A 72089-nucleotide genomic window follows, 5' to 3' on the forward strand; every position below is an offset into this window, starting at 1 on the left:
TCATATGTGCCCGCATTGCTGAGAAAAATTAGGTTTTAATATATGCAAATTAGCCTCTAGGAGCAACGGGGGCGTTGCCGTTACACCTAGAGCCTCTGCTCTCTCTGCAACTGCTGCACCCTCTGCACTTTGATTGACTTTAGGAGAGGTCAGGGCCAGATGTGATATTTTCACTACCTGAACTTGTCCATCGAAGTGCAGAGATCAGAGCCTCTAGGTGTAATGGTAACGCCCCTGTTGCTCCTAGAGGCTCATTTGCATATATTAAAACCTCATTTTTCTCAGCAATGCGGGCACATATGTACATGGGACCAGCACAGATGTATTCAGCTGCCAAGTGCACATGTAGCAGGTCAGCCGGGTTTATAGGTACAAATCTGCTGACAGATGCCCTTTCATAGAGATATGGAATGAATGAGGTGTACCTGAGTTTGTCAGAATGTTTCAGGTAAATACGTTTGTTTCTCAGCTGATGAATAAAGTTACATTAACTTACAAGATGAAAGTCAGGCTTTAGGATATATTTATACTTGGCCGATTTCCTGCAGGAATTTCCACTGAATAAAAAGTTCATTGATCTAAATGAGATTGTTTTGGGAACAAGCCGATGCTTTATTCTAAATGAAGGAACAGAGGCAGAAATTTCTGCATCAAATTTGCTGCATGTGAATTGACCCATAAAGGGTCCTATGTTGACAGATTGTTCCCGGAGACTGCGAGTGCAGATGGCGGTGCATCCACATACTCTACAAGTTGGAGCACATCATGTCTATGCCACACTTCAGTATATAAACTTCTTAAAGGGGTTCGCATTTAGGGTCCATTCACACGTCCGTAGGTGTTTTGCGGTCCACAAATTGCGGATCCACAAAACACGGACACTGGCAATGTGTGCTCCGCAATTTGCGGACTGCACATCGCCGGCCCTATAATAGAAAATGCCTTTTCTTGTCCGCAATTGCAAAATGTGCATGCAGTCTGTGTGCAACCATACAATTTTCCCAGAGCCTACTGTATAAAAGTCTATTCTTGTCCACAACATGGACAATAGGACAGGTGTTATCATTGGCGGCCGGGCCGCACGGATGACACCTCTGTGCTGTCCGTTTTTTTTGCAGACCCATAGAAATGAACGGGTCTGAGTGCGATCTGCGAATAATGCGACCAAAAATAAGTTTGTGTGGTGCTGGGCACTAGGAATGAGAGAATCGACTTCGGATGAAACATCCGAAGTCGATTCGCATAAAACTTTGTTCCAATACTGTACAGAGCAGTACCACTTGGAACCGAACCCGAGTTTTTACAGTAGAAATTAACTTCTGAAGTTATTACCCGAAGCCTCGCGAAGCAATAACTTCGGCTCATCGGAGCCAATACATTCAGATGTTTCATCCGAAGTCGATTTGCTCATGCCTACTGGGCACATAGCACATTAAGGGGTGACCCTCATGAACACTTGCTGCCGGGCCAGTATTTGGTCCTTGATATTGCCTTTAATGCACTTTCTTCTAGGATTAAACAAGCACAAGCTATATGGAGTCAGTCAGAGCGACACAGCTCCCACATATAAATAGCTTTGCTCAGAAGGCATCTCGTGTAAGGTCTTCCCTCTGTACCGCCAGTAAAGTCTCCTATTAGGCCTCTTTCACACGAGCAGGTGTAATGTGTGACATGGAACGCATAGCACCCGCACTGAAACCTGACCCATTCATTTCAATGTGTCTGAGTACATGAGCGCTTTTTTCACACATTAGTTCTGCGCTGTGTGAAAAACGCAGCATGTTCTATAAAAACTGACTGAACTTGCTTGCAAAATGGTGCAAGTTTCACTGAACGCATCCGGAGCCAATCCGTCACACTCGTGTGAAAGTGGCCTAACTCAGTATCATGTGGCCTATATATAAAACAGCTCCTGATTGCCAGGAGGCCACTTAGTACAGATGTGCAATAGCCAAATATCTTTCGCTGCCCTGACCCCGGACTGTTTACCGTACTGCACGCATTCTGCCGGCCCTGATATCGGCCAGGTCATGACTACAATTTTGCTGGACCCCTGAGCGCCCTGCACCAGTGTCTCTGAGTCTCAGACCCCCGTGGGTCATCTGTTAAGCACACAGAGACTATCCAGGAGGTAGCAGCCTGGTGGATCCCCTGCAGCGAAGTCCAGATCCTTGTATAGGGGTAAAAGGGTGAATAGCAGGGGACTGCAAGGATTACGCCCTTAGCCAAGTCTGTCGTTTAACACAGAGATGATGCGGCCACCCTTACGATGGGTCCACACAGGTCAGGTGTTTCCTACCCTCTCCAGACACAACTAATGACATTTTGGTGCACCTGTGAGGGTCAATAAAGTGACAGAAAACCACTAAGTGCAACACTTTTCAGTCTGGTGTAGGGGCAGTTAAAGGGCTCATCCAAGTTCTATAAGGGCCCCCCCAATTTGCCCGGGCCCCTCACAGAGGTTGTTCTTGCCTCACTCCTCCATACCGGCACCCGCGATGCTAGGGAGGTTCGTTACCGTCGCGGCCTACTATTGGTTGCCTCCACCCCCAACGATAGATGTTTTAATCTAGAGTAGACGATGGGGAAATGCAGCAGCGGCCGTGCCGGTAAGAGAAGCGACACGACGCAAGGGAGTCAGGTAAGTACAACCTCTGTGAGGGGCCCGGGCATATGGGGGGCATTACAGAACTTCAACAACCCCTTTAACTGCACCACAACCGCTGTGTGTGACTGCACCCTATGCACAGTCTTTGTTTTCACAAGAAAAGTACAGAATTGAGGTAAAATGTGTCTCCTATACAACAAAGCTTGAGGAAGAGTCATTGCCCTGACTGCTGCGAGGTAAAGCCACCAGAGGCCGCGGCTATTTTCGGAGTGGCCCCGGTAACCGGTCTGCAGGTCAGTGCCCTGGAGGGAGTGTCTCTAGCATATGGCGGGAACACTCACGTCCCCTTTCCCCATACACTGCGCGCCGCCGCCGCCGCCCGTGCGCGCTCCCGTCGCTACTTGTTTTGTTTTTTTTCCTAGCGCCGGGAAGGTGTGTGTGGTGTGTGCGCTACGTCATATGGTCCGCCGGCCGCTGATTGGCTGCCGTCGCCTCACCAGACCCGCATGTTGTTTTCGGTGAGGACAGCTGCAGCTTCCATGTGACTCAATGTGGGAGGAGGAGGGAGCGGGGCAAAGGAGGACAGCGGCGGCGGCGTTACCTGCAGGGGCGGGAGGCAGGGCGCCCACAGCTGCACGTACACCCGGCCTCCGTATTTAAAGCGGAGACGGAGGAAGAGGACACAGGAAACAACAGGGAGGAAAGGGCAAAAGTTTATCTCTGCGCTTGTTGGATCCCGGCTTCTGTCTGACGACCGGAGTGTACCCTGCTGTCAGGTGAGACTGGCATGTGGATGGGGGGTGATGTGGTTACTGATGCCAGTAGTGCTGGGCCCAGTATGTGGCTGCAGGTCATGGTGCCAGTAGTGCTGAGCACTGGTCCTTCCAGGGGTGATGGCTGCAGGTCATGGTGCCAGTAGTGGTGGGTTGCAAATAATGCCATCAGTAGAGGTTGGCACAGTAACCTCAGTAGTAACGGGTAACAGTAAGTGCCTAACTATGGGCACCAGTAATGTGGCACAGGTCATTTATGCAGTTAGTAGGTGAAAGGATTTATCTTTTGCTTTAATCCGTTCCCTAATTTGGGCAGAGTAGTATCAGACTGCAGCGGCAGGCGGGTACCATATGGTAGTGACATAATGGCATAAGGGCACTTACTTTCACACTAGTGTTATTCTTTTCCGGCATGGAGTTCCGTCCTAAGGGCTCATTACTGGAAAAGAACTGATCAGTTTTATCCTAATGCGTTCTGAATGGAGAGCAATGCGTTCAGGATGTCTTCAGTTCAGTCACTGTACGGTTTTTGGACGGGGAAGATACCGCAGCATGTTGCAGTTTATTTTTATTTTTTTTCTCCGTGCAAAATTCCAGAACACATGCTGGATGTGGCATTATTTTACATTGAAATGCATTAATGCCGTATCCAGCCCTAAGTGTTCTGAAAAAAACGGATCCGGTTTTGCTGTCTGCGCATGCGCAGACCTTTAGAAATGTGAAAAAGATAAACACCGGATCCGTTTTCCGGATGACAACCGGAGAGATGGATCCGGTATTGCAATACATTTGTGAGACGGATCTGCATCCGTCTACAAATGGTATCCGTTTGCATACAGATTGCCGTATCTGGCAGGCAGTTCCGGCGACGGAACTACCTGCCGGAATCCAGCGACGCAAGTGTGAAAGTGGCCTAAGCTCCGTAAAATTCCTTCTCTGCCATTAAAAGGAACCTGTCACCGGGATTTTGGGTATAGAGCTGAGGACATGGGTTGCTGGATGGCCGCTAGCACATCCGCAATACCCAGTCCCCATAGCTCTGTGTGCTTTTATTGTGAGAAAAAAACGATTTGATACATATGTAAATTAACATAAGAGTCATATCTTACGTGTGTGACCATAGAAGAGTCATATTTTCAAGTTCTGACTCATCTCAGGTTAATTTGCATATGTATCAAATCGGTTTTTATACACAATAAAAGCACACAGAGCTGTGGGGACTGGGTATTGCGGATGTGCTAGTGAATATCTAGCAACCCATGTCCTCAGCTCTATACACAAAATCCCGGTGACAGGTTCCCTTTAAGCCTGCTCTAATGACTGGCACAGACTTCTATAAACTAGGGTTCTATTAGAATGGTTCTATGGCACAATTTAGGAAAAAAGTAAACTGTCCTGGCTGTGGTGGTGACAGGCATCAGCTGGCATTGCCAGATGCCAGGTAATCTACTTGGATGATCAGGGTTTCATTGACATATGGTGAACTGAATGGACAGAGTCATTGAAGAGTTGGTACCCAGTGTGGTGCCCCCTCCACGTCACATCCTGTGCTCAGCTAGGAGCGCCCTCTGCGGGGCTGACGTGCAGTTTGGCTCACATATTACTGTTGGTTACTAATCTGCTGTTATTCTGTGTGTTAATCATTCTTCTTCTCTGCCTTCTACAGATTAAAACAAAAACTACCAGTAAACAAATGCCAAGACTCGAGGAGCACTGCTGGAGTTGCTCTTGCACCAGAAATATAGACAAGGAAAGCAAAAATTTTAGCACTTGGCTAACACAGAGAGCAGGAGAAGCCATGTCCTCGCTCAGCTCTCTCCTCAGTCTCGCCTACAGCACCTTAGCCAGCAGCCAAGGCCGCAGTCTGATCCGGAGGAGCTTGGTCCTATTTATTGTTGGTGTATTTCTTGCCTTGGTGCTCAACCTTCTCCAGATCCAAAGGAATGTGACGTTATTTCCTGAGGAAGTCATTGCTACCATCTTCTCTTCAGCTTGGTGGGTCCCACCATGTTGTGGCACAGCGGCTGGTGAGTATCATTACCGGACCACCACTTGACTGTCAAGCTTGTCGGCTGGTGATCATTTGTCTGGATGTAGTTGGGGAAGGCCAAACCCCAGATTGGCTCAGTTTCATTGATCCTATGTGTAGGACCCCTTTCATACGAGACACCAGGCCTGAACTTCCAGCACTGCCGGGGTCACAAAGTATTATATTGACTTATAATGCTATGTAACCCTAAGGCCTCGTTCACACTTCAGTGTTTGGTCAGTGATTTCCATCAGTGATTTGTGAGCCAAAACCAGAAGTGGAGCCTCCACAGACATGAGGTAGAAGGGAAAGATCTGCTCCTGTTCTGTGTTTAGAGTTGTACCTGGTTTTGGCTCACAAATCACTGATGGAAATCACTGACTAAACACTGAAGTGTGAACGAGGCCTAAGGCTACTTTTCACACATGTTCTGGCTTTCAGTTTGTGAGATCCGTCATGGGCTCTCACACGGTCCAAAACGGATCAGTTTTGTCCTAATGCATTCTGTATGGAAAAGGATCCGCTCAGAATGCATCAGTTTGCCTCCGATCAGTCTCCATTCCGCTCCGTTTCGTCAAGCGGACACCAAAACGCTGCCTGCAGGGTTTTGCTGTCCGCTTGACGAAACTGAGCCAAATGGATCCGTCCTGGTACACAATGGCTATGTTACAGATAATAGAAGCGGATCCGTTCATGGCGGATGCATGCGATTGTATTATTTTAACGGATCTGTTTTTGCAGATCCATGATAGATCCGCCCAAAACGCGAGTGTAAAAGTAGCCTTAGAGGTCTGGAATGTATCGGATATCAATATGATGTGACCCCTGGGAGTTCTGGAAGTCCAGGCTGGGTGCCTCGCTGCGAGTCACTCGTCTGAAAGGGGCCTTAGGCCTCATGCGCACAACCATGTCCGTGTTTTGGTTCACAAACCACAGATCCGCAAAATCCACATTGCGTCAACGGTGTTCTCTTTTCCAACACTAGAAATGACCATTCTTGTCCACAATATAGACAAGAATAAGGCATGTTCTATAATTTGTGGAACGGATATGGACGACAGCTGTGTGCTGTCGCGGATTATTATTTTTTGCACATCCATAGAAATGAATGAGTCCATCCACAAAAAAAATGCTGATTGGACACCAATGCAAAATTGGGCCACGCGCATGAGGCCTTAGGAAGAGTTTTCAGGCTATTATGTCTGCAGGTTCTCCACATCTGTATTCGATCTTGATGTGATCAGAACCGGAGCAGTAGTATATGCATAGTTCACTGTCTATGTTGTTGAACACCCAGATATTGGGTTCTATACAATCCCGTGGGGTTCACATAAACGCCGTTATTTTGGGGTAAGCGGATGGTTGCATATATGTTCACACAGCTGAAAATCCATGTTAATACCGCCCAGCAGGGGTTCCCTCAAAGATCTCATGTGGTGTCACTAAGTGCCTGACATTCACTTTGTCTGTATGATAAAAATGCCATTTGCTGAAGTGAGAACCCCTTTAAAAGGGGAGAGCAGTCTGGTTATCTCGCCATAAGGAACCCCAAAAGTCTGCCGTGCTGCGGTCTGTGTGCCCATTAAAGGTCTTATTTTGTGCTTGTCTCATTGGGGATTGTTTTGTTCTCAGCGGATTTGTTACCTTGTTTCTCTGATTCTTTCTGTTGATTTATTTAATGTGGGGGAATTGCCTGGAGATGAACATCTTGTTTTGTGCAAATGGCAGCAGAAATCCTATATGAGGATTAGGACGGCTTCTTCTGTCTCTGCATAGTCTGGATAGCACAGGAAATGCCGTCAGCTGCTTGCCCTGGGATTGGCCGCCTCCTGAACTGGTGAGCTGTCGGCCTCAGCCCTCATTGGCGCTCACGTGTACATGCCACCGCTCTGCAGGAAAATAAGGAAGTGATCAGCACTCGGGAGTCTCTGCCACAAGCATCTCATGAATCATCGCTGGGAGGGCAGAGGCTGAAAGCGAAATCTCCAGGCGTCTGTGCTGCTGCAGCTAAATATACGACCTCCATCCAATTGCACAACGTTTATGTGCAGTCCTCTATAGGAAACGACTTTGCAGTGGCAATGATTTATTATTTTTAATTATATTGCACCTTCACATTGCGTGGTGCGGTACAAGAGTGTGTAAAACACTACAAGAGCAAATCTGGAAAGTGCTATAGCTAATACAGGGCATGCGATGCAGCACACACACACTTCTAATCTATATGGGGTAGACCTCACCATCAAGGACCTCTGTGACTATATATAACATGGCACAAGTGCGTCTAAAACTTTAAGGTAGGGTGTAGATAATTTCCTTTTTTAGGCTCCATTCACACATCCACAACATGTTTTGCGAATCCGCAAAACACGGACAGCGGCAATGTGCGTTCAGCACATTGCCGGCACTAATAGAATATGCCTGTTCTTGTCAGCAATTGCGGGTCCGCAATTCCGTGTCCAGGCAGCACATCGTGCTGCCCCATAGAAGTGAATGGGTCCGCAATTCCGTTGCACAAAATGCGGAACGAAATTGCGGACGTGTGAATAGACCCTTAATAGATACCTCAGCTTCTGCAGAACATCTTGTTGGTGAGAAAGCGAGAATGCATCGTTAATTTCTGACTAAATATGCTACTTAAAGGGGATGGCCACTATTACTTGCTGCCCTTGTGCTTCGGTCAGCTCATGCATTCAGCTAGTAAGGGTCCATTCACATATTCGTGTGTGTTTTGCGGATCCGCAAAACATGGACAGCGGAAATGTGCGTTCCGCATTTTGCGGACCGCACATTGCCGGCACGAAGAGAATATGCCTATTCTTGTCTGCTATTGCGGACAAGAATAGGATATGTTCTATTTTATTTTCAGGATCAGAAGTGCAGGTCCGCAATTCCGGGTCGGGGTCGTGCGGCCCCATAGAAATGAATGGGTCCACAATTCCGTTCCGCAAAATACGGAATGGAATTGCGGATGTGTGAATGGAGCCTAATGGTGATTATTAAACCGTCCACGCCAGTGTACTATTGTTTAATATGCCTAGGTCGGCGTTTTCGAAAATGGCCGCTGATGGAGGGGCCTGTCCATCAGCAGCCTCCATTCACTTGTGCTGGGGACGGACCGCCCGGTGTAAGTACATAGTCACTCAGGACATCCGTACCTTACACTCGCTCTGCCCAATCTGTAAAGTCCCTTTTAAAACATCAGAGTGCACGCCTCGTCTGACCGAAAGTAAAACTAAAGCCTATCTGATTGTACTGGTAGGGATGGTTAGGCAATTATATAAAAGAATACTAATCCTAAAAGAAAACCTACATTTTAAAACATAAAAGGTTTAACTATTGAAATATCTGTAGTGTAAAAATGACACATTTATCAGACTGTGCCAATAGCACAGACATGAGCAGCATTACATAGGTGTAAGAGGATGCTACGTTTAAAGGGGTTTTCCTCTAAGAACAACAAATGCACGCATCTAGTAATAGACATTATTAAATCATCCGTGCATAGATCGGATTTGCCTACCTTGCAGGGTCTATCAACGGATTCCATTCACTTATACTTCACATGCGCTAATTCCCCTGTCCATTCCCAGTGTAAGTGAATGGAAGCTGTTCAGAAAACTCCTCCATCAGCCTCCATTTTCGGAGCACAGACCTAAATTAGGCATATTAACCCGTTGGACATATGCGCAGATGGTTTAATAATGTCTAATAGGGCGCCCTCACACCCAGCAGATTTTTGAGGCAGAAAATTCTGCGACTGAAATCAGTTCCATTCACTTTAATGGAGCTGGCAGAAATCCATGAGCTTGCTGAAATGAATTAAAAAGATTTTCAGTCGCAGAATTTTCTGCCGCGTGTGAAGGCGCCCTAACTATCTGCATGCATTTACTGTTACCAGCACGTGTGCAGCTAGCAATAGATGGTGGCATTCTTTTGAAGAGATAAGCGGCACATATGTTATTGACGCAGTCTGATGAAAGTCATATTTCTTACTTTTATTTACAAATATTTTAATGGTTAAAGGGGTTGTCCACTTTTTTCTTACCAGTGATCTATCTTTTGGATAGGTCACCAGTATCTGATCGGCAGGGATCCTGGGTGTCAGACCTCTGTCGAGCAGATGCCGATGACCTATCCAAAAGATAGATCACCTGTAAGAAAAAGGCAGACAACCCCTTTAAAGGGCTTGTCCAGGTTCAGAGCTGAACCTGGACATACCTCCATTTTCACCCAGGCAGCCCCCCTGACATGAGCATCGGAGCAGTTCATGCTCCGATGCTCTCCTTTGCCCTGCGCTAAATTGCACAGGGCAAAGGCATTTTTAAGAGTTCCGGTGATGTACCGGGGCTCTCTATGGGGCTGACAGGCAGCCCGGTGACGTCACCGGCACTGATGGGTGGGATTTGGCTCTGCCCTAGCCAGTAAAACGGCTAGGGCAGAGCTAAAGCCCGCCCCTCAGAGCCGGTGACGTCACCGAACACACTGCCGGGCGGAAGTTACCGCCCGGCAGTGTGTTATTGAAAACACAAGAGCCCGTGCCCTGCGCGATCTAGCGCAGGGCATGGGAGCGCATCGGAGCATGAGATGCTCTGATGCTAGGCTCAGGGGGGCTGCCGGGGTGAAAATAAGGGTATGTCCGGGTTCCGCTCTGAACCCGGACAACCCCTTTAAATGTCTTGTGTGACTTGCATGTCTGTCTTTCAGAATTGCATAAACCTCCCCACCAGTACATCGGAAACAGATGGGCTTTAGTTTTACTTTCAGTTAGGTGAGGTGTGTACTGTGATGGTTTAAAGGGGTTCCCTGGCATTTGCATATTGATGATATGTCTTTAGAACAGGTCAGTATGCCATCAGCGGGGGTCTCGCTTCCAGGACATCCCCTCCCCCCACAGATCCACAGAATCCTTTTGAATCATGATAAATGTCTGTGTTTCAGTATTATTGTGGAAAGATGGAATGTGAGTGGTGGCAGCTTGTGGGCACCTGTATCTTGTGGCCCCTCTGCTGAGGAACCCGTTATTAATGCCAAACCGCTGTGCTCGCTAGGAGTCAAAATACTGTTTCTCCAGCAAGACTGTTCTGTATACTCTGCACTACTGTTTTTTTTGTAATGATAAAATAATCTAATATATGGGCTCTTGTCTTCCAGCTGTTGTTGGCCTTCTGTATCCCTGCATCGACAGCCACCTTGGTGAACCTCACAAGTTCAAGAGGGAGTGGGCCAGCGTCATGAGATGCATCGCAGTTTTTGTCGGCATTAATCATGCTAGTGCTGTATCCTTCAATCAGTATTACACAGCCTTTTATGATGGATTTACTAGATTAGCTGTTCTTTATATACTCATGTATAGTTTATTGCGGTATGTATTAAAGGGGTTGTATCAATAGTAGCAGTGCTGTAGGTACCAGCACCAGTCACTACATAATGGACAGAGCTTTGTAGTGTCAGCGCTAATTGGCAGGAGTGCTGGGCATCAGACCCCTGCTGTCTGTACTGAGGATAAAAGGACTGGACAACTCTTTTTAAAGGTTAGTTGTCGCCTATAACTTATTTTTATTATTTTTTTCCCCACTAGTTATGGGCTCTTTCACACTTGCGTTGTTCTTTTCCGGCATAGAGTTCCGTCGTTGGGGCTCTATGCCGGAAAAATCCTGATCAGTGCATTCTGAATGGAGAGAAATCCGTTCAGGATGCATCAGGATGTCTTCAGTTCAGGACTGGAACGTTTTTTGGCCGGAGAAAATACCGCAGCATGCTGCGCTTTTTGCTCCGGCCAAAAATACGGAACACTTGCTGCAAGGCCGGATCCGGAATTAATGCCCATTGAAAGGCATTAATCCGGATCCGGCCTTAAGCTAAACGTCGTTTCGGTGCATTACCGGATCCGACGTTTAGCTTTTTCTGAATAGTGTCCTGGCAGCCATGGTAACCAAAGTCCTGTTTGCCATGGTAAAGTGTAGTGGGGAGCAGTATACTTACCGTCCGTGCGGCTCCCGGGCGCTTCAGAGTGACGTCAGGGCACCCCACGCGCATGGATGACGTGATCGCATGGATCACGTCATCCATGCGCATGGGGCGCTCTGACGTCATTCTGGAGCGCCCCGGGAGCCGCACAGACGGTAAGTATACTGCTCCCGACTACTACTATGGCAACCAGGACTTTAATAGCGTCCTGGCTGCCATAGTAACACTGAAAGCATTTTGAAGACGGATCCGTCTTCAAATGCTTTCAGTTCACTTGCGGTGTTATGGATCCGGCGGGCACTTCCGGCAAATGGAGTACACGACGGATCCGGACAACGCAAGTGTGAAAGAGCCCTAAATCCAGATGGTGACGCATATCCCTTTTTTTTTATTTTCTGATTTGTAGAATTATTTTTCTTGAACATGATTATGGAGGCTGCCATGTTGCCCGAGCTGTTCTTAAAAGCATATAGATATTGACATGGAAAACTAAAACTTGCATCACCAAACATTCTTTAAAGATGTATAACATAAAAAAACTTGCCGGTCATGTTTCGATGACATTCTCTTTAAGCATGTATTGTAAGGCCTTAGGCACACTGACGTGCTTTAGCTCTGATAGAGGGCTGTTATAATAGGGCACTCTCAAAGTACTTTAGGGCTTTTACTGTAGCTCTCTATAATGCAGATTTTTTTATATGGAGGATTTTTCAGTCTGACATGTGCTCCAGTCCAGCATCTGTGCTGTGTGCATAAGGCCTAACGGAAACTTGTAGGAACTGATGGACTCATCCAGACTACAAAGGGGTAAACAGCCAGTAAGAATTATTTATTTAATTACTCCCATGGAATGTGTATTACTGTAAATGTACAATGTGTGGTGTGTTTTTTTTTTTTTTTTTTTTTTTTTTTCCTTAATCCAAGTATTCAATCAGAAACTGGATTTTGCTAATAATGCTCAGCTGTCATTGACCCTTGCAGCCCTGTCTTTGGGCCTGTGGTGGACCTTTGACCGCTCCCGCAGTGGCCTGGGACTTGGAATTACAATAGCCTTTCTTGCAACACTCATCACACAGTTCCTTGTCTACAATGGAGTTTACCAGTAAGTTGCAGGGTGTGGGATTCTAAAAAAAGATCTTCTGCTTTCCCAAAAAACAGTGCCATTCTTGTCCACGCTGTGTCTGGTAATGTAGTTTAGTCCCTGTTTATTTGAATGAGGAAAAGCTGCAATACCAGCCACAGTGGCACTGTTCCTGGGAGAAAATGCCCTTTTTGTGTTCTCAATTGCAGACTTTACTTTTAGATTTGAACTGCATTTCCCAAATTGCAGCAATTTCTATTCATGCCACCTATTTTATCTGGTTCCTAAATGGCAGATCTGTAAAGGATTAGCCTCTGTTCACATCACGCTATTAACCTCCGTTTGACGCAGATAGAAGCTCCTGGCATATACAGTACACCTGTCAGAGTTGTGCGCCTTGTCCCACTACTTCTCGTTGGATATCGCCCATAGTTTCTAGTAAACCATTCCATGGAGTAGCATAGATCATAATTGGGGATGAGTGAATTTCATATTTTGACATTCGTTTTTGTTTGCGTTGTGGTGTAATGTGAATTGTGTTATGGATTCCGTTACCATGGACCATAACGCAATTCCATGACTGAATGCCTTTAGAGGCATTCCGTTATAATAGAAGTCTATGGCCTGCATAACTAATCCGTCCGGTTTATATTATGCTGGAGTCCTCAAGCGAATGTTCATTTGGCCGATTACTGGCTCATGTCAAAGGGCCTTTAGACAGATGTGTTCTTCAAGAGTACAGTAGAAATTAGTGATTGCACTTTATGCTCCTTGCTTGAAGTGAAACCATTTTAGTTTGAACTTTATTAAACTCTTCTTTCTTTTTATTTAGGTACATGTCCCCAGACTTCCTATATATCCGCTCCTGGCTGCCATGTATATTCTTTTCTGGAGGAGTGACTGTGGGAAATATAGGGAGGCAACTAGCTATGGTAATTTACTTTATACATTAGCCAACTAGCATATTCATTACTTGGTGAAATGCATGCTAGAATTACAATCTCAGTAACTATTGGCCCACGTTTACTAATCCTAAAGATGGCGTAAGCTTAGACAGGTGTCTAGACCTGCACCAGATTTATCACAAGTCTTGGGCTGGATGATAAATCTGGTGCAGGGATGGACGCTTTTCTGACTCTATCCCAACTACTGGTTGGTTTACTTTGAGACAGATTTTAATGGCAGAGTTGTGGTCCAACTTGACTTCTATGTAGCTTAGGGCAAAGCCTCAATTACTATGGAGTAGTAAAGGTAAAGCACTATCTTGTATTGTGCACATGGCATTGCACCTTTGTTCGCTGACAGAAATTGCTGCAAAGTTGCATTGTCCCGGTGCAGAGCGTCTGGTCAACAATTGGTTTTCATTACAGTAGCTTAAAGAGGACCTTTCATTACAATAAAAAATCTAAACTAAGTATGCTGACATGGAGAGCGGCGCCCAGGGATCTCCCTGCACTTACTATTATCCCTGGGCGCTGCACCGTTGTCCCGGTATAGGCTCCGGTATCTTCAGATTTTCGGCTCAACTGGGAGGAGCCTGCTCTTGTTCTCCTGGGCGTCTCCTTCTCCTAGGCTGGAGTGCTGGCCAATCGCAGTGCTCAGGTCATGGCCTGAGAGGTGTTGTTTTTTTTTTTTGTTTTTTTTTTTTCTCCAAGGCTATGAGCTGAGAGCTGCGATTGGCCAGCACTCCAGCCTAGGAGAAGGAGACGCCCAGGAGAACAAGAGCAGGCTCCTCCCAGTTGAGCCAAAAATCTGAATATACCGTGAGACCGGAGCGGCGCCCAGGGATAATAGTAAGTGCAGGGAGATCCCTGGGCGCCGCTCTACATGTCAGCATACTTGGTTTAGAATTTTTTTTATTGTAATGAAAGGTCCTCTTTAAATATATATTTCTGGCAACTGCTGTATATTTGTGTGTATTCAGAAACGCTTATTTATTTATATTTTTTCTATTGCAGGGTCCTACAGATAAAGTGCACACAGACTAGATACATCACCTTGCCATACTTAAATGTACTAAGAGAAGAATGAGGCACATTTCGGGGAAAAGCTTGCAAACTTTTCACCTGCAAACGCATTAAACTGTGAAGGCTGTCACTTCATTATTTGGTTAGTACATTCTACTGTGTGCGGAATCTTGTTCCTAGCTCTATGGATTTTTACCACATCGGACTATTCCTATACCTGGAGGAACTGCGATAAGAGAAGAACAAATCACCCGATAACGCATCTTTTCTTCCATGATCGCTGCAGTTTTGTTTTTGTTTTTTGTCTCTAGTGGTAGGATGTCAGATGTCTTCTGCATGGTGTAATAGGCTGGGGTGCCAGCTTCAAGTACCAGTATTACAATTTCATTCTGAGAAGATAAGGAGGAAATTACTGTTATGGAGTTTTGCTACGACGTCTGGAAGTCCTAATGGATGCATGAAAAGAGGAAAAAAAATAAGATGAAGTGATAGGAGTTTATTGTTTGTCTACCATGGAAAATAAGGCTGTGGGCAAAAAAGCTGCAGCATGAAGGGGAAACGTAGTTGAGGCCACCAGATCTAATCTAGGGGGCAGTATGTTGAGTTTTCCTTCATACTTGCTAGGCCCATATTGGCAACAGGGGTGAGAGTCTCCAGCATACTGAACTGTGATGGTAGCTGAGACTATAGTAATAAGCATTCTAAAAATAAGCTACATGATCAGTTTTGACCAGAAAGTAGCTAGCCCTGGTGACCACTAGAAGCTGGAAAATTTTCCACTTTGGCTTAATGTATATGACTGATTGCTGGGCCAAGTGGCTGGATCATCAGATGGTTTGGCTTTCTTGCTATTAGAAGGTGACAGTGTAGGCAGAGATGCTTGACTAGAATTGTCAGCCTGCGTAAAGGCTCGTGGTTGGCTTAAATTCCTGTGGGGCCACCTTTCCAACGATGTTAGGCCTCATTCACACAGCCATATTTTCGTCCCACATCCGGTTTGCACATGGACCCATTCATTTCTACGGTGCTGCAAAAAAATGTCATCCATGTGCTGTCCATATCTGAGGCCATGCAGCAAATTATTGAACATGTTCTATACTTGTCCGTTTTGGAGACAAGAATAGGCATTCTAACAACGTGCAGAAAGTGTGGCATACACACGGTCTGTTGCCGTATTTTGTGGATCCGTGGCTTATGGAACATGAAACAAACGGTCGTGTGCATGTAGCCTTAATGGCAATTTTCTGGACTATAATATGAATGGTCGAGTGCCACATCCCTTTCATTTCTTAATGGGCATAACACAGTACACTTGGTAGTACTGCAGATCAACCGCTTTTATTGTCCCTGCTTTGCCAGCCACATGTGACACCAGCAATAGTCATATTCATAAGACGGGACAGCCAGAGAAGAACCTTTACGTGTTAAAGTGTCATTTATTATGCTAGAAGAGGCGGATATTTTGTGTGTGTCTCACAGCCTTATTAATATTTGCAGTCTGTGATTGCCTTGTAAAGATAAAAGTGCATTTGTCACTTCATTTAACATGGTTTTGTTTTTTTTAGTCTTCTGTAGTATTTGTGAGCTCAGATTATTGATTGTTCACATTTAATTACATGTAGTTCAGTCTGATTACGAACAGTCAAAATGACAAGTGCAATGTGTTTAAAAAAAAAAAACTTAAAGGGAATCTATCTGCTCCTTTCATTGTGGTATCGTTACATTAAATATTTGCACAATTTATTGATTTGTCGATGCGCTTTAAAATCACATTCTGTAGTCAGAAAGCATTAAGTAGTATCTTAAATATCTGCCATCAAGAAGAAAAGGTAGAGTGAAATCGCTCGCTTTAGTAGAGCGCTAAACCTGGAGCAACTGGGATAAAGCAGACGTGTTCTTCAGGAAGAGTGTTGGTGTACCTTGTAATAAGATGTTTCTCTTGAAAGCACAGCTTAGACTTGGTGAGCAGGACCTCGTAGACCATCAAGTGCTTTCACCTTGACTTTTCAAATGGAACTTGAAAAATCAATCCTCACAGATCTAGATTCCTCTAGGTTTTCTGGGACATTGACAATAAATAATCATCCTTTTTTGAGGTGAGTTCACACCCACTCACAGAATTGCTTGTGGAAAAGTCACCTCTTATTACATTAGCAGCAAAGCGGTTGAAATTTTACCCACTAGCATTCACACACTGCGGAAAAAAGACCTGCAGCAAAAAATTGCGCTGCCGTGTGAGATCTGCAGCAGGTCCATATGGATTTTCCACCCTTTACAATGCATAAGGGGAACTCTGCAGCAAAGTCTGCATATAACATGTTATCTGGATTGATTGCAGTTTTTGCAATCAAATTCCGCCTCCGTTTCTGAGGAATGTCATGCGGCTGTGTGTAACTAAGCCGGGTTTCCTTTGCGCCAATTTTGATAAGTCTCTCCCTATAGACCTTTATCTAAATGATAGATTCCCTTTAAATTATATACAGTATATTACGGCATTGCGAATTGTATACTGTTGGGCCCTACTGGGCCACATAACTATAACCTAACTCTACAAGTTCCTACAGCTGAGGATATGGGAGCGTGTCCCTCATGTTTGGGAGCATAACCTAAGCCAGTGATGGCTAACCTCTAGCTGTGGTGAAGCTACGACTCCCAGCATGCTCCATTCATTTATATGGAGTGCTGAGAACAGCAAAGCAAGTGTGCATCTTGGGAGTTGTAGTTTTACCACAGCTGGAGGATAGCCATCACAGACCTAAGGCTTCATTCATATGATTGCATTATGACTACTTGCGAGAGCCATATTTTAAATGCCAAAAGCTGACAGGGAGGCTTTTGTGATGGTTTTCCTGTTTCCCAATACCAGGTCTTGTATCCTTTGGCACTAAATAAACCACTCGCTCACACACCATAGCCTGAGCTGTTGCCCGGCATCGGCCATATTGCGGGTCCGCAATACACTGGCACCTGCCGTGTGCACCCAGCATCACAGATGCGCACCAATTCACTTGAATGGTGCGGAACGGAGGCACAGAAACCCACGGAAGCACTACAGGTGTTTCTGTCCATGCCTCTGCACCACAAAAAAAAAGCTCCGGCCATTGTGCTGTGGATTAAGCTGGTTACATCAGTGCTACTCGCATGGAAGTGAATGGGAGAGGCGCTGCAGTAACCGGCTTCAAAAGGTTTGGACAACCTCATGAAGCCTGCACAATTCCTTCTGAAAAACGGGTTTGGATCTTCCTAAAGAAAAGCAGGTAAGTCGGCTCTTTCTTTGCAGGATCTGATCCCATTTTTGGGAAGGCACATACAGTCTGCTCACAGAAGTGTGAATACAGCCCAAGGCTATTTCCACACCTCCGGCAGGCTGTTCCGGAAGGGACTCGACCGGACAAAAATCATTGTGGTTTTTGTCCAGCCGCTTCCCGGGTAGTGGAAATGGCTTTAGGCCTCATGCATAAGAGAGGGGTAATCCGAAAGTGTTCTAAATCCCATGTGCTGTTGTATGGTGCTCTGTAAATGGCAGCCAATGGGGTATGCCTCAAAAGAAGCCTCCATATGAACTCTAAAGCATACGGGGGTACAGAATAGCCTCTTTATGTTAGTACAAATCCATTGTTGTACGGAGCCATAATACAATTGTGTACATGAGGCCGTACTGTGTAAATGGCAGCAAATGGATGATTCTTCCTGCTGGCGGTCAGAATATCTCCCACAACAATGGTGTGACAGGTCTCCTAGAAGGGGTTCTAATGATGCAAATCAGCAATAATTTCTGTAATAGACAAAATCGGTATGCATTTATTTGTATTCATTGAGCTGTATTGACAAGTACTCCATTTATGATCTTTAAGGCTTTTTTTTTTTTTTTTTTTTTTGTGAAGTTGCCTTTTTATATTTTACTTTTATGAAAGGAAATTATGCTTTTGGTATCAACTCTTGCTGCAAGATGGTTGGATTTCTGTATTATCTTCCAACCGAATCCTGGTTTTATTGTCAATCGCAAAATCTTTTGTGCTATTTTTGTTAAATAAAACAAATTGAAGGTATTTTGGTTATATAAAATTATCCATAAGATGGAGGATAACTAGGTCAGTTCTATGGGACCCCCGCACCGACCACAATCAGTGCCTCGTGAACAGAAATGAATGGAGCGGCTGGCTGAGCATGCACCATGCCACTGTATTTATTCTCTATGGGGCTGCCAGAGATTTATGGATCGACACTTATCATATGTCAATTATATATTAGCAGGAAATTTAGGAGTTGAGATGCCGGCATCGGAAGGGGACTGCTGTAGTTTAGAAATGACTGCCAAAAAAGGATAGTAGTGCCTTCATCTGACATTCAGAGGCGTCCTTTCATAGCCATGTAGCCCACCTGCAAGTGTCGGGTAAGGCAACAGTTCTGGTGCTCATACGCCATATAACCGTAAGAAAATCCTAAAGGTGGTCATATACCTTTTTAGACAGCGGATTTCTAATCTCTCTGAACACCCCATGTATATGCACTTGGCCAGGCTTTCATGTGTCCTCGATAGAGAATGCAGCCAGTCTTTCGCTTGTAGCTTCACCTTAGCTGGAGGATCCCAGGTTTCCAGTCTCAGATCTGCGACATTGCGGATACCACCAGTCCCTGACTCCTTCCTTTTTTTTTTTTTTTTTTTTTTTTTTTTTTTTTTTATCTGGTTTTTCGTGGGCTTTGTCCTTTTAATGAGAATAGTGCTGCATGCAGCGCTGTTGTCCGCATCAAATCTGATCAACAATATATTTAAAAAAGGCTTCTTCTAATTGGGGCTCATGCACACAAAGGTTGGGCCCATATCGCATACATTTTTTGCGCCGCGGATGGATCCCAGACCCATTCAAGTTGGAGTCTGGATCTTTCTGCGGCAGCCGCACAGATGTTGCCCGTGCATTGCGATCCCCAAAGCATGGAACGGCCGGGCATAGCAGTGTGCATGAGCCCTTATTGTGGACTTTACAGGCTCTACGTCTTGAGTTTTTTTTGGTTTTTTTTCAATGTAACAAACCAAATATAGAGACAAGTAACTCTGTTTTGCCAATACTTGCAGCAAGTTTCTGAACCAAAAGTTTGCCAAGTTGTAAAAGTTAACAAAAAATTGCACTATGCTGGACTATGGATATACATTGACTTTGTATTATTTTTCCAGTTAATGACCTTTATGTGTAGGATTTCTGTGACTGCTTTGTGTATCATATTTTTTTATTTTATTTTTTTGTATTAAAAGTTGTGGATCATTTACCTCTTTTGTTGTGTTTGTGTCATGTACAGAAGCACTACAGTTCATTGTCAGTGGAGTCTCCCCACCCCTCCAGATCCTGGTCCTTATCTTTAGGAGACAACCCCTTTAATAACAGCTGATAAAATGCAGCCCTTGAAATGTATGTCATCCATACACTGCTTCGATGACCTAGAAGCCCGTGGGTGATAAATCTAGTGCACCTTTTAGGGCACGTTCACATGAGCATTTGGATTCCTGCTTTACAGAAAAGTCCTGCAGAATTTATCAAACCCTGCACCGTTTGACCTTTTTTATTTGCCATTTTTACATAAAGTTTTTGAAAAGTGGGCGTGGTTAGCCTGTCAAGTTTTTCCCATACACCTGCTATATGGCCCTGTGTACATGAGTTTTGTTTTTCACGCATCATCTCTGTTTCGTGAAAATCGCAGCATGTTCTATATTCTGTGTTTTTCATGCATCCCTGGTCCTATAGAAGCGAATGGGGCTTCTCTGAAAAATGCATTGCATCCGATGTAAAGCGTATTACACTGATGGTTGCTAGATGTTTGCAATTCTTCAGTTTATTTTTTTTTTTTTTTTTAACGCACATGAAAAATGCATCAAAGCTGATAGCATCTGCATGAAGAACTACTGAACGCAACCCTAGACAAAATGGACTGCACTTGCATGCAAACCTTTCCCCCCCCCCGAACAGATCCTGACATAATTTGTGTAAAAGGGGCCTTAAAGGGATTGTTCCGCATAGGAGCCGTCATCCCCCAATCGTGGTAACCTGTGACCAATTTAAAATAATAAAGCACAACACACTGCGTTCCTGCACCGCTGCCGCATTCCTGGCCCAATAGTGGCTTGGTCTTGTGATCGCTGATTGGCCACGGCAATTACGAGCCCAAGCTACTTTTTGCGTGGCAGGCACCAGAAGTGGGCAAAAAAGAGGCAGCAGCTGCTGGCAAGTACAGTAAGGTCCATAAATATTGGGACATCAACACAATTCTAAAATTTTTGGCTCTATACACCACCACAATGGATTTAAAATGAAACAAACAAGATGTGCTTTAAATGTGGGATTGGCACACTCAAAACATGCGGAGTCTTGAGTGTGCCAATCCCACATTGACAGTTACACAATTTGAAGGGTGAATTCATCAGATTGTGCACCTCTTATGACTGGGGGGGGGCTAGTGAGCTATTTCCAAGATATTTACTAAGATGTGCTTTAACTGCAGCTTTAATTTGAGGGTATTTACATCCAAATCAGGTGAACAGTGTAGTAATTACAACAGTTTGCATATGTGCCTCCCACTTGTTAAAGGATAACTGTCACACTTAGACCCTAATTTCATTTTCATATATGTAGTTACTAATAACATGATATTCCAGAATCCGTTACTGTTAAACTGACCCCATATTTAATAAGATTCAGCCCTTAGCAACCAGTCTGCATAAAACTGCAATCTCCCTATTCAGTTAAGATGGCCGCAACTGCCCTCACCCTGAGGCTAATCCCGCCTGCCCTCACTAGCCAGTAACAATAGCCCCCCAAAAGTGTCAGTAACCAGAGCCCTCCCCCTAAAGGGTTAATCTCCTGCAGCACAAAGGGGTCCTCTTACCACATGTTGCTTTCATTTGAACACTGAGCAGACGGCAGATCTCCCTTCCCTGGTCTGCGCTGCTCCAACTCTGCCTTTTCCAGCTCTGCTGAGTGAGGGAGCGTCTGCCAAGCGCAGGGACAGGGAGAAGTGCACACAGCCCAGGCACTGTTATCAGCTGCTGGGGAGGACCTGGCTTTAATCATTTACTTACAGTCCCTGGCTGTCTGTAATGTGACCTTGCACGCTGCGCGCTTCTGCGCCCTATGTCCTTCAACAGATAGACGGACAATGCCTAGCAACACTATTTTAATCACAGGTAAAAATAGGGTGTAAACTGTGAAATTAAGGGGTAATTGAATACATAAAAAAATATATATATGACAGTTATACTTTAAGGAACCAAAAATAATGGGACAAAATAATAATCATAAATCAAACTTTCACTTTTTAATACTTGGTTGCAAATCCTTTGCAGTCAATTACAGCCTGAAGTCTGGAACGCATAGACATCACCAGATGCTGGGTTTCATCTCTGGTGATGCTCTGCCAGGCCTCTACTGCAACTGTCTTCAGTTCCTGCTTGTTCTTGGGGCATTTTCCCTTCAGTTTTGTCTTCAGCAAGTGAAATGCATGCTCAATCGGATTTAGGTCAGGTGATTGACTTGGCCATTGCATAAAATTCCACTTCTTTCCCTTAAACTCTTTGGTTGCTTTTGCAGTATGCTTTGGGTCTTTGTCCATCTGCACTGTGAAGCGCCGTCCAATGAGTTCTGAAGCATTTGGCTGAATATGAGCAGATAATATTGCCCGAAACACTTTAGAATTCATCCTGCTGCTTTTGTCAGCAGTGACATCATCAACAAATACAAGAGAACCAGTTCCATTGGCAGCCATACATGCCCACGCCATGACACTACCACCACCATGCTTCACTGATGAGGTGGTATGCTTAGGATCATGAGCAATTCCTTTCCTTCTCCATACTCTTCTCTTCCCATCACTCTGGTACCAGTTGATCTTGGTCTCATCTGTCCATAGGATGTTGTTCCAGAACTGTGACGGCTTTTTTAGATGTCGTTTGGCAAACTCTAATCTGGCCTTCCTGTTTTTGAGGCTCACCAGTGGTTTACATCTTGTGGTGAACCCTCTGTATTCACTCTGGTGAAGTCTTCTCTTGATTGTTGACTTTGACACACATACACCTGCCTCCTGGAGAGGGTTCTTGATCTGGCCAACTGTTCTGAAGGGTGTTTTCTTCACCAGGGAAAGAATTCTTCGGTCATCCAGCACAGTTTTCCGTGGTCTTCTGGGTCTTTTGGTGTTGCTGAGCTCACCGATGCGTTCCTTCTTTTTAAGAATTTTCCAAACAGTTGTTTTGGCCAGGCCTAATGTTTTTGCTATCTCTCTGATGGGTTTGTTTTGTTTTTTCAGGCTAATGATGGCTTGCTTCACTGATAGTGACAGCTCTTTGGATCTTATCTTGACAGCAACAGGTTCCAAATGCAAATAGCACACTTGAAATGAACTCTGGACCTTGTATCTGCTCATTGTAATTGGGATAATGAGGGAATAACACACACCTGGCCATGGAACAGCTGAGAAGCCAATTGTCCCATTACTTTTGGTCCCTTAACAAGTGGGAGGCACATATGCAAACTGTTGTAATTCCTACACCGTTCACCTGATTTGGATGTAAATACCCTCAAATTAAAGCTGACAGTCTGCAGTCAAAGCACATCTAGTTAGTTTCATTTCAAATCCATTGTGGTGGTGTATAGAGCCAAAAATTTGAGAATCGTGTTGATGTCCCAATATTTATGGACCTGACTGTAAGTTGTGCGTTTTATTTTTTTTTATTTTTTTGTAACAATCATTGAGGTTGTCAGCTCACAGGTGGGACAAATCCCTTAGGCCACACTTATGAACTGCAACTTGCCAGTAAGTGGTGAAACAAACTCAAGACATCATGTGACCTTTGATAAATTTATCCAGGGAGCCTTAGGGAACACGTGGCAAATTTTAGTGCAGATAATTTCCGGAACTGAAAATCCGTTCCATTTATCTGAATAAGGCTCCATTCACACGTCCGCAATTTCATTCTGCATTTTGCGGAACGGAATTGCGGACCCATTCATTCCTATGGGGCGGCATGATGTGCTGCCCGGACACGGAATTGTGGATCCGCACTTCCGGGTCAGCACTTCCGTTCCACAAAAAAAATAGAACATGTCCTATTCTTGTCCGCAATTGCGGACAAGAACAGGCATATTCTATTAGTGCCGGCAATGTGCGGTCCGCAAAATGCAGAACGCACATTGCCGCTTTCCATGTTTTGCGGCTCTGTGTATCCGCAAAACACGTTGCGGACGTGTGAATGGAGCCTAAGGTTGTTTTGACAGTAAGCGCATTGATTTCTGCAAGCCACATTCAGGTTGAATAGAACTAATCTTCAGTCTCTGCAATTTCTGCTACAAAATTTGCCATGTGTGAAGGAACCCTTAGAGATGTTTGCAGTGTTTTTGTGTATACTCCATACTCTCCAACTCTTCCGGGGCGTACGGAAGGCTCCTGGAAAAGGAATAGACCTCTTGCAAGAGCTGGTAAATCTCCTGGTATGGAAGGCTGATTCCTCCTGAAAAGCAGACATCCATGCTTTTTGATTGTATGTGGCGTCTGAATATTGCGTTACCAGATGCAGCCCCAATGGCAGAAGTGCATGGAGGCGGTGGGTAGATGATTGAGATGGGGCAGAGTGCTGTATGGAAGGAGTCGGGGTATCTATGAAAGGTGCTGTGATTTTTATTTTATTTTTTTGCCCCTGCCTGTTCCTGGATGTTTCACTTTAAAATGTTGGCCAGTATAGTATACTCCAATGGTCTCCAGAACTGAAACCTCCTATACAAGTGCTTCAGTAACCAAAAAATACAGTTTTAAATGACCACCATATTGAGCAAAGGAATAAGCCAGGCCTGCATGGTGATTTGGCATGTGTGATCATATGGAACTAAGGGGTCCTATGTACACCTGCATTGCTATGTGGTCACAGTTCTGTGATGACAGTCCCCCATACCCCCTCAGATTGCCTTTGTGCTACATTAAATCATGTTTTTAAGGAATGAAAAAAGAAACCAGGTGATATGCTTTTTCACGGCGCTGTAGCTGCGATTCATATTTATTTGAATTCTGAGCTCACATGAAACCCAATAACATATGTAAAAACGAATGCTGTAGGCCCGTTAATGTTTACCAAGTCATCAACGTCTGGAGGCAATCACATGATCATTTCTTCTAAATCACGCTGTATGAAGTAATTTGTGGCACGTTGTTCGCCATCTAGTGGCCAAAGTAGAGATTTAACTAAGAATATAGAAAAGCAATCTGCTAACAAGTTCCTAAAGCTGAAGACCCGTTAAGATATTATTTTTTGCAGTTACCCGTGGTAATATAAATTAAATAAGATCAGCAAAAGTTCACCTTGATAGGTAGTGTGAGAGTCCTGTCTCAAGATACACTGAACAAAAATATAAACGCAACACTTTCGGTATTGCTCCCATTTTGCATGAGCTGAACTGAAAGATCTGAAACATTTTCTACATACAAAAAAGACCCATTACTCTCAAAGATTGTTCACAAATCTAAGTCCACTTTCACACTCGCGTTTTGGCTTTCCGTTTGTGAGATCCGTTCAGGGCTCTCACAAGTGGTCCAAAACGGGTCAGTTTGCGTTCTAATGCATTCTGAATGGAAAAGGATCCGCTCAGAACGCATCAGTTCAGTTTCCAATAGAAAACAGATCCGTCCTCCATTCACTTTCAATGGTGTTCAAGACGGATCAGTCTTGGCTATGTTAAAGATAATACAAATGGATCTGTTCTGAACGGATGCAGACGGGTGTATTATCTGAACGGGTCCATCCATGATGGATCCGCACAAAACGCAAGTGTGAAAGTAGCCTAAATCTGTGTTAGTGAGCACTTCTCCTTTGCCAAGATAATCCATCCCACCTCACAGGTGTGGCATATCAAGGTGCTGATTACACAGCATGAATATTGCACAGGTGTGCCTTAGATTGCCCACAATAAAAGTCCACTCTGAAATGTGCAGTTTGATCACACAGCACAATGCCACAGATGTCGCAACATTTGAGGGAAAGTGCAATTGGCATGCTGACTGCAGGAATGTCTACCAGAACTGTTGCCCGTGCAATGAATGTTCATTTCTCTACTGTAAGCTGTCTCCAAAGGCATTTCAGAGAATTTGGCAGTACATCCAACGGGCCTCACAACCGCAGACCACGTGTAACCACACCAGCCAAGGACCTCCACATCCAGCATGTTCACCTCCATGATCGTCTGAGACCAGCCACCCGGACAGCTGCAGGAACAGGTTTGCATAAGCAAAGAATTTCTGCACAAACTGTCAGAAACCGTCTCATCATTCCCATTTTAAATCGGAAGAAAAAATTGGGATGTTGTCAAGCAGGGGCGGATTGGCCATAGACCCTACAGGGAAATTTTCCCGGTGGGACAATGACTAGGAGGGCCACCAAAGCACTCCTCATGGCCACCAGCTGGGTTTTTAATAATTATGCCAGCAGCCACAGGTGCCCTCCTGAATTCAAATGTATTCAACTGTATCATCGCCCTCAGGACAGCGATAAAGTTGAATATTGTGGTGCAGCATTATTTTGTGCTGCACTGTGGTATTTGGTTCAGCTGGAGTGGTATATTACTTTGCACTATGGTATTGCTGGCCCTGCCTAATTATGTTGCCCCGCATTCTATCAATTTGGACCCACGTGCAACATGGGGCCACTTTTAGTTCCCAGTCCGCCCCTGTTGTCAATGTACACTACCACACAAGCATAAAGAAGTTCTCTGAATTTGTCATTACAAATTTTTAGATGACAGCTGAGGCATTACTTAGTCCAAAGGGCATTACTAAATACTCGTCGTGATTTTCAATGGGCATTGAAGGCGGTCTTCCACTCATCACCTTTGCAGATACGAATTAGGTTATAGGCACCACGTAAATCCAGTTTGGTAAAGATTCTGGCAGCATGTAATCGGTGGAAAATATCTGGGATCAATGGCAGTGGATATTTACTTTTAATAGTAATATTGTTCAGGCCTGGTAATCAATGCAAGGACAGAGTGATCCATCTTTCTTTTCAAGAAAGAAGAATCTGGCTCCAGCTGGGGAAGATAAAACCTATGTCTCAATCTGGGGTCTCAAACTCAGCCAGATATATGGGCTACACGTAGAAAAAATAAATTTCAGATGATGGGCCACGTTAATTTCAAATATAATACAATACAAAACTATTGTTGATAGAATAAAGTACCACAAACCTATTACCTCTAGTGATGTCCCCGTCTTCTCCAGACTGCCATGATGACTTCTTTCAGCGTTGTGTTGTCTCTGCAGAGTTTGCCACACAGATATTTTAGATTCGTCACTTTTCCATCATCCTCCCCCTCCTGCTGCCCAAACACTGTTATCCTGCTAATACCTCCAATACTGTGCCCGCTGTGCTCCCTAACGCCCCTAAGAACTATACTGTAAAAATAATAGGGCCATATCGATAGTGCCCCACATAGTGATAGTGCTCCAAGACTGCTCTCAATATTTATAGTGCCTCCTTCAGTACCACCAATAACAATAATGCCACCCAAGACAGCACCCATTTGTAGCAATGCGCCCCTTATTGTGCCCCCCACAGTACCCCCAGTAATAATAATGCCACTATAGTGCCCCCAGTAGAAATAAGGTCCCCCTTGTAAGATGGTACTCTTCATACACTTTGTCATAAAAACGCAGTCCATGAATCCATACTGATAAAGTAGTTCTAAGTTCTTTTACGCCAGAAAACTAGACATAAAGAAGATAAATGTGGCAGGGACTCTGGCCCCGCCCTCACCATGCCCCCTTTTTTGGAAAGTGGCAAAGGCAGAAGAGAAACACTTCTTGCACAAAAATGATTGCACAAGCGGTGTTGAAAAGGTTCCAAGCATGCAGTTTGCGACTTTTCATGCCAGAAAATTGGCATATATTTATGATAAATCTGCCAAAAGAGATGAGACAATTTGTGTATATTAAATTAACTTCCAATTTGACAGAATCAACCATTCAACTCTATTCAGACCCGAATCAATTTGACCCAAATAAAAAGTGCTTCAATTGCCATAAAAAGCTGTGGATGACATTCTAGTCCATGGGTGGCCAACCTGCACCTCTCCAGCTGTTGCAAAACTACAACTCCCAGCATGCCCAGACTACCTACACCTACCAGCCTACAGTAGGGCATGGTAGGAAGGGAATTGTAGTTTTACAACAGCTGGAGACGCAGGTTGGCCACCCCTGTTCTGGTCTCTTCCTCTCTCTGTCTGCTCTTTCTCTCTCTAGGCTCTGTGCTCTCTCTTTCTCTTCTTTAGTTTTCCCTCTCTCTTTCTTCTCTCTCTCTCTACTTATTTCCCTTTCTCTCTCACACCCCATCAAAATTCTCCCAAATCAAATCACCTAAAAATCTGATTCTATAGAAAATTCTGAAAATTCTGGTTAAATCCCGATTCTGATTCTTTCATCTCTTGTCCTTTCACATGAAGCAATTTCTGTCACAAACAAGGGCCTATAGACGATATACAAGTCTCGTTTTTACACAGAGAGATTTGCTGCTCACAAAAAGTCATTTTTATGTCGCCGTAAAATCATTTTGTGGGATAATCGGTGGCCTTTTACATTGGCCAGTGATCAGGAATGAGCGCTCCTTTCAATCAATCCCATGTAAAAGACCCTTTAGATGGCAAGTCTAAAGATGTGCTAAAAGTGGGATCAGCAACCTCCAGCACCCCAGCCTTGGTGTAACTACGACTCCCAGCATACACATTTGCTTGTCAGTTCTTGAAACTCCCATAAAAGAGAATGGAGCATGCTGGGAGTTGTATTCACAACAGCTGGAGTGCCGGGCATTGCTGAACTATGTACTAAAGTTATCACAGTGGCTCAGGTGCAATGACTAACCGGTTGCTTGACTGGACACTTTGGGGGAGATTTATCAAAACACGTGTAAAGGAAAACTGCCATTGTCGTCCATAGCAACCAATCAGATTCCACCTTTCATTTTCCAAAGGAGCTGTGAAAAATTAAAGTTGGAATCTGATTGGTTGCTATGGGCAATTAAGCAGGTTTTCCTTTACATGTTTTGATAACTCTCCCTCTTTTATTTTATACCGCCTCTTGATTTAATTTGCAATAGAATTTTGGCATCTTAAAGGTGTTCTGCACTTTGTTTAAACTGATAATCTATCCTCTGGATAGATCATCAGCTTCTGATCGGCGCGGGTCCGACACCCGGCACCCCCACCGAACAGCTGTTTGAGAAGGCAGCAGCGCTCAAGCAGCGCCGCGGCCTTCTCACTGTTTACCGCCGGACCAGTGACGTCACGACAAGTATCAACTTGCCTGGGCGCGGCTAAGCTCCGTTCACTTGAATGAGGATAGATCATCAGTTTAAACAAAGTGCAGAACGCCCCATTTCACCAAGCCACATCACTTTCTCCATAAGTCGCCCTCTTTTTAAGCACGGCATGGCACAGAGGATCATGCTTTTTCTGCATTTGCTGCAATATTACGTCTAAAACAAGTTGCAACATTTTGTACCAAAATGTGCTAGATTTTGGCACAAAATAAGCCAGATTTCTAAAGCTGCTGTGTTGAACATATGGCAGCTGGGATCATGCCAAACATGAGAAAGGAGTTATCCCATGAAAAGTATTACTATGCAGAGAATAGAGCATTTTAAATGAATCAAACTAGTGTAAAGTAGAACTGGCTTAATTGCCCATAGCAACCAATCAGAAACCACATTTCATTTTCCAAAGGAGCTGTGAAAAATGAAAGGTGGAATCTGATTGGTTGGTAAGGGCAACTAAGCCAGTTCTACTTTACACCAGTTTCATAAATGACCCCAATTGTTCTTTTTTTCTGTACATTACATCTTCCTCTCTGGCAGCACCCTCTGGACCAACATGCTCTGTAGCTCCCCTGCTACCTTCCCCTCCCCCAGTATTGGTGTAGTCAGGGGCGTAGCTAAAGGCTCATGGGCCCTGGTGCAAGAGTTAGGCTTGGGCTCCCCTTCCCTCAGTGCTTTGTGTGTCTTCTTATACAGCACAAGGGTCTTTGGCCCCCTCAGGCTCCTGGGCCCGGTAGCGACTGCTACCTCTGCACCCCCTATAGCTACGCCCCTGGGTGTAGTGATCTCATAGAGAAGCAGGTGGAGCAGCCCAGGCACCTTCATTCATTCATTCCTACTTCTAAGTTAATAGAAAATATAGCTATATCTCTCTCTAGACAGTGGAGACGCAATCTGTTGGGGCATTACATACAATATGTATCTATTTTCTAATACCTCCTCCAACTACACAGGCAGACTGAGCTCAATACAATGGCGGAGCAGTTTGCTCCACCATTCACCCTGTGACCAGTGGTTTAGTGCAGACAGGTGCTATGCAGTGACGCCATTAGGCGTCTTTCACACGACCATGTCCGGATAAGGTCCGGATGCGTAGCGGCAAACCCGCGCGAGTAGGTACCCAATTGCAGTCAGTTTTGACTGCGATTGCGTTCCGTTGTTCAGTTTTTATCGCCCGGGTGCAATGTGTTTTGCACGCACATGATAAAAAACTGACTGTGGTACCCAGACCCGAACTTCTTTACAGAAGTTCAGGTTTGGGTTCAAGGTTGTGTAGATTGTATTATTTCCCCTTATAACATGGTTATAAGGGAAAATAATAGCATTCTGAATACATAATGCTAAGTACAATAGGGCTGGAGGGGTTAAAAATAATAATAATTAAACTCACCTTAATCCACTTGTTCGCGCAGCCGGCATCTCTTCTGTCTTTATCTGTGAGGAAAAGGACCTTTGATGACGTCACTACGCTCATCACATGGTCATTCACATGATCCATCACCATGATGTCATCAAAGGTCCTTTTCCTCACAGATGAAGACAGAAGAGATGCCAGCTGCACGAACAAGTGGACTAAGGTGAGTTAAATTTGTATTTTTATTTTTTTAACCCCTCCAGCCCTATTTTACTTAGCATTCTGTATTTAGAATGCTATTATTTTCCCTTATAACCATGTTATAAGGGAAAATAATAATGATCGGGTCCCTATCCCGATCGTCTCCTAGCAACCATGCGTGAAAATCGCACCACATCCGCACTTTCTTGCGGATGCTTGCGATTTTCACGTACCCCCATTCACTTCTATGGGGCCTGGGTGGCGTGAAAAACGCACAAAATAAAGTTTGCTGCGATTTTCACGCAACGCACAAGTGATGCATGAAAATCACCGCTCATGTGCACAGCCCCATAGAAATGAATGGGTCTGGATTCAGTGCGGGTGCAATGCGTTCACCTCACACATTGCACCCGCGCGGAAAACTCACCCGTGTGAAAGTGGCCTTACACCTCCTGCGCTTAAAGGGAACCTGTCACCTGGATTTTGGGTATAGAGCTGAGGACATGGATTGCTAGATGGCCGCTAGCACATCCGCAATACCCAGTCCCCATAGCTCTGTGTGCTTTTATTGTGTATAAAAACTGATTTGATACATATGCAAATTAACCTGAGAATGAGTCAGAGCTTAAAAATATGACTCTTCTCTGGTCACACAAGTAAGATATGACTCTTTTATGTTAATTTGCATATGTATCAAATTGTTTTTTTTCCACAATAAAAGCACACAGAGCTATGGGGACTGGATATTTCGGATGTGCTAGCGGCCATCTAGCAACCCATGTCCTCAGCTCTATACACAAAATCCAGGTGACAGGTTCCCTTTAACCGCCGGATAGACCTGAGAAGACCTGTGTTCAGAGATCTGCTCTGGTATGTCCGGTGGCTAGGCACAACAGGCGCTATAACGTCACTACATCACACTTAGGGTACTTTCACACTAGCGTTAAAGTTTTCCGGTATTGAGTTCCGTCATAGGGGCTCAATACCAGAAAAAAACGCTTCAGTTTTGTCCCAATGCATTCTGAATGGAAAGCAATCCGTTCAGTATGCATCAGGATGTCTTCAGTTCAGTCCCTTTTACGGTATTTGGCCATAGAAGATACCCAGCATGCTGCGGTATTTTCTCTGGGCAAAATTCCGGAACACTTGCCGGTTTGCCGGATCCGGCATTATATTCCATTAAAATGTATTCATTTTCCGGTACCAAGTGTTCCGGAAAAACAAATCCAGTTTCCCGGTCTGCGCATGCACTGACCTTTAAATCCGTTTTTCCGGATGACACCGGAGAGACAGATCCGGTATTGCAATGCATTTGTCAGATGGATCCGCATCTGGATCCAGAAACAAATGATATCCGTTTGCATACAGATTTTTCGGATCCGGCAGGCAGTTCCACCAAACATTTGTTCAGCTGTTTTGTCTCCTCCATACACATGCATACTGGGCTGGACTGAGCATGCTTGTGTGTTTGATGGGGAGATGGGAATACGTTGCTGCCAGACTCCTCTGATGGTTTATCACTGTTAAGAATAAAAGTCAGGCATGTTATACAGTAAATTCCACCTGCTCTTGGGGAGAAGTCAGGATATGCCCATACACATAGATGAAGTGATGGGCGAAAATTGGGCGGGACGTTTTGTAGTGATGGACGAACATCGGCCGGGACGTTTCGCAAACGCGCGTTCGCGGCGGGCCCCATTGACTTTAACCCCTTAAGGACTGGGCTCATTTTTACCTTAAGGACCAGGCCATTTTTTTGCTAAGCTGACCAGTGTCAATATATGTGTGAATAACTTTAAAATGCTTTTACTTATCCAGGCCATTCTGAAATTGTTTTTTCGTCACATGTTGTACTTCATGACACTGCTAAAAATGTAGTCAAATTATTATTTTTTATTTATAAAAAATACCAAATTTACCCCACATTTGGAAAAATTTGCAAATGTAAAAGTTTTAATTTCTCTACTTCTATAATACATGGTAATACCTCCAAAAATAGTTATTAATTTACATTCCCCATATGTCTACTTCATGTTTGGATCATTTTGGGAATGCCATTTTATAGACTTAGAAGGCTTAGAAGTTTAGAAGGAAATCTTGAAATTTTTCAGAAATTTTCCAAAACCCACTTTTTAAGGACCAGTTCAGGTCTGAAGTCACTTTGTGAGGCTTACATAATAAAAACCACTCAAAAATGACCCCATTTTGGAAACTACACCCCTCAAGATATTAAAAACTGATTTTACAAACCCTTTAGGTGTTCCACAAGAGTTATTGGCAAATGGAGATTAAACTTCAGAATTTTAATTTTTGGGAAAATGTTCAATTTTAATACATTTTTTCCAGTAACAAAGCAAAGTTCAACAGCCAAACAAAACTCAATATTTATTGCCCTGATTCTGTAGTTTATATAAACACCCCATATATGGTCCTAAACTTCTGTACGGGCACACGGCAGGGCGCAGAAGGAAAGGAAGGCAGCTTTTCTGGATTGGTTTTTAGACACCATGTCCCATTTGAAGACCCCTGATGCACCCCTAGAGTAGAAACTCCAAAAAAGTGACCCCATTTTGGAAACTACAGGATAAGGTGGCAGTTTTGTTGGTACTATTTTAGGGTACATATGATTTTGGGTTATTCTATATTACACTTTTTGTGAGGCAAAAATAGAAATTCTGAAATTTCATCACAATTTACCATTAACTCTTGTGGAACACTTAAAGAGTTAACAAAGTTTGTAAAATCAGTTTTGAATACCTTGAGGGGTGTAGTTTCTTAAATGGGGTCACTTTTTGGAGTTTCTACTCTAGGAGTGCATCGGGGGGGTTTCAAATGGGACATAGTGTCAAAAAACCAGTCCAGCAAAAACTGCCTTTCAAAAACCATATGGTGTTCCTTTCCTTCTGCGCCCTGCCGTGTGGCCATACAGCAGTTTATGACCACATATGGGGCAATTCTGTAAACTACATAATCAGGGCAATAAATATAGCGTTTTGCTTGGCTGTTAACCCTTGCTTTGTTATGGGAATAAATGGATTAAAATGGAAAATTTGCCAAATTGGCACAGTTTTTATTTTTTATTTACAACGTTCATCTGACAGGTTAGATCATGTGCTATTTTTATAGAGCAGGTTCTTACGGACGCGGAAATTACCTAGTATGTATACCTTTTTTTAATTAGGTTTTACACAATAATATTATTTTTTTAAACAAAAAAAAATCATGTTTTAGTGTCTCCATAGTCTGACAGCCATAGTTTTTTAAGTTTTTAGGCGATTGTCTCAGGTTGGGTATCATTTTTGCGGGATGAGATGACAGTTAGATTGGCACTATTTTGGGGTGCATATGACTTTTTTATCGCTTGCTATTACACTTTTTGTGATGTAAGGTGTTCACCTGAGGGGTTAGGTCATGTGGTACTTTTATAGAGAAGGTTCTTACAGACGTGGCAATACCTAATATGTATACTTTTTTATTTATTTAGGTTTTACACAATATCATTTTTGAAACAAAAAAAAAAAAAAACATGTTTTAGTGTCTCCATAGTCTGTATCACTGGATACAAATTTTACTGTAGGCCAGTACAGGACCCAAAAATTTGGCATTCACCTGACAGAAAAGAACTTGTGATAATGTGGCTGGAGGTACATTAGGCGGTCACTGGATACAAATTAGGCATTCACCTGACAGAAAAGAACTTGTGATGATGTGGGCTGGAGGTACATTAGGCGGTCACTGGATACAAATTTTACTGTAGGCCAGTACAGGCCCCAAAAATTTAGTATTCACCTGACAGAAAAGGTATTTTATGCCGCTGTATATACATAAGACAAGGACCATTCTTTGTTCTGGGTGGTGGCGGATATGTGTGGGCTGACATGAGGAAATTCTATTACACGTGGTCATCACAGGTGTTGAATTCCTCAGAGATCCATGCCTCATTCATTTTTAGAAATGTGAGGTAGTCCACACTGTCGTGAGCTAGGCGAGTGCGCTTATCGGTCATAATCCCCCCTACTGCGCTGAACGTCCTTTCAGACAGGACACTCGACGAGGGGCAAGCCATGAGTTCCATGGCAAATTGTGCCAGCTCTGACCACAGGTCAAGCCTGCACACCCAGTAGTCCAGGGGTTCCTCGCTTCTCAGAGCCTCCACATCGTCCGTTAACCCGATGTAGTCGGACACCTGTCGGTCTAGGCGTTCCCTGAGGCTGGATCCGGAGGGCGGCTGTTGGCTGAAAGAATGATCTTATATCCGAAGTGACCAACACATCTTCAAACCGCCCTCTTCTTGCAGGCGCGGTAGGATTGGTACCCACACCTGTTTCGCTGTGGGTGGAAATTCCTCTGCTAGTGCCCGTAACAGAAGAATGCAGCATCTCTCGCATCAAGGCCTGGAAATGTTGCATTCTGACAGCCCTCTGTGATGCTGGTAACATGTCTGCCATTTTGTGTTTGTACCGGGGGTCTAAGTACGTTGCCACCCAGTACTGGTCCTTTACCTTTATGCTTTTTATACGGGGGTCCTTCTTCAAACACTGGAGCATAAAGGCCCCCATTTGCACTGTGGCGAAACCAACCTCGCCACTGGGTTTTGGAGAGGCCTGTTTACCATCCTTTTGCCTCAGGATTACGGCCCTTTAAGATACTTTCACTAACTTTTAAACCCCTTAACCTATTCAAGTGAATTTTGGAAAGGTTTGTCCCCAAGTTATACTGGTTAAATTGATATAAGTTATATGTATGTACAATGTAAACTCACAAAGTTGTAACAATTTATAAGAAGTGTAACTTTTCAGCGTAGGAGATAGTTGAGCAGATACAGAAATTGACTCCATTATCTCCTAGACAGAGGGGAGGAATATGCTGGGTGTGTTTCTATTGTCCCATTGTGCCATTGTCCCATTGTGTGTTTAAATGGTGATTTTTGTCCTGTTGTCTCCACATGTGTATTGGCGATTTCCCTTTGTCCTGAGAGATAATTGAATTGCTCCTCGGGTGTCTCCAGGGCAGAGAGGAGGAAACCATGATGCATTGTGGGGATGTGTTGTGTCTGTGTATCCTGAATTGCTGCATATCTGTCCTGTGTCACAGTCTCCCTTCTGGTCCCCTAGGGGCGTGTCCACCAGATGGGGACCTGCATAAATACGGGCGAGTAGCCCTCAATAAAGTGTTCCCTTACGTCCTACCAGCAGCACAGATGGGGTTAACTGCCCCTGTGGACTGGTAGGACCGGCGGAATTTTTAATGAGCCCAAGAACCAATAAACGATCTTCAGCTCCCTGAAAGGGAGGAGATCACCCCCCAGCCCACTGTGTTTTTTTCTGTCCTTTGGACAGGTTGGACTGGCGTATCGCTCCCTTTCAGGGAGCTGAGAGTGTCAGGGGCTCCTTTCGTCTATATAGGATCGCCCCGTTTTTTGGCTCTCTTTCTTTGCCTTTATTTTAGGCTGATTGCGGCGATTTTTTGTACCTGGGGACCGTCGGGGAGTGGGGTGTCCCCCTCCCCTCTCCTTTCAGTTTTTTCTGGTGCTCAGGGGTCTAGCATCTTCCCCCTTCGAGCCTTTGGAGGAGGTTGATTTCAAATATTTGACTTTAAAGATGGTTTTTCTTCTGGCTATAGCCTCAGCCAAAAGAGTTTCTGAATTGCAGGCTTTCTCTGCAATTCATCCATATATTATTTTCTTACAGGACAGAGTACTCCTGAAGTTTCTACCATACTTCAGACCTAAGGTGCCTACTTTTCAGAATATCAACCAGGTAATCTCCTTACCAGTTTTGTTTACAGCCTCCTCCTCTGATACTCCAGCTAGAGATCCGCTGGATATTTCTAGATGCCTCCAGATCTATGTGGATAGATCCAGAGAGTTCAGGATAGATGAGAATCTCCTTATCCTGTTTGCCGGTAAGTCTAAAGGCCGTAAAGCGTCTAAAGCCACCATTAGTCGCTGGATCAAGGAGGCCATTAAGGAAGCTTTTGTCTCCCAAACCTTAGATCCTCCCGAGTTTGTGAGAGCCCATTCTACTAGGGCGGTCTCCACCTCGGTTGCGGAAAGAAGCCTTCTCCCCTTAGAGTTGATCTGTAAGGCGGCCTCCTGGAGCTCTGAGTCAACCTTCATCTCCCATTATAGGATAGATGCTAGGATGGCAGAGTTTTCGGCTTTCGGGCAGACAGTTCTTACTTCTGCCAGGCATGAGGACCCTCCCTAGGGGTTTTATCTTGCTATCTCCCCATCTGTGCTGCTGGTAGGACGTAAGGGAATCGTTAATTTCTAACGATAATTTGTTTTCCCTTAGTCCTAACAGCAGCACAGATGGGGTTAACTGCCCCTGTGGACTGGTAGGACCGGCGGAATTTTTAATGAGCCCAAGAACCAATAAACGATCTTCAGCTCCCTGAAAGGGAGGAGATCACCCCCCAGTCCACTGTGTCTTTAACAAGTATGATGTAAATTAGGGAGGGATATTTGTGTGCTGCTGTTAGGACTAAGGGAAAACAAATTATCGTTAGAAATTAACGATTCCTGTTTTATCCTTCATCATGTTGAGACTGGTGTTTGGATAACTGATCAAAACTGGGGGATTGCTATACACTGAAGATTTGCTATACTCCCCTGGCATAACTACTAGCTCTTGTAAGAGCTGTTCCTGCTCTCTGGTTTTAGGAGAGGTTCACCCACTGGAGCCTGGAGCCTTGTCGTAGGTCCAGGGTGGGTAGGAGACAGTGAGACCTCAACCAAGCTTCGACGGTTCGTGGGGTCCGCAGTGCGTACAGTGTCAAGTGGAGTGCTTGGAGTCCTCGGAAAGCACTAGGAGCATCTATCGACGGAGGTACACGGTCGGGGTGCCAGGAGATCCATTACATGCACTAAATTGGAAGCAGTGGAGCGCTCTGGCTTCTGCTCATCGCCCAGGTCTCCTCCCCCCAGCCACGGACAACACCAGGGATCCCCGAAAAGTTTAAAGTCCCTCTCAAAGCCTGCTCTTCTTGCTCCTCCTCCTCCTCCCCCCAGCCAACATCCTCCTCTGACTCCTCTTCAGACTCCTGCTGACTTTCCTCAGATGGAGTAGCCCCCCTGGGAATTCATTCAGCATTGCGACTTCCTCATCTTCCTGCTCCTCGACTGTTTGATCAATGAAGCGACGCAATGCACACTCCAGAAAGAAGGCATAAGGTACGATGTCACTGATGGCGCCCTGGCTACGACTGACCAGTTTGGTGATCTTGTCAAATGGCCGCAGAAGTCTGCATGCGTCGCACATGAGCAGCCACATGCGCAGTGAAAAGAAACCAGGCTCCCCAGAACCTGTCCTGCTGCATAGATCATACAGGTAGTTGTTAATGGCACATTGCTGCTGGAGCAACCTATCAAGCATATACAAGGTGGAGTTTCAGCGCGTCGGGCTGTCACAAATCAGATGTCTGACAGGCAGGTGGTGTCGCCGCAAGGCCAGAGATTTTATTGACCTGCCGCAAAACGTCCTGGACCCGGGGTATTGGGCAACGAATTGCTGCATGACTAAGTTCAGGACGTGTGCCCTGCATGGCACGTGTGTCATTTTGCCCTGCTTCAGTGCGCTTAGCAGATTGGCACTGTTGTCGCACACCACCAACTGTCAAATTGAGCAGGGTTAGCCACTGATCGGCCTGTGACCACAGAGCTGAAAGCATTGCAGGACCGGTGTGGCTCTTGGCTTCCAGGCACAACAGCCGCAGCACAGCATGGCAACGTCTCACCTGGCACGTTAAATAGGTTCTGGGAAGCTTGGGGGGCGCAACGGAAGAGGCGGTAGCAGTGGAAAAGGAGGAGTCAGCCGAGGAGGAGACAGAGGATGGAGTAGGAGGAGAAGAAGAGGCCGGCCGGTATGCAATCCTTGGCGGTAACACCAAATCCACACGGGAGCCATGGGTTACATTCTTGACGGCCGTCATAAAGTTCACCCAGTGGGCAGTAAAAGTTTTGCACCTTCCCTGCCCGTGTTTTCTAGACCACATGTATCTTGGCACCGACACTGTGTGCCAGAGATATATTCACTTGCCGCTGAACGTGGCCAAAAGCTCTGGAAAGCCCTTCTGTGAGAAATATTTCTTTCCGGGGACCTTCCATTGCGGTGTGCCAATGCCACAAATTTTCTAAATGCCTCTGAGCCCAGCAGTTTATATGGCAGTAGTTGGCGAGCTAGCAGTTCTAACAAGCCAGTGGTCAGTCGTTGGACAAGAGGGTTATCCGGCGTCATCAACTTTCTATGATCGAACATTTGGGCCACTGATGCCTGCCTGCTGCCAGATGAACGTGACGACGGCCTGGTGGAGGGTGGAGTGGAGGACAAATGGGAGGAGAGATGAAAAGGAGAAGAGTCAGGACGTGGAGCATCGGGAGTGTGGCTTTATGGGTTCTGACAGCATTGCTCCCGCTGGGCTCGGTGACGAGAGGCCAGGTTGCAGATGGCAACACTATTGTCAGTAGCTGACATGTTAAATAAAGCCCACACTGCGGAGCCATGTGCCGACGTCCTGGGAGCGCCAGAAGCGACTGTGCATGGTGGATGGCTCGCTCCAGATACATTTGCAGTCTGCTTTTTGCCTCCTGCGCCCTGCGAGCTCTGCCTGCTTCTCCTCCTTCTCCTCCCTCTCTGTTGCTCCGTCCCTCCCTCTGAACTCCCCTCCTCTTCCTCTCTTGTACCCACGTGATGTCCATCAACACAACATCATCATCACCTTCACCACCACTGACATTTGAGATCTCAGAGTAGGCAGCAACAGCGGGGACCTCCCTCCTTGGGCTGATCTGGGTATTGTCATCAGACCGCTGGGTGGCAGCCGTTGCTACCTCCTCTTCCTCATCTGATGTCAAGAATGGCTGCACATTGGTAAGGTCTGGGAATGGATGGGAAAATAATTCCTCTGACTCGAGTGGAGGGGCTATGGTGGTGGTGGTGGTGTTGTCTTTGGGGGTGCACACAGCAGAGAGTGAGGAGGGTGCTGATACAGAGGATGAGGAGGGTGAAGAAGCGGAAGGTTGAATGAGCCACTCAACCAACTCTGGTGCGTCCTTTGAAGTAATCGCACGTGCCTTCTCAAACTTCCCACTTAGGCTCCGGCCTGGTGCACCTGCCCGACCCCTACCACCCCTGCGGAGTGCCCTGCCTCTTCCTCTGCCTGTCATTTTCAAAATGACCCTGTGCCTAAGTCCCTAGAGAAGAGCAATATTTGTAGAAGCAGGTATATTGCAGGCTTCAATCAATATTTAGTGGAAACAGGTATATCAAACCCTTTAATCAGTATTTTGTGGAAGCAGATATATCGCAGGCCTCAATCAAAATTTTGTGGAAGCAGGTATATCCAACCCCATTATCAGTATTTTGTGGAAGCAGGTATCTCGTAGGCCTCAATCAATATTTGGTGGAAGCAGATATTTCAATCCCTTTAATCAGTATTTTGTGGAAGCAGGGATATCGCAACCCTTAATCAGTATTTTGTGGAAGCTGGTATATCAATTTCCTTAATCAGTATTTTGTTGAAGCAGGTATATCACAGGCCTCAATCAATATTTTGTGGAAGCAGGTATATCAAACCCTTTAATCAGTATTTTGTGGAAGCAGGTATCTCGCAGGCCTCAATCAGTATTTTGTGGAAGCAGGTATATCCATTCCCTTAATCAGTATTTTGTGAAAGCAGGTATATTGCAGGACTCAATCAATATTTGGTGGAAACCGGTATATCAAACCGCTTAATCAGTATTTTGTGGAAGCAGGTATATTGCAGCCCTCAATCAATATTTTGTGGAAGCAGGTATATCGCAGGCCTCAATCCAAATTTTGTGGAAGCAGGTATATCCAACCCCTTAATCAGTATTTTGTGGAAGCAGGTATCTCGTAGGCCTCAATCAATATTTGGTGGAAGCAGGTATATCAATCCCCATAATCAGTATTTTGTGGAAGCAGGTATCTCGCAGGCCTCAAACAATATTTGCTGGAAGCAGGTATATCAATCCCCTTAATCAGTATTTTGTGGAAGCAGGTATATCGCAGGCCTCAATCAATATTTGGTGGAAGTAGGCATATCAAACCCCTTAATCAGTATTTTGTGAAAGCAGGTATATCAAACCCCTTAATCAGTATTTTGTGAAAGCATGTATATCGCAGGCCTCAATCAATATTTGGTAGAAGCAGGTATATCAATCCCCTTAATCAATATTTTGTGGAAGCAGATATATCACAGGCCTCAATCAATATTTTGTGGAAGCAGGCATATCAAACCCCTTAATCAATATTTTGTGGAAGCAGGTAAATCACAGGCCTCAATCAGTATTTGATGGAAGCAGGTATATCAAACGCCTTAATCAGTATTTTGTGGAAGCAGGTATCTCGCAAGCCTCAATCAATATTTGGTAGAAGCAGGTATATCAATCCCCTTAATCAATATTTTGTGGAATCAAGTGTCTCGCAGGCCTCACTCAATATTTGGTGAAAATAGATATATCAAAAACCTTAAAAAGTATTTTGTGGAAGCAGGTGTATCGCAGGCCTCAACTAATATTTTGTGGAAGCAGGTATATCAAACCCCTTAATCAGTATTTTGTGGAAGCAGGTATCTCACAGGCCTCAATCAGTATTTGGTGGAAGCAGGTATATCAATCCCCTTAATCAGTATTTTGTGGAAGCAGGTATCTCGCAGGCCTCAAACAATATTTGCTGGAAGCAGGTATATCAATCCCCTTAATCAGTATTTTGTGGAAGCAGGTATATCGCAGGCCTCAATCAATATTTGGTGGAAGTAGGTATATCAAACCCCTTAATCAGTATTTTGTGAAAGCAGGTATATCAAACCCCTTAATCAGTATTTTGTGAAAGCATGTATATCGCAGGCCTCAATCAATATTTGGTAGAAGCAGATATATCAATCCCCTTAATCAATATTTTGTGGAAGCAGATATATCACAGGCCTCAATCAATATTTTGTGGAAGCAGGCATATTAAACCCCTTAATCAATATTTTGTGGAAGCAGGTAAATCACAGGCCTCAATCAGTATTTGATGGAAGCAGGTATATCAAACGCCTTAATCAGTATTTTGTGGAAGCAGGTATCTCGCAAGCCTCAATCAATATTTGGTAGAAGCAGGTATATCAATCCTCTTAATCAATATTTTGTGGAATCAAGTATCTTGCAGGCCTCACTCAATATTTGGTGAAAATAGATATATCAAAAACCTTAAAAAGTATTTTGTGGAAGCAGGTGTATCGCAGGCCTCAACTAATATTTTGTGGAAGCAGGTATATCAAACCCCTTAATCAGTATTTTGTGGAAGCAGGTATCTCACAGGCCTCAATCAGTATTTGGTGGAAGCAGGTATATCAATCCCCTTAATCAGTATTTTGTGGAAGCAGGTATATCGCAGGCATCAATCAATATTTGGTGGAAACAGGTATATAAATCCCCTCAATCAGTATTTTGTGGAAGCAGGTATATCGCAGCCTTCAATCAGTATTTTTTGGGAGCAGGTATCTCGCAGGCCTCAATCAATATTTAGTGGAAGTAGGTATATCAAACCCCTCAATCAATATTTGGTGGAAGCAGGTATATAGAACCCCTTAATCAGTATTTTGTGGAAGCTGGTATATCACACCCTTCAATTATTATTTTTTGCCACAACAGTTATATCACACCACCCTGTTTATTGGTGACACCAATAAGAGAACAATAACGCAGTGCTGCATAAATGTCAAAAATATGTATAACCTTTATTTATTCATATAAATATATAAAAACTGTAGATACATACACAAATACATAAAATAAACCGCCAGTTGTAACAATATGAAATCCCTGTTAGCTCAATTTAACAAATAATGAGAATATCCCACAACTCTGAACTGCTATATCATACGGTAGCATTGCCTAATAAAATGCATAGTGCAACACATATTACCTCTAAAATCACACTTAGTCGAGCGGTAGAGAGCCACATTGGTTAAAGTCTAAACCTACAAGCAGCAGAGATAAATAGGTAAACATATTACCGACCAGTAATCAGACACCCCGACGTACTTTTCGCATCATGCTTCTTCAAGGGGATAGTGTGCTAAATGAGCTACCCACATATTTATATACTGGTGCTCCACTTGATTCACAACTTAATTCATAACAGGTGAACACTTACATAACAGGAATCCAGAATATGTCCGCCCCATATTCTCCGGCGTGCGTTCCACCATGGAACGCACGTCGTCACTTCCGGTTTGTGAGTGAATACAGCCAGACCCATCTTTCTTCAGTAATCCAGAAATAATGATAATATAATAATATGATAATTAAAGATGTCGCGAACATAACATTTTCTGTCCGCGAACGGGCGAACTGCCATTGACTTCAATGGGCAGGCGAATTTTAAAACCCACAGGGACTCTTTCTGGCCACAATAGTGATGGAAAAGTTGTTTAAAGGGGACTAACACCTGACTGTGGCATGCCGGAGGGGGATCCATGGCAAAACTCCCATGGAAAATTACGTAGTTGACGCAGAGTCAGGTTTTAATCCATAAAGGGCATAAATCACCTAACATTCCTATCCTAAATTGTTTGGAATAACGTGCTTTAAAACATCAGGTATGATGTTGTAACGATCAGGTAGTGTAACGGTTACGCCCGCTTCACAGTGACAGACCAAACTCCCTGTTTAACGCACCGCAAACAACCGCAAACAGTCCATTTGCACAACCGCAAACTCCCCATTTGCACAAGGTTGGATACCAAGCTAGCCATGTCCCGTTCCTTGTCCTCACTGATGTCATTGAAGGTCTCTTCCTCCACCCAGCCACGTACAACACCAGGGGTCCCCGAAAGGTGACAACAAGCCCCCTGGGACGCCTGCTGTGTTTGGTCTTCCACCTCCTCAAAGCCACCTTCCTCCTCTGACTCCTCTTCCTCAGACTCCTCTCTCTGCGTTGCCTTTCTCTGCGTTATTATAAGGTGTGTTAAGTAGTACTATTCCTATCAGTTTAATCCCTGTTACGTCCAGTAGTATTATTATTATTAATATTATTATAAGGTGTGTTAAATAGTACTATTCTTATCAGTTTAATCCCTGTTACGTCCCCTATCAGGGGATGTGTATATGGCATCGATTTTAGGAACCGGGAGATGGAAAAAGATGCTTGGTCGGTCCTCCTACTTCAAATTTGGGGCACTGCGCGTGCACTCGAATGTGCCACCAGATATGAGCGGCGTGTTAAGTAGTACTATTCTTATCAGTTTAATCCCTGTTACGTCCCCTATCAGGGGACGTGTATATGGCATCGATTTTTGGAACCGGGAGATGGAAAAAGATGCTTGGTCGGTCCTCCTACTTCAAATTTGGGGCACTGCGCGTGCAATCGAATGTGCCACCAGATATGAGCGGCGTGTTAAGTAGTACTATTCTTATCAGTTTAATCCCTGTTACGTCCCCTATCAGGGGACGTGTATATGGCATCGATTTTAGGAACCGGGAGATGGAAAAAGATGCTTGGTCGGTCCTCTTAAAGGGGTTGTCCCACTTTGCTTTTTTAATCTTATCAGCAGTAGATGTCCTGATAACTTCCTGGTTCTCAGGCAGTTGAGTGAAGACCACGCCTCCTCATGACTCACCCTGCGTGCTCGTTCATGTGTATGAGTCATCCACATGGAGCCGTATGTGAGGTCCCGCCCCCCCCCCCCCCCAGTATAATAAACATTGAGTGCGGCCCCCCCCAGTATAATATACATTTAGTGCGCCCCCCCAGTATAATATACATTCAGTGCGACCACCCCCCCCCCCCAGTATAATATACATTCAGTGCGGCCACCCCCCCCCAGTATAATATACATTCAGTGCGGCCACCCCCCCCCCAGTATAATATATATTCAGTGCGGCCACCCCCCCCCCCAGTATAATATACATTCAGTGCGGCCACCCCCCCCCCAGTATAATATACATTCAGTGCGGTCACCCCCCCCCCAGTATAATATACATTCAGTGCGGCCACCCCCCCCAGTATAATATACATTCAGTGCGGCCACCCCCCCCCCCCCCCAGTATAATATACATTCAGTGCGGCCACCCCCCCCAGTATAATATACATTCAGTGCGGCCACCCCCCCCCCCCAGTATAATATACATTCAGTGCGGACCCCCCCAGTATAATAAACATTGGTGGCGCAGTGGGAAGTGCCAATGAGGGTTAAAAAAATAAAATAAAAATTAACTCACCTCCTCCAATTGATTGCGCAGCTGCCGGTCTCCTGTTCTATCTTTAGGACCTGTGAAAGGACCTTTGGTGACATCACTGTGGTCATCACATGGTACATCATATGATCCATCACCATGGTAATGGACCATGTGATTAGCTCAGTGACGTCACCACAGGTCCTGAAGATAGAACAGGAGACCGGCAGCTGTGCGATCAATTGGTGGAGGTGAGTTAATTTTTTATTTATTTTTTTAACCCTCATTGGCACTTCCCACTGCGCCACCAATGTTTATTATACTGGGGGGGTCCGCACTGAATGTATATTATACTGGGGGGGGTGGCCGCACTGAATGTATATTATACTGGGGGGGGGGTGGCCGCACTGAATGTATATTATACTGGGGGGGGGTGGCCGCACTGAATGTATATTAGACTGGGGGGGGGGGCGCACTGAATGTATATTATACTGGGGGGGGGGTGGCCGCACTGAATGTATATTATACTGGGGGGGGGGGCGCACTGCGCCACCAATGTTAATACAAATGCAGGAGGTGGGTGCCGGAGTGAAATAGCCGGCACCCGACCTCTATGATAGGGGGCTGCGATCAGCGGCAGTTAACCCCTAAGGTCCCGCTCCCTGTCATAGAGGTCGGGTGCCGGCTATTTGATTCCGGCACCCGCCTGCTGTATTTGCGCATGCGCGGGCGTGCGCGTACTTGTAAGAATGGAGAGGCGGCCCGAGTACTGTTTCAGCTGTTGTGCGCAGGCGCGGCACAGCGATGCGGCCGGACGAAAGAGGCCGTATCCATGGGATACAGAAAACAACAAAGGAATCGCTTTACATGATTTTTTGAATGAAAGGTAGCTTTTGGATAATAACATGGATAGGAAGATATGTTGTGTGGGGGTAAATAGATTAGATAAAACCTATTTTATGAAGTGGGACAACCCCTTTAATTCCAATTTGGGGCACTGCGCGTGCGCTGTGTAATGTACTGTGCAATCCCAATATGTGTGGTGTGTTAAGTAGTAATATTCCTATCAGTTTAATCCCTGTTACGTCCCCTATCAGGGGACGTGTATGGAATAGATTTTAGACAACCACAAAGAGTTGTCAATAGTTGACACACTCATGACATAAATTGTATTCCTCTATGCGTCAATCTTGGTGTAGTGATGACTATGCTCATGTGCACGTTTGGGGGATTGCAGGCAATGTTCTTTTTTCAAAGCTTATGGTTGTGCTGAGGTAGTTCAGTGACAGTTAAGTGACCCAGAAAACAATGATTCTGCAGTGTGGGCCCATTGTTGGCCTAGTAGGCTTTAATGATCACCTTAGATGATCACAAAGAAAATTAATGTTTTTTCTATGCAAAATTATCCAGCCAATCGCTTTTGGTCTGTTCACAATGAAGCAACGACCTTATCATCTGGGGTGTGCCAACATTGCCATTGCCAACACACTCATAGAGGTGGTCGCTTCATTGTGATATGCAAGCCCCTTCACCACAACAAGGTAACGATCACGAAGGGGAATTGACACATGTATGTGCCTTTTTTTCTGCTTGGTTTTTGAAGCCACAGTGCAGCACCAGAGGCCAGAAAAATTAGGCATGTACACATGCCTGAAAAATTAGGTATTGTTGCAGCCGCTGCTGTAGCAGCGGCCAGAAAAATGGATGTTTCCCAAGCAGAAAGTGCCCTAAAACATTGCGGCTTGAACCCTAGTTGGTGGCGGATAAGTCACGCAAGTCATCCGGCATTTAGAGATAAAATACAGAAGCATGTGGACCATTTTTAGGCCAAGACAGCTCATCTCAGTCATCGGGCCTTTTTTAGTCGAATGTATTGCCCACTGTCATTCCCTTCGGGATCCATCCCTCATTCATCTTAATAAAGGTGAGGTAATCTAGACTTTTTTGACCTAGGCGACTTCTCTTCTCAGTGACAATACCTCCTGCTGCACTGAAGGTCCTTTCTGACAGGACACTTGAAGCAGGGCAGGCCAGAAGTTCTATCGCAAATTGGGATAGCTCAGGCCACATGTCAAGCCTGCACACCCAGTAGTCAAAGAGTTCATCGCTCCTCAGAGTGTCGATATCTGCAGTTAAGGCGAGGTAGTCTGCTACCTGTCGGTCAAGTCGTTCTCTGAGAGTGGACCCCGAAGGGCTGTGACGATGCGTAGGACTTAAAAAGCTCTGCATGTCCTCCATCAACAACACGTCTGTAAAGCGTCCTGTCCTTGCCGGCGCGGTCGTGGTAGGAGGAGGATTACTTTCACCTCTTCCCCAGTTAGATTCCCGTTGTAGTGTGACATCACCCTTATACGCTGTGTAAAGCATACTTTTTAATTTATTTTGGAACTGCTGCATCCTTTCCGACTTCCGGTAATTCGGTAACATTTCAGACACTTTCTGCTTATACCGGGGGTCTAGTAGCGTGGCCACCCAGTACAGGTCGTTCTCCTTCATCCTTTTTATATGAGGGTCCCTCAACAGGCACGCCAGCATGAAAGACCCCATTTGCACAAGGTTGGATGCCGAGCTCCTCATGTCCCGTTCCTCGTCCTCACTGATCTCACTGAAGGTCTGTTCTTCCCCCCAGCCACGTACAACACCATGGGTACCAGATAGGTGACAACGAGCACCCTGGGATGCCTGCTGTGGTTGGTCTTCCTCCTCCTCAAAACCACATTCCTCCTCTGACTCCTCTTCCTCAGACTCCTCTTCCAGCGTTGCCGCAGGTCCAGCAAGCGATGCTGATAAGGCTGTTTCTGGTGGTGATGATGGTGACCACAACTCTTCCTCTTCACGCTCATCTACGGCCTGATCCAGCACTCTTCGCAGGGCATGCTCCAGGAAGAAAACAAATGGGATGATGTCGCTGATGGTGCCTTCGGTGCGACTGACTAGGTTTGTCACCTCCTCAAAAGGACGCATGAGCCTACAGGCATTGCGCATGAGTGTCTAGTAACGTGGCAAAAAAATTCCCAGCTCCGCAGAGGCTGTCCTAGCACCCTGGTCATACAAATACTCGTTGACGGCTTTTTCTTGTTGGAGCAGGCGGTCGAACATTAGGAGTGTTGAATTCCGTGTCGGGCTGTCGCAAATCAAGCGCCTCACTGGCATGTTGTTTCGGCGCTGAATGTCTGAAAAGTGCGCCATGGCCGCGTAGGAACGCCTGAAATGGCCACACACCTTCCTGGCCTGCTTGAGGACGTCCTGTAAGCCTGGGTACTTATGCACAAAGCGTTGTACGATCAGATTACACACATGTGCCATGCACGTGTCAACTTGTCCTAATTCAATGCCGCCAACAAATTGCTTCCATTGTCACACACCACTTTGATGATCTCCAGTTTGTGCGGAGTCAGCCACTGATCCACCTGTGCGTTCAGGGCGGACAGGAGTGCTGGTACGGTGTGGCTCTCTGCTTTCAGGCAACTCAACCCCAAGACGGTGTGACACTGTCGTATCCGGGATGTGGAATAGCCCCTGGGGAGCTGGGGGGGTGCCGTTGATGTGGAGCAAGACGCAGCAGCAGAAGAGGACTCAGCCGAGGAGGTTATGGAAGAGGATGGAGTAGGAGGAGTAGAGGAGGTGGCAGCAGGCCTGCCTGCAAGTCATGGCGGTGTCACCAACTCCTCTGCAGAGCCACGCATTCCATGCTTGGCAGCCGTGAGCAGGTTTACCCAATGCGCAGTGTAGGTGATATACCTGCCCTGACCGTGCTTTGCAGACCAGGTATCAGTGGTCAGATGGACCCTTGCCCCAACACTGTGTGCCAGACATGCCATGACTTCCTTTTGCACAATCGAGTACAGGTTGGGGATTGCCTTTTGTGCAAAGAAATTTCGGCCGGGTACCTTCCACTGCGGTGTCCCAATAGCTACAAATTTTTTGAAGGCCTCAGACTCCACCAGCTTGTATGGTAAAAGCTGGCGGGCTAAGAGTTCAGACAAGCCAGCTGTCAGACGCCGGGCAAGGGGGTGACTTTGTGACATTGGCTTCTTACGCTCAAACATGTCCTTGACAGACACCTGACTGTGGGCAGATGAGCAGGAACTGCTCAAGGCGAGAGGCGGAGTGGCGGGTGGTTGAGAGGGGGCAAGGAGGACAGCAGTGGTTGACGTGGCTGAAGATGCTGGACCAGGAGGAGGATGGTGGCTTTGAGTTTGTGTGCTGCTTTTACTCATGTGTTGATCCCATAGGCGTTTGTGATGTGAGATCATGTGCCTTCGCAAAGCAGTTGTACCTAGGTGGGTGTTGGACTTCCTACGTTTCTTTTGGCACAGGTTGCAAATGGCATCGCTGTTGTCAGAGGCAGACACACACACAAAAAATGCCACACTGCTGAGCTTTGCAATGACGGCATTCTGGTGGTGGCAACAGCATGCGTTGATTGGCATGCTGTCTGGTTGACCCCGGGTGCTGATACATGCTGTCTGACTGTGCCACTAGCTCCTTGCGACGACCTCCCCCTGCTTCCAACTCGTCTCCTCCTCCTCTCTGTCTCCCCATTTGAACTTTCCCCCTGTTCTTCTTCTCTTCGAGCGGGCACCCACGTGACATCCACGGACACATCGTCATCATCAACCGCTTCACTTGTATCTGACAACTTAGCAAAGGAACCAGCAGCGGGTACAACATCATCATCATCACACCATACGTCCATGTGTGTAATGCTGCCTGACTGAGACATATCCCTGTTATCTACATCCTCTGGCAATAATGGTTGCGCATCACTCATTTCTTCCAACTGATGTGTAAATAACTCCTCTGACAGATCAAGTGAAGCGGCTGTAGTGCTAGTGTTGGTGGTGGCAGCAGGCGGACAAGTGGTAACTTGAGAGGTGCCCGAAACTGAGCTGGAGGAGGATGGTGCGTCAAGGTTCCGAGCGGAAGCTGTAGAAGATTGGGTGTCCTGTGTTAGCCAGTCAACTATGTCCTCAGAACTTTTCGAGTTCAGGGTACGTGGCCTCTGAACACTGGGCATTAGTCTAGGGCCAAAGGGAATCCCAGCACCACGACCACGACAGCCCCTGCGGGGTGGACTGCCTCTGCCTGTCATTTTTTTTTAGATTAGTTAAGTTGTACTATGCGTGCAACTGACTGCTATTTATTCCGTCAAAATAGTTTTTTTTCTTTAAATGGAATTGAATGTGACACCGGATATGAATGGCGCTGTAGTGACACTATGCACTGCACTGGGCCTTAAACACACAAACACGTGTGCAACTGACTGCTAGTTATTTTCAGTCAAAATTGTTGTTTTTCTTTAAATGTAATCGAATTTGACACCAGATATGAGTTGCACTGGTGACACTATGCACTTGCAGGGCTGTGAGCCTGACACACACGCTGGCAGGCAACTGCAATTTGATTACACAGGAAAAAAAAAAAGCAGACTGATGTTCTAGCCCTAAAAAGGGCTTTTTGGGATGCTGTCCTTACAGCAGAGATCAGATGAGTCTTTCAGGACTGCAGTGGACACTGAATACACTTGCCTAGCTATCGATTTCCCTATTAAATCAGCGGCAGCTACACTGTCCCTCCTCTCTCTGTGAATGCAGCTTTCAAATTAATCTAAAATGGATGCTGTCCAGGAGGTGGGAGGGTCTGGGAGGGAGGGTCTGCTGCTGATTGGCTGGAATGTGTCTGCTGACTGTAAGGTACAGGGTCAAAGTTTACTCAATGATGATGTATAGGGGGCGGACCGAACATCGCATATGTTCGCCCACAGCGGCGAACGCGAACAAGCTATGTTCGCCGGCGAATAGTTCGGGACATCTCTAATGATAATATGTCACACGCCCATTTGTCCAATGTGCCAATGTAAGGGTTGGGGCAGAATGTATAATTTCCCCTGGAAAGCACACCGGATATCCGGTGCCAGGCTCCGTCCACATATTCATCTCCCAGGAGGTCACCTGTCGCCCCTGTGGAAGTTATGTTGCATGCCCCAATGTAGAAAGGGTGACATCATTCACGGACAGGACTGGTCATACGACATATCAGATTATACACACGATTTTGTGCAATACATTTGAAGTTGTGTATGTGGCCAGCTGCCCGTGTAAATTGTTATATGTGGGTTTAACCTCTAGGGAGTTAAAAAGACGAGTGAGAGAACATGTTCTAGGAAATAAAGCAGCAAAAGATGAAGATGACGTTACGAGATTGAAAACCATTCCCCGTCACTTCAAGTCTCACCACAGCAGCAACGGATCCTTGTTGAAGATAAGAGGTATAGACAGGATTTTGGTGGGAAAAAGAGGGGGCAATTGGAAACTACTGCTCGCACAAAGGGAAGCGAGATGGATTTTTAAATTGGATACAGTTGCCCCTCTTGGTCTGAATGAGAATCAGAGTTTTTTCCCCTTTCTATGAATGACTACGGAGTCAGTAGAGGTTTTTTAACTAACTAATTGATTGAGTTGTTCCATATGTATTGGTTTTAGTGTGTAGAGTTTCGCCGTATATTATGGTTTTTTTTTGTGCAATCTTAGGATTATCACTCTTTTAATGTGTGATTGCTTTTATTTTTTTGATTAATTAATTTGATTTTGTGTCTTGGTTTTGTTGTAGGACATCAGGAATCAGAGATATTCGGTTTGAATGGACTTCTGAGAGAACAATCAATATAACGGGAGGGATAGCATTATTGATATTAACAATACTTTTTATTCTGGACTTTCCATTTATTTGTATTTTTCATTTTATTTTTACCAATTTTTATTATTTATTTATTTATTTAATATGGCATATCTAATGACTATATAATTGATTATATATTGTTGTCACGTTTTATGAATTATTATTGATTTGATTATAGAGGGACAGCATTATTTATTTATTCTAATAATGGTTATATATATATATATATATATATATATATATATTTATTTGTCACTATTTATCTACAGGGGTTATTTATATAAATGATCATATGGTATATTATTTTCACATACTGGCTTATATGTATATTTTTAATGAATTTGGTTATTTTAATCTAATTTTTTTTTTTTTGCATGTGTTTGTTTCACATCACTTTGCACTTTATTCACTGTGTGGCACTGGTGGTATTTGTTCCTTTATATTTATATATTCATTTTATTATATCCTTTTATGTATTAAGATCAAGGTGTATTGATTAATTGTCCGTTATTAGGCGGCCAGTTGTTTTACCCCTCAAGGACCAATGACTGGTTACCTTGTCCAGCGTGGTGCGTTCCATGCTGGAACGCACATGTGTTTCTGGTCAGGTGACCTCCTGGGAGATGGTCAGCTGTCTGAATATGTGGATGTAGCCTGGCACCGGATATCCGGTGTGCGTTCCAGGGTGGAACGCATTACCGTTTCAGGACAAATTATACATTCTGACCTAACCCTTAAATTAGCACATTGGCCAATTGGCCGGGTGGCATATTATCATATTATTATATTATCATTATTTCTGGATCACTGAATAAAGATGGGTCTGGCTGTATTCTCTCACAAACTGGAAGTGACGACGTGCGTTCCATGGTGGAACGCACGCCGGAGCATATGGGGCGGACATATTTTCGATTTCTGTTTTGTAAGTGTTCACCTGTTATGAATTAAGTTGTGAATCAAGTGGAGCACCAGTATATAAATATGTGGGTAGCTCATTTAGCACACTATCCCCTTGAAAAAGCGTGATGCGAAACGTACGTCGGGGTGTCTGATCACTGGTCGGTAATATGTTTACTTATTTATCTCTGCTGCTTATAGGTTTAGACTTTAACCAATGTGGCTCTCTACCGCTCGACTAAGCGTGATTTTAGAGGTAATATGTGTTGAACTATGCACTTTATTATGCAATGCTACCGTATCATAGAGCAGGTTAGAGTTGTGGGATCTTATTATTATTTGTTAAATTGAGCTAACAGGGATTTCATATTGTTACTACTGACGGTGTACTTTATGTATTTGTGTATGGTTGTCATCGCCATCTACAGTTTTTATATATTTGTGTGAATAAATAAAGGTTATACATATTTTTGACATTTATGCAGCACCGCAACTTTGTTCTCTTATTGATGTTTCAATAGTTGTGGTTGGAGACGCGGTGTTTACTGTATAGGAGCCCTGTTTTTGTATTAGGGTTTTATACCTGTTTATTTGGGGCAACAGGTATATCGCAGCCCTTAATCAGTATTTTGTGGAAGAAGGTACAGTACAGACCAAAAGTTTGGACACACCTTCTCATTCAAAGAGTTTTCTTTATTTTCATGACTATGAAAATTGTAGATTCACACTGAAGGCATCAAAACTATGAATTAACACATGTGGAATTATATACATAACAAAAAAGTGTGAAACAACTGAAAATATGTCATATTCTAGGTTCTTCAAAGTAGCCACCTTTTGCTTTGATTACTGCTTTGTACACTCTTGGCATTCTCTTAATGAGCTTCAAGAGGTAGTCACCTGAAATGGTTTTCACTTCACAGGTGTGCCCTGTCAGGTTTAATAAGTGGGATTTATTGCCTTATAAATGGGGTTGGGACCATCAGTTGCGTTGTGGAGAAGTCAGGTGGATACACAGCTGATAGTCCTACTGAACAGACTGTTAGAATTTGTATTATGGCAAGAAAAAAGCAGCTAAGTAAAGAAAAACAAGTGGCCATTATTACTTTAAGAAATGAAGGTCAGTCAGTCCGAAAAATTGGTAAAACTTTGAAAGTGTCCCCAAGTGCAATCACAAAAACCATCAAGCGCTACAAAGAAACTAGCTCACATGCGGACCACCCCAGGAAAGGAAGACCAAGAGTCACCTCTGCTGCTGGGGAATAAGTTCATCCGAGTCACCAGCCTCAGAAATTGCAGGTTAACAGCAGCTCAGATTAGAGACCAGGTCAATGCCACACAGAGTTCTAGCAGCAGACACATCTCTAGAACAACTGTTAAGAGGAGACTGTGTGAATCAGGCCTTCATGGTAGAATATCTGCTAGGAAACCACTGCTAAGGACAGGCAACAAGCAGAAGAGACTTGTTTGGGCTAAAGAACACAAGGAATGGACATTAGACCAGTGGAAATCTGTGCTTTGGTCTGATGAGTCCAAATTTGAGATCTTTGGTTCCAACCACTGTGTTTTTGTGCGACGCAGAAAAGGTGAACGGATGGGCTCTACATGCCTGGTTCCCACCGTGAAGCATGGAGGAGGAGGTGTGATGGTGTGGGGGTGCTTTGCTGGTGACACTGTTGGGGATTTATTCAAAATTGAAGGCATACATACTGAAACAGCATCTTGCAGCGGCATGCTATTCCATCCGGTTTGCGTTTAGTTGGACCATCATTTATTTTTCAACAGGACATTGACCCCAAACACACCTCCAGGCTGTGTAAGGGCTATTTGACCATGAAGGAGAGTGATGGGGTGCTGCGCCATATGACCTGGCCTCCACAGTCACCGGACCTGAACCCAATCGAGATGGTTTGGGGTGAGCTGGACTGCAGAGTGAAGGCAAAATGGCCAACAAGTGCTAAGCATCTCTGGGAACTCCTTCAAGACTGTTGGAAGACCATTTCAGGTGACTACCTCTTGAAGCTTATCAAGAGAATGCCAAGAGTGTGCAAAGCAGTAATCAAAGCAAAAGGTGGCTACTTTGAAGAACCTAGAATATGACATATTTTCAGTTGTTTCACACTTTTTTGTTATGTATATCATTCCACATGTGTTAATTCATAGTTTTGATGCCTTCAGTGTGAATCTACAATTTTCATAGTCATGAAAATAAAGAAAACTCTTTGAATGAGAAGGTGTGTCCAAACTTTTGGTCTGTACTGTATATCACACCCCTCAATCAGTTTTTATTGGGGCAACAGGTATATCACTCCCGTTGCAAATAGTTGTTTCAATAGCGCTTGTCCCTCTATATACCTGCGGTATCGCAGCAGAACCGCACACAACTGCTGCACAATACAAATGCACTATAATATACTTTCTATGTTAGAAAATATATTATAAGTATATCATACCCCACAGTATGTCACACCTATCGATAGCACACCTATACCAGTCCTTAAAATGTCTTTTGTGGCCCTATAAGCTAGCGTTTGGTGTCCTAACAGTCTGTCCCTGCTCCACAAAGCAACGTCTCCCTACACTGGCAAAACACAGAATGTAAAATGGCTGCCAGATCGGGTTCTGTGATAGGGTGGGGTGTGCCCATGTGCTGAAACATCTCAATTGGCTGTCCTGTCCCACTTGATGGATGTGTCATGGGTCAAAGTCCGGCGCAATGCAAAAGAATATGGCGCCGGTGGACATCGCCATATGTTCGCATGTTTGTCGAAACGCGAATGCGCAAAGTTCGCCGTGAAACGACCGCCGGGTGAACCGCAAGACCATCTCTTATCAGATAGTGGGTTGGTTCTGTCAGGTTTGGTGTAATATGCATAGACAGCTTTAGGCTGGGTTCACATGTCATTCAGGTCTCGCCAGTTGTTTTATGCCAGAGCTGCCCACAACTGATGACAAAGGGCAGAGGTCCAGACAGCAGGACAGATAAACCTGGGGGAGATGCCCAGCCTCACATGATGCTGCCATACCCTTCCATAGGTAACTGTAGGATGGGTTTAGTCTTCAGCTTCCCTCCCGCCTAGTTGTATTGTGCTGGAGGTAATCAGAGCCTGGACATATGGCTCTTCTGCCTTTTTTGCTGCTCATTGAATATTATAGAAATGAATCCATTTCCCACACTGAGTGACCAGTGATTAGTGCTGTGTTATTTGATGTGTTCATGAGAGCAGCCTCTGTGATGTATACAGCATTGTTCTACCAAGAGGAAAGATGCAGAATCTGAAGGATCTGCTCAAATCTGGAATAAACGAGGTATTAATGTGATGTGAGGGCGGTGTACAGGCTCGTCAGCCGCAGATAATGCTCACTCCACAATCATCTCTTTGTGTGCAGGGGCTGCCACAGACTTCCATGAATACCCAGCCAAGCGTGCACTATATGGCAATCAGCGGCCAAGGCGCTACTGGAAATTGGACAGCGCTGCCTCCTGCTGGGTAAATGAGGTATTGACCTATCTAACCCACCCTGCCTCACACCTCCTGCTGAGTACACAGCACCATCTAATACAAATCCATTTCAGCGTGGAGAAATACCTTATGGACTCTTTGAGTTGTCTACAGGCACTTATCACCCTTTATCCCCTTCTAGTAGATAGATAGATAGATAGATAGATAGATAGATAGACAGACAGACAGACATACAGACAGACAGACAGATAGATAGATAGATAGATAGACAGAGATAGTTGTGAGAGATAGAAGAGAGAAATAATATAATTAAAAAAAGACAGCTAGATAGATATTATTATTATTATTATTATTATTATTATTTAAGCACCATTCATTCCATAGATAGATAATAGATAGACAGACATAATGTCGGTGTTAGAGATAAAAAAAAGATATAATAAAGAATAGACGGATAGATATTTATATTATTATTATTATTGTTCATTAAAGTTCAATTTATTCCATAGATAAATGATAGATAGGTAATGTAGGGATAGCTAAGCAAACAACCTAGGTGTTAGATATAGAAAAGAAATATAACATAATAGAAGATAGATAGATAGATAGATAGATAGATAGATAGATAGATAGATAGATAGATAATGGAGGGATAGACAGATTAGGTAAAAGAGAAAAACAGCAGCACAGTGAGGGGGTAAGTGGGTGCAATCCCTCCAAGTCCTTTGGCTCCAGTTATACAAAGAATCATCCAATAATATGATTACAGCAAATTAATAAACTTTGATGTATAACATTCATGTTCATAGATGCACAGGGGTGTGGTAAATGTGTGTATATTCATAATCCCAGACTTCTCTGATCAATCACCAACAAATCCCAATTAGTGTAAGTATTAGGTAACAAGACACTACAAGGTTCATCCAGCTGTATGCTCTGCAGACAGAGATAGATAGATAGATAGATAGATTAATACATGGATAGATAGATAGATAGATAGATAGATAGATAGACAGATAGATACTGTAAAGATAGATTACATGGAGGAAAGCTTCACACATATACAGTAGTTATATATATATCCCTTCCCCCTAGCTACAAATTTAGGTAATTTTGTTATCATGGGGAAAGATTTTGTTGCAACTTTATTCGTTTCATAGGGAAATGTCTTATATTATCTATTTGGAGTTAGAAGCAGATTAATAAGACACTTTTTAATGAGCTCAGGGAACTCTCCTTACATAGAAAATTAGGGCTTATTTTATAATCATCCAAGAAGAATTCATGACATGCAATCTCTTAAAAGGAAGGTGTGGAAGGAGTACAGAGCCAGCCGAGTATTAATACTACACATAAGAATAAACCTCCTCTGTTTATGTATATGGTAATATCGAAATAGGAAATCGCTCTGTTCATTTCATTTAATGGAAGAGACAAGAAGAGCAAATCTGTGCAAAGCAGAAGCTTCTATCTACTGAGTAATAGAATGCTACATATCATAAATTGTATATACATACATACACGATATATATATATTTCAGTCTATTTATGTGTTTATTTCTTTACTTATTCGTTTTTTGTTTCAATGTAAATCATTTTAGAATATGACTTGTTTTTGTATTACCTTTTAATATTACACTGCCATTATTTCTCTTATTAATAATAATTATTATTATCATTATTATTATTATATTCCTTTAAGGATTTAATTTCCATTGTTACTACAAATTTTGCATTATTGCATTATTTGTTTGCAGTAAACTAATTGAATTATGAATATAAATGATCGTTAATATGCATTTATTGTACTAAACGAGCAGGTCACAGCAGTTAATTAAGTGCAACTTTTTAAAATGCTCTGAATCTATAGTGTTTCAAAGTTTTATCATAATTTAAGGGCAAAAATGTTTGAATCCAAGGAGGAATATACAGTGATGTTACAAAGCCTGGGAGGGGAGGCACAATTATGAAATGTGATGATGATGATAATAGTAATAAGAGGGGTGAGGAGGATTACACTGCAGGTTTAGTTCTCTTGTACTGGAGTCAATGGGGGATGGGGCAATGATGTCCCTGGATAGGAGTCCTGGATCAGCAGACAAGTACATGGAGGGGGACAAGTCAGATCTGCATCCTCCAGGGTGTACAACATGAAGGTCAAGTGTCACATCCTGTCTCAGTCAGCTCTCTATATCCCTGGTCTGTCTGCAGAGAGATGGAATCATTATCTATGGGAGGTGGTGGCACTCATTACACACTGGCGGCATCTATCTATGTATCTAATATCTATATATCTAATATCAATGTATCTAATATCTATGTATCTAATATATATGTATCTAATATCGATGTATCTAATATCTATGTATCTAATATATATGTATCTAATATCTATATATCTAATATCTATATATCTAATATCAATGTATCTAATATCGATGTATCTAATATCTATGTATCTAATATCTATCTATGCAATATCTATCTAATATCTATCTAATATCTATGTATCTAATATCTATCTAATATCAATGTATCTAATATCTATCTATGTAATATTTGTGTATATAATATCTATGTATCTAATATCTATCTATCTAATATCTATCTAGTCATTTTATATATCTATCGTCTGCTTATCTATATCTATCTATTATTTGCCCATCTAATTCATATCTACCTATTTCATCTATTATTTATCTACATCTCATCAATTATTCTATTTATCTATAGATTAGATGTCTATCATCTGTTGTCTATGTAATCTATATCTAGCTATCTATTGCTATCTGTCATCAATGTATTTATTAACTCTAACTATCTGTGAATGCAAGGTGCATGTTGTCAGAGTATAATTCGGGATGCACCGGTTGTCAGGATGTGCTGGATATGTCACAGCCCCGGAATCCATGGCTGACTTCTCCTGCACATTTCTCCCAGGGCTGAGCAATGAGTAAAGTCTTGTTTTCCAGATATATATCATGTAATTAGCTGGAACAATGCAGCCAAACTAACAATTGTTTGCCAGTAATAAGCACAAGTGAGAACATCGCCGAGCACAATGCCGGCTCCTGCACTGTGTGTACTGTAGCTCTGTGTCACTGCATTATCTCTAGAATAGCAGCTGCAGTATAACCCTCATCATCTTTACACGAGTGACCTGTGTGCAGTGTGTGATGTCACAGCACAGTGTACTAACCTTGTCATCCCAGTCACTAGCATCATGTACAGCAGTAATAGCTGCCATTATCTCCTTATCAGATCCTGATATTCGTTTACCATTCAGAAAGAGATCACAGAGTAACCGTCCAATAACTGGAGTCATTACCACCTCTGCAATAGCAGAGTAATAAACATACAGAAAGATAAACCACATGCCTATAAATGTAAAATAAATTCTGTCTTTGCTTTTCTAGCCATCTACTTATGAATATAGAGATTTAGATAATAAGCATCATCAACCATGTGTAATTAACAGGGTTAATATGGTATTAATAATCTAGCATTATTATCTTTATTATTAGTAGTAGTAGTAGTAGTAGTATTTTATGTATATTTCACTTGCAACTATTAAATCTAAATTAGTAACGAGTTTCCTTGATTTCTTTAGTAATATGGAAATATATATTCCAGTAAAGTATAACCGATTAGATAGATAGATAGATAATCAGACATATAGATAGATAAATAGATATGAATGAAATATATATATATATATATATATATATATATATACAGACATAAATACATGATAGATAGATAGATAGATAGATAGATAGATCTGGGATAGATAGATAGATAGATAGATAGATAGATCTGGGATAGATAGATATAGACAGATAGATACATATGATGGATATATAGATAGATAGATAGATAGATAGATAGATAGATAGATCTGGGATAGATAGATATAGACAGATAGATACATATGATAGATAGATAGATAGATAGATAGATAGATATAGACAGATAGATACATATGATAGATAGATGGATAGATAGATAGATATAGACAGATAGATACATATGATAGATAGATAGGATAATAGATCATCTACATATATAAATATATAAATGATAGCTACATGCATACATATATTTAGATATAGAAATAGTAGATAATGTATAATATAAAAAGATAGACAGACAATAGATAGTTAATAGATAGATAATATGTGACAAGAGATGCACACACAGATATGGTGCAGACAGCAGGATGGTCTATAGAAATTTATGTTGGATTATCTGTCACCATTTAGCAGCAGATGAAATCCAAATATTTATTGCGCTGCTTTCCCGGGACCGGTGATGACAGGTAATAATCCCTTCTCCAGCATGGTTAATAATGAAGTGTTAATGATGAGCAGCAATCTCCTATACTAATAATCTGCCCGGTGCCAGGGATGTTTGAGGATCCATTTCCCCCACACTGGGAAAGTTTACCAGAGCTTCCCCAAATCCATGACACCACCCTGACTGTGACTGATGGTGGAGGAAACCTGCACACAGACAGCTAATATACCTGACTGCAGGGATGTATATATATATACTGGTGGGATTATTATAGGATGGATACCATAGAAATGACCAGGAATGTGTTAACTCAGTTGTCAAAGGAAACATATATGATAACAGTATTAAAATAATACTTATCATAATAACACCAAATTCAGTTATTCTATGTATGTTGGTTAGTGTACATTTATCTATCTATCTATCTATCTATCTATCTATCTATCTATCTATCCGTTATCTATCTATCTATCTATCTATCTATCTGTCTATATCTATCTATCTATCTATCTATCTATCTCACATCTATCTATCTATCTATCTGATATCTATCTATCTATCTATCTATCTATCTATCTATCTATCTATCTGTCTATATCTATCTATCTGGCTGGGAGATGGTCCAGGCTGGTTCTCCATCTTGCATTACATACCACACCAGTCCTCTGTGCCCTGTGATGGCAGACACTCAGTTTTTGGCTGCCCCCATGTCTGGCACACAGGAGGGATTCCATGTAGGGCGGGGGTTTGTTATTGTGCTGTTTCCCAGGGTTGTCAGGTAGTGAGGAATGTAATAACAGGGCAGGTAAGTGATAGAGACGTGTGTCAATCACTGCAGTGACAGGCAGGCCACCTCCCCACCTGGCCTGCTTCTATCACTGGCAGAATTAAAATGTCACCCATACTATAACTTACAGCCACATGAAGGGCAGATGATGGGAGGTATACCTGCCTGTGTGCTGCCTAAACCACTGCACATTATACCCCATAGTGCGGCTACATCATTACATGACTAAACTGCTACAGCAGCACTATGATGTATTAGTACATACATGTAGTCTGCCTACTAAGCAATATGTAAAAAGCACATATAGTAAGCCCGTGGGTGCGTTTGACTATGTGTGTGTATATATATATATATATATATATATATATATATACACACACACACAACAAGCATTCTCTTAATACCACAACCCAAAGACAATAGTAATAATAATAATTTTTATTATTCATTATTATTATTATTTTGTTAATATAATTATAGTTTTTTTTTATTATTATTATTATTATTATTATTATCCAAAGGAAACATCATTATAAGCAAATGCTAATTACAATGTACATCGTTTGCTGTTCCAAATCTTATTAAATTTACACTGTAACCATATCACTGTAATTGTCTAACATACAGGTCATTGATACAATAAATATTATTATTATTATTATTATTATTATTATTATTATTATTATTATTTTCTTTTTTTAGTTAATGACCCGCAGGTAATTATAAAATAAATCGTTAAATAATATCAAACACACAGATTATTTATATTCTGATTATTTCTGTTCTTGCAGGGAAATTGATTACATGAATGAATGCATTATTTTCAACCTATTATTTTCCATTGCACGTTGCACCCAAATACCTGTTCCCTTGATTTCATACAGCCTATAGTCCCCCTTACATAGAAAGTCTATACCTATTTACTTATTCAGTGCTTGTATTGGCTGACTTCTGAAAATATGTCTATGATCGTCTCAGTCTATGATTTGTAATCAGATGGTTTGTAATAAACAGCAGCACCCGTCTGTAGACAGAACTTGTTCAAGCGCTTCATAAATCCGCCACCAGGTGGCGCTGTACAGTTGGCCCAGCAGGGTATCTGCCTTCCTGTGATCCCTGGGAGGACCAGCTCTGAAATCATTAGGGTGTTAAAAACAAATTAAAACAATTATAGAAGTTATATTTATATTGCTGATATTGGTAGAGCAAACAAAACAGGGCTGGAATTTGCAGCATAAAAGACAAGACACATGCCCTGTCCTGATAGAATCCCACAATTTATTTCACGTAGCCATTAATCCTACTTACCTTGCTGATATTCTCAGCTAATCCTATTTCTTCGTGTATTACAATGACTGTGAAATGACATATTTTGTTCCTCTGGCGGACGTTTTACATGACAAATGCATTGTCTGGGTGTCCCAGTCGCCATAGGTGTAGAGCAGCTATCTGTGAGCAGGGTCATGCTAGGAAGCTGGAGGCCCTAGGACTTCACATGCTGCAAGGCTAGACAGCCACAAAATGGGACCACTCAAGGGAAACTTCTCCACAGAAAAAACACATTCAATTTCCGGATTTTTTTCTTCCCTTTCAGGGTTATTTATTTTTGCTGCCTTAGAAGTACAAATTGAATGTTCTTTGCAGTGGCTCTGGCTACATTCCTCCCAAATCCTGCTGCTGTGCAAATAAACCCCGGGCTCCTTCCCGGCCACAGACTGGAACATACTGGGACATACTGGGACCGCCACCTGGCATTAAAGCTGCCATTTACAGCTATCTGCCCCCTGTGTCCTCTACCAGCCGAATATCTCGTCGTCCTGCTCACTGACAATCTGTCTAATATCTATCTATCTATCAATCAATCATCTATCTATCTATTATCTATCTATCTAATATCTATCTATCTATCTATCTATCTATCATCTATCTATCTATTATCTATCTATCTAATATCTATCTATCTAATATCTATCTATCTATCTATCTATCTATTATCTATCTATCTATCTAATATCTATCTATCTATCTATCTATCTATCTATCTATCTATTATCTATCTATCTATCTAATATCTATCTATCTATCTATCTATCTATCTATCTATCTATATCTATCTATCTAATATCTATCTATCTATCTATCTATCTATCTATCTAATATCTATCTATCTAATATCTATCTATCTATCTATCTATCTATCTAATCACTATCTCTTATCTATCTATTTCTCTATCTCAGATCTATCTATCTTTTTATCTAATGTCTGTCGACCTGTCTGCCTATCTATCTATCTATCGACATTATATCTAATGTCCGTCGACCTGTCTATCTATCTCTTATCTATCTATCTATCTATCTATCTATCTATAGACATTTATATCTAATGTCTGTCTTTCTATCTGCCTATCTCTTATCTATCTATTTCTCTATCTCAGATCTATCTATCTTTATATCTAATGTCTGTCGACCTGCCTATCTCTTTTCTATCTATCTATCTATCTATCTATCTATAGACATTATATCTAATGTCTGCCTACCTGTCTGCCTATCTATTTCAGCTTTCTATCTAAATCATCTATTTATCTATCCATCTATCTATCTATCTATAGACCTTTATAGCTAATGTCTATCTTTCTATCTGCCTATCTCGTATCTATCTATCTATCTATCTATCTATCTATCTATCTATCTCTCTATCTCAGATCTATATACCTTTATATCTAATACCTGTCTGCCTATCTCTTTTTTTATCTATCTATCTACTATCAATCTGCCTGTATTTATCTATCTTAAAATTTTCTATCTATCTATCTATAAGACAAAAATCAGAGCATCACTAGCAACAGTGAAGTAAACAGAGTGCCAGCAGTCCAGATGTATCTCAACATCAAAATGTAAAAAAAAGGAAAAAAAACAACAGCACATCCAAATGGTGAAAAATGTGTTGTCCTTTATTCACATCTATCTATCTATCTATCTATCTATCTATCTATCTATCTGTCTAATGTTTCTATAGTCAATCTTACATTTTTAGACGGGTGAGGTTGGGTGCACATACATCAGTTTTGTCCAGTCAGTTTTCAGTTATATATATATATTTTTTGGGGGGATACAGTCACAACTGATATATGTGCATGTGTGATCTATTAGTGCACAGGTCTGGCGTCTATAGACTGATAGCACCAGAGGAAAATGCATCATGCAGCGTTTTTCTGTAGAGCGTTATTTTACATCCGGCATCGGTTGATGAATGGTCTCATAGATAACTATGGGCTCACTTTTGGCTTCAGTCACCAGATTGCCGGACATATGTGAAGTGTGCTTTATTTATTGTGCGTCTAAAGTTGTTTTCATTTGAACATTGCATATAAGGATTTTGCCTGTGCTATTTTTTCCCTATTTTGCTTTCTTCTAATTGAAGTCAATGGGGAAATGTCACCAAAAATATTAAAAATATTAAAAGAACAAAATAAACCATAGTTTGACAGATATTATTAATTTCTTTGGGGTTTGGGATTTAAAACGGATACTAAATATAAGTTTCCATTCTGTCAGTCAAAATGTCTTTTGATAGGGTCCAAGAGCTACAACATTATATATGTTCAACAGATCATGTTAAATTAAATGAACTAAAAAATTATATGAAACACAAAGAACTATTAATTTTGAGTCATAACTATTATTTTCTTTATCCAGGGCAAATATTCATTTCATTGCCCCATTCTTATCTATCTATCTATCTATCTATCTATCTCTCTATCTATCTATCGATCTATCGTCCTCTCCTCCTGTACCCCCTTCCTGTAATCTCCAATAATGTCCTGTAATGTCTAGTATAAGAAAATCCACAAAAGTCCTGTAAAGATTTAATGAGGATTTTATTAGCTCACATCTGTGCAATGTTTGTGCTACCAAAGGACCTTTTTCACACAAAAAAAGGTCCTGTGATAGGACTGAAACGTTGCATCAACATGGGCTAATAAAATCCTCTTTTTTTGTTATACTATCTGGATACTTGATCAGGATCAAGAATAGTGATGAGCGGCAGGGGCAATATTCGAATTCCCGATATTTCTTGAATATTTTGTAGAATATTTGTCATATACTCGCAAATTCGAGATTATATTCTTGATTGCGAAAATCGACAATGTATTATTCACGTAATGCGTGCGAAATACCGGCGTGGGGTACTAGGCAACTTTTCTATTGGTTGCTAGGGATGTTGCTAAGCTGTGACAAAGCCTTCTCATTGGCCCACAAGCTAGAAGAAGGGAGGGATGATCATCTGATGTGTACTGTGTAAAAAAAAAAATCGGCATTACGAATATATAGCACTATATTCCACATATTCGCAAATTCTCGAAGTGCCGATATTCGCGATAAAAATTCACTTTTCGAATATTCGCGCTCAACACTAATCAAGAATGCAGAAATTTCAATAATCCGCAGCACTCGCCGGTAGTTGGTGAAAAATGGTGATTCACTGTAATCTGGTTGTCTGAGTGAATAAATCACCATTTTTCACCAACTACCGGCGAGTGCTGCGGATTATTGAAATTTCTAGGAGAGTTGGGACCCCCAGCCAGGATCCCTATCTGCGTGCACCATCCGGCTTGCAAGCCTCTTCACTGGTCTGTACCCAAGTGTGTGGGATGAGTAGTGCTGCCGATCTTTGAGTTTTTCTAATCAAGAATGCAGACCCCCACTCTATTTGAGCATTTTATGGGAGTGCTGCCTTTTTCTATTGCTATCTGTCTGTCTATCTAGTTAGCTCATTTCTATGTATATCATTCTATCAATGTATCTATCTATCATGTATCTATCTCATATCTATCTATCAATCTATCTATCTATCTATCTATCTATCTAGCTAATATCTATCTATCTTTATATCTAATGTCCGTCGATCTGTCTGCCTATCTCATATCTATCTATCTATCTATCTATCTATCTATCTATCTATCTATCTATCGAATATCTATCTATCATCTATCTATCATCTATCTATCTATCTATCTATCTATCTATCTATCTATCTATCTATCTATTATCTATCTATCTATCTATCTATCTCATATTATCTATCTATCTATCTATCTATCTATCTATCTATCTATCTATCTATCTATCTATCTATCTATCTATCATCCATGTCTGTTATATCTAGCTATCAATCAATCAATCATCTACCTATCTGTCTATCTATTTATCTAATTCATATCTATCTATTATCTATCTCATGACTATTATGTATCTGTTATCTATCTTGCATATATGTATCTGTCGGCCTGTCTGTGTATTTATCTTGTTTCAATATGTCTATCTAACTATCTATCTTTCTCATTTCAATATATAATTGTATCTATCTGACTATATGCCTATATGTTACATTCTCTGTCTCCCTCAGTCTTAATGCCACATTCTCTCTCTTTCTCTTTTTCTCTTAGGTTTTATTATTATAAAGGTCTCTTTTTGGATAGTGAACTTGGTATTTTCTGCCAATGCAGGCTCTGTTCAATTTCAAAACAATGGTGATTGTCAGAGGCCTTGAGCTCTCCAGTGGAGTCTTTCTGTGTGCTCACACAGCGTTAAAGCCTTCTGCAGCAGAGAGCCTAGGTCTGACCCATGTCACACAAAGGCAACTTCCACCTTCTGAAACACTAAAGGCAGGGGAAAAAAGGCAGAAAGGGGAAAGGAGGGGGCCCTGGAAGCGAAACTCAGCCTAGTTTAAATACCCTTGTCTGTTTTAATTAAAGGTCAGATGTATGCCAATGATAGGATGGGGCCTGGCTTGGCTCTGGTCATGGGGAGCCTGGCTGTCACTGCCATCTCCTGTCTGTGCCACCCTTTACTCTTGCTCTTGAACCGGTGAAAAGTTGCCTTTAAGCTACAAACCTATTAGTTACGGAGTCTTTAACTTCATCTATTTTACTCATGTAATTGGTCTAATTAAGACTAGAGTGTATGGCACCAAAGAGCCTTGAAGTTGACTGATTGGCAGTAAAACTTGGATACTGGTCGTCTTTGTGTTCTTATTGCTAGTGGATCATTTCATCCCGACTGACTGACGATCTATCGGTAGATTTATGTGTACAGGAGGGACTCATTCCTTGTGCTCAAAACTATATATCAATCTGCTCAGCTCCTCCTGCTGTATAACATACGGCCTTCCGATTGCACTGCATTTCGCGGTGACAGGTCTTCTCCTAGACACTACCTTATCTTGCCCTATCATTTGCTCTGTCTCCGAATTCCACCTATGCTTCCCATAAGCAGCCATTTAAAGTTATGGAGAGGGACTCTTTGCAATCTTCTACGATGAGATGAGGAAGTCCAAGAAAGTATCTTTGACCCATCTTAAAATGTTTTTTTTTTTTTTTAGCATCTCCAGAGACATCCACGTCCATATTTGTGACCGACATTTGCAGCTGTATTGTACTATACTATAGGTTAAGTGTGGTATAATAAATATGGCCTATTGGAAAGGACAAGGCTGTTGTAAATGTGGAAATATCCAGCTCCCTTAATGAACTAGACTCTGTAGTAGACATTGCGCACCTATGATTGCCATATTGGATTCCCAGGGCACCATCCTTGGACTTGCCAATCATGCCGCCTGAAGTGGCTAGAGTATTTTCTTAGGGTTTGTGTGTTATTAGAACTTGCCAATGTGTCAGTCTGCAAAGTTCTAGTGAAATCCTGGCTGCAAATCCTTGAAGTGAGGGTGTTATAATGGAGTGGTGTGTGATTCCCAGCTTTTCCTGAGCTTACCCAGTGCAGCCCAGCTCCCAGTTACTGACCCGTGCAGGCCTGATAAGTATGAGAGGTCTTTCTGCGACCTTTACACTTCAGAAGCAGAAAGTCAGTAGCGTGAAAGCAATCTTCTAATGAGGAGGGCTTGGGAGGGAAAAAGGGGGACCAAGCCGGCCACCAAGGGACCTCTTCCAAGGGTCTTTGAGAAGGGCATCATCCAGGTGTATGTGGCAAGGACTCTGAGCCAATAAGTAAGTGAAGAGCAACCTCTACCTGTTGCATAAGGGTGGCTAACCTACATATATTTGATAAGCCATTGTATTACCTGTCTGGCATATGCTGATCATGTGGAACTGTTTGTCATCACACTATCTTTTCCAATCTTTCTTCTTAAGCATCTATATTACATTGTAGATCTAAGAACATGATCCACTAATTGAATGTATAGCCTTTAGTCTGCTTGCAGCTATGTCACATGTGCTCTGCAGCTGGAAGTCTGCCCTATGGTTTCTAGTCATTTTCAAGCAGATTCTCTCTAACAAGGAGAAGAGTAGTTTGTGGGTCAGCAAAAATCACTGACTCATCAAAACATTTACATGAGATCATTATAGTGTACAGTCAGCCGGTCCTGCCAGTCGCCAAGTGTCCCTAATAACGCTCAGCTTAATCCTATAGGATGGCCAGAAATAGGACAAGACGGTGCCATGGGATTCGTTGCATTGGAAATATGCACAGAGATGGGTTCTGCTGACAAACAAACAAACATACATACATACAAAAACCTCGAAAAACTCTGCGCTGTAACCCATAACTATAGCATTTACAGGCAGCATCTGTTTCCATGCAATTATTACTTACATTAACTATTAATATTCACCTTGACAATATAAAAAATAATAATAATCCTGCCGTGTAGGTGTATGTAGGATAACCATTCTTGTGACCTAAATTCAGATTTAGGCAGAATATGCATTTGCTTAATAAAACTGCTTTAATAAAAAAGACCAATAAATGTTTAATGTCTGGATTATTGCAAATAAAATACGAGCATTGAGATGGCCAGTTGTATTTTATTTTTTATTTTTAAGTGGGACTAAAGGATTTTTTATTTTTATTTTTTAATTCTCTACATTTAGTCAGAATTATGTTGATGGTTGTTGGAATAATTGTGCATCCTAAGTCATGTGTCCTGATGATTCATTGCTTTTAATGGCGCTTCTACCTAGGTAGTGTTAAAAGGTCATTTAAGGCTATTTCTACCTTTACAGCAAAGGTTAAGTGACGGCAATGATATATCAAACTCAATTGTTTCAGGCAGAGATGTAGAATCGTATTGATTGTTAATGGGAGATAAGACATGTTGTGATTATTTTATCATTTCAACTTTGTGCGGCTGCTTCCTTTGCAATGATTTTTTTTTAATGCATTGTAAAAATAAGCAGGTCAATAAATAAAACAGATTTTGTGAAATTCTTAATATTTTATTACATTTTATAAAATTAAAAAGGACACATATTCTATAATAATATAATGAGGAAAACAAGAAAATAAATAATTATAAGATTTATAATATATTAAAATTTTATTTTTTATTATATATTGATATATTTTAAGATTTCTGTGTAATTCATTCACTCCAATCTGAAAATTCTATATCTCTATTTCAAGGTTTTCTTATTCTATGTTTTTATTTTATTCATACTCTGTCCCATTTTTTTAAGGAAACAAAATAGCTTTTAGTTTCTAGCAAGCAGCTGAAATAGATTTTTTTAACACATAAATATATAAACTGTAATTTGGAATAATTTTTGACTTTGTATGATGTTATAATAAAAAATAAATAAAAATATTGGTACCATGAGAATTGCAATGCAGCAGCCTTTTTGTTCTTGGTTTATCTGCACCATGTTGCTGATAGAGGGGGCTGCAGCACAATTCTGTTATAGCCCACAAAGTAATTTAGATGCCCCCATCCGCAAATATGATCTCATCAATTGTGAATCTGATTATACGATCAATATGTTTTTGGTCTGACAAAAAAAAAAATAAGCCTCACATCAGCCTACTATTCTGCCAAGAGAATAAGGATATTTCTGGTAAATACAAACTTGATATCTTTTCCAATTTTCCAATTTAGAATTCTGTGAACAGATTTCAACAATGACTATTAATGACAATTTGCATTAAAATATGTGATTAAATTGATTTGATTAAAAGGCCTATCTGAGTTGAACTATATTGAACTAATAAAAGTGGCTTGGATATTGTCATGTAATGTAAATGGCTGGGGGATTTAAATTAAAATCAGATAAGTACAGATTTATTTTAACCTGATTCTGCCAGGGTTTCCATGGCAACTATAAGTTTAAAAAGTTCAGATTAAAAATTTAGAATTTTTTTGCAACAATTTTGAATTTATCAGATGGCTGTATTAATGGTTTTAATCCATTTATGCAATTTTAAAAAATCCTAAATGTATTTAGATTTTTTTATTGGGAATACTTCATTTATTATTTCTGTATTTTTCTAAACATATGTTACATTACAGAATAATTATATAACAAACATTTTACAAATATTTATTTTTTAATCAATCTACTATGCGCATAAATGTTTGTGCACAAGGGTAAAATAAATGAAAATCCAAAAACCCCAAATGCACAATATAAATATATAGGGGGGCATAACTAGAACCTATAGGGCTACTTGGCAAAATTTGGAAAGGGGGTCCCACTCCACCACAACCACCTTCAAGCGAAGGTCAGAACATGAGAAGCTTATGATTATGTTGCTTTCCTGATTGCACAAGTTAATGCACAAAGTAATGTTGCAGAAGTGGCCACAATGTACAATGATGCCACAGTACAGCAATAAGGCTCACAGCAGTATGATAAAATGCATAGTAATGTACAAAAATAAATCAGTCATGTCTCAGCACAGAAATAATGCAAATAATGCACTCTTCCATTGTCCATATACATCACTAACTGCACAGAGTGAATATGGGCCCTTCACTTATTGGGCCCCATAGCAGCTGCTATGCCTGCTTATCTTTGCAGCTATGTCTTCATATGTATATATATATATTACAAAAAATTGGTAACCCTTAAATTATCCACATTTGAATTTCACTGTAGTCATAAAAAAGAATATTTTACATCCTTGTAAAGCAAACACATTTAACAAAAAAATAAAAATAATTCGACTGACTATATTTTATGATTATGAGTGGTCATTGGTATCATACAATTGTGAATCCATGTGTTAAATGCATAATTGAATTGATATGTGTATTTAAAGCTAAGAATCTGCACGTATGCATAGCCATTGGAATAAAATGTTTTAAATCTAAAATACTAATCAGAATGGGGATCAATTTGTAAAATGTCTGCATTTTCACCCCAGTAAACTATCACTTCATATACCATATACTAGTGATTCTGCAGTTATGTATGTGTCCTATAGATTGATTTATCTTCCTAGTGCTTTGTGTGTCAGAGGCCTGGGGGAGTGTCTTAGCTATATGGGTGGTGTGATGAATGCTCTTAAATGGATTTTGTAAGTAGGTCCCTGTACATAAATTTGATTTATACAATTAAGGTCGGATCAGACTGACAACCGAGTGTTGCTTATTTAATGAGATGAATCAGTTTGGTCAAATATATTTGCATATTCAATAGTATTAAGGTGAACAAAAAGATATCATATCAAGTGTAGCTTATACTTCATCATTAAGATGTGTGTTGATGCAACCGAACATAAATAGCATTAAAGTAAAGTTTAAATACTAATATATATATATATATATATATATATATATATATATTTATATATGTATATTCAGTATTTTTTGGGATCAGTACACAATTTTTTTCAACTTCTCAACTTCAGTATATTGATCCAATATAATGAATCCCTCTGAATAATATACACTTGATCATGTACTGAAAATCTATTGTCTGCATTTCATTCAAACATATTCCGCACAACCAGTCTGATTGCTGAATATACATCATGACAAAAGAATCACGATCAAGAAAATTTCCAAACATGCATTTTAATAAAGGTTGAAAGAATGTTAGCTAATTATGTATGATTATTTTTGTACTACAAAATAGGAATTGTTGGAAAGGCTGGTTATTGGGTTTAACATAGAAAAAGTCCAAACACCTCTATTTACTCTAGTGTCATGACTTCCATTTATATCAGAGGCATGACTGCAAGGCTTAATATGTTTTCCAATGTAGATCCGCAAGTCCTCATGGACCTATTGACCTTAATGAGCTCTGTCATGGAAAGGGCAATGGAAACCTAATGTCACCACTGAACTCAAGTGCGAACAGGACCCATAGCTACCTTTTGTCAAGTTTTGTAAAGGTCACCACCAGGTTAAATCATAGAGAATTACAAAATATGAAATGCCCCTTTCCAGCTATGCTAAGCGTATTGAAGCTGGATGCAATGCCTTCAATAAGAAATTTAGATTTGATTACAATGTGATCAATGCTACTATAAATCCTTTTACACCTTAGGATCTGACCATCTGGTCTGATCAGTCAATGGCCCGGTCCTTGTCCAATATGTTAATCACTAATTTGGATCAAACTGCTCAGATGTCAGACAACATAGTCAAATGTCATGGGATTCCTTCATTGCATTTACTGTAACTGATGGCTGTAGACGTTTACTCTCTGGGAAGGCTTGACTATTCATGAAG

General features: G+C 42.5%; 1 protein-coding gene across 1 annotated transcript; it reads left to right on the forward strand.

The window, feature by feature from the left end:
* Positions 1-3173: 3173 nt before the first annotated feature.
* LOC122937803 (insulin-induced gene 1 protein) lies at positions 3174-19693 on the forward strand. The gene is made up of 6 exons (XM_044292861.1): positions 3174-3384; positions 5048-5408; positions 10565-10689; positions 12316-12482; positions 13294-13393; positions 14420-19693. Exons 2-6 carry the CDS (start codon positions 5075-5077, stop codon positions 14447-14449), a joined length of 756 nt encoding a protein of 251 aa, XP_044148796.1. The 5' UTR covers positions 3174-3384; positions 5048-5074; the 3' UTR covers positions 14450-19693.
* The last annotated feature ends 52396 nt before the right edge of the window (positions 19694-72089 follow it).

This window comes from Bufo gargarizans, chromosome 5 (genome assembly GCF_014858855.1).
Source record: "Bufo gargarizans isolate SCDJY-AF-19 chromosome 5, ASM1485885v1, whole genome shotgun sequence".
Taxonomy (NCBI): Eukaryota; Metazoa; Chordata; class Amphibia; order Anura; family Bufonidae; genus Bufo; species Bufo gargarizans.

Excerpts from the sequence above, each read along its gene's own strand:
- LOC122937803 (XM_044292861.1), top strand. The coding sequence starts at position 5,075 with ATGCCAAGACTCGAGGAGCACTGCTGGAGTTGCTCTTGCACCAGAAAT. Across the intron at positions 5,409-10,564 it reads ATGTTGTGGCACAGCGGCTG|CTGTTGTTGGCCTTCTGTAT; the intron begins GTGAGTATCATT and ends CTTGTCTTCCAG. Across the intron at positions 10,690-12,315 it reads GCATTAATCATGCTAGTGCT|AAACTGGATTTTGCTAATAA; the intron begins GTATCCTTCAAT and ends GTATTCAATCAG.